The 66822-nt window shown below is 41.3% G+C and overlaps 1 protein-coding gene across 6 annotated transcripts; it reads left to right on the forward strand.

Moving 5' to 3' along the window:
- The first annotated feature begins 30702 nt into the window (after positions 1–30702).
- On the forward strand, positions 30703–60688 carry FBXO25 (F-box protein 25). Of its 6 annotated transcripts, none has more exons than XR_014028737.1 (13): positions 30703–30776; positions 31879–32021; positions 39910–39990; positions 42709–42806; positions 45064–45113; positions 45853–45945; positions 48332–48425; positions 48693–48877; positions 49378–49560; positions 50167–50310; positions 51683–51709; positions 59539–59690; positions 60338–60688. XR_014028737.1 is itself a non-coding variant. In XM_081346559.1 (13 exons), exons 2-12 carry the CDS (start codon positions 31885–31887, stop codon positions 59626–59628), a joined length of 1182 nt encoding a protein of 393 aa, XP_081202685.1. In that variant the 5' UTR covers positions 30703–30776; positions 31879–31884; the 3' UTR covers positions 59629–59655; positions 60338–60688. The 6 variants fall into 6 exon arrangements, 1 of the variants encoding a protein (XP_081202685.1); XM_081346559.1 differs by having other exon boundaries at positions 59539–59655; XR_014028738.1 differs by lacking the exon at positions 51683–51709.
- Positions 60689–66822: the final 6134 nt, after the last annotated feature.

Consider the following 66822-nt stretch of genomic DNA (forward strand, 5'->3'; position numbering starts at 1 on the left):
TTTCTTTCTAAGGTTGTCTTCATTTCCCAAGGCTTAAAACATGCTTTTGGAACTGTTGCCAACTAGTGTTCTCCAAGGTCATGTCTATACAGTCCACTGTAATACTCAAACAGTTTTGTCAGCACAATTTATATCCTAAGCTTTGGGGGAAAAATACCTTTGATCTGCTTGTGTTGGATTACTCAGGGGAACCACAGTTTCTTTTGAAGGTATCTGGATGGATTCTGCCAAAGTTGATTCTATTCCTGTCCTGGCACTCTTCGAGAAATGTCAAGGAATTCCAGAGTTTTTGAGGATTTTTTAATTTTTATCACCACTTCCTAAGAGATTTCATGGCTTACACCCAGAACATTAACTTGGTTTACTAAGAGGGTCCCTTTTAAGTGAACTGTTAATACACAATGGGCCAGCTAAAACAGCCTTTTCCCACATCAAATGAATGACAGATCAGTGCACTGACTTGTCTTCTTTAGTGTATAGCATGACAATAAACTATAGTAAACAAACTTTTAATCCAGAGCTTCAAAATCTAGTCAGTTGGTAAACAGAGAATGCATAAATAACAGATCAGACAAGAAGGTAATAAACCTATCATTTTGCCCAGAAAGTACTGAATTTTATTTACAGCTAAGTTTAAAACACATAAGGGATGTGCTAAGAGAAACAGGGTAGTTTTTTCCTACTGAAGGTGAAATATATTCTGGAAGATGAAAGTACAGAATTTCAAAGGATATTTAAAATCCTTTCCTTGATAACTACTGTTATTGTGTAGTGGGTCCGACGCAAGGAAGAGACACCAGCCGGAGTGTGAGTTCAGCTCTTTATTGGAGGGGGGTAGCGAACTGAGGGATGAGGGTTACCTGGCCTCCTTAAATACCTGGCCAGGTAAGCGGACAGCCAATGGGGTTGGCCCTAGGTTTCCCGCCGAAACTGGGTTTCCCGCCGAAACTGTTCAGGCCAATGCCCCCTGGTGGCTGTTGCTATGCAGGTGCCTGCATACATAACAACTGTACCTAACACTTTTTGATAATTACTGCATTACCTCAACTGCATTACTCTTCAGCCAGATGCAAGTGTATGATGTAAAATGTATGCATGCAATTTTAAAACCCTGAGTTTTTCTAAACGTATTTGAAGCAGTACTTCTTGAAAAACTTTTCCACAAGTATATTTCACTGTTGTCACTTTCCATGCTGTATACACTGCTTGATGGGATTTGACTGCTTGTTTGATACCTGCATCAATCTTAATATATTTTCATAATTTCCTTTGACAAATCTGTTGATGCTGTTGATACTTCCTGCATCAATCATTCAAACAAAGTCAAGGTTATTTGGACATTTCCCATGCCCATCATTTATATATTCAGAATATGACCAAAACAGTCTTTTACAACATGTACAGTTTTACTTTTCACTTACCATATTATAAACTGAGAGCTTTCATTATATCCTGCTTTGTAAAATGCCCAATAGAGTAGTCGATATCAAATACTTTGTAGCCTATACACACATCTTCCTAGATTTATTCCTGGTTGGGAAACCTGTGGCCATCTAATTCTGTCTGAACAGAATATCTTACATTCCCTGCAGCATAGTAGATGTTGGGACATTGTTGAGTAGAATTACCTAGTCCATATATCAATTCCACCTGCCTTTTCTATGTAAGTGTGCCTATAACTACCATAAGAGGAATAGGAATAGATCAATTGGGACTCTAACTCATCTGCATCTTCTAATTAAGCAACATTGTAAATTCAGATAAAAGTAATTAGGTGTCTGGAATCGTCCCCTGGCTCTAGCCCTACAGTAACAAGACACCAACCATGTAAGTGAATGTATTAACTGCACAATTGTAGGCCATTTGCCTGCTTGGGAATTGTTAACACTAGGTACTGATAGACAAGATTATTCTTGATAGGTGTTAGACTAAAATAACAATTTAGCTATGGTTCTAAATTCCAAGTTTTAGATTAAGGGACATAAGTAAGTACAGAGGAAGTGTGATCTCATGCTTCCATCCCTTTACTGTTCACTTAATATGGATTTATACAATCACTAAAGCTTATAAACATATAAATCACACAAATTATAATGAGAAATTACAATTAATAATTGTAATTTTAAAGAAAACTAAAAATTTTAAAGAGGTCTTATAACTCCATCCTTCTTTAGGTTTTTACTTCCTGACCACATATACCATGCCTCTAAATAAATAAATAAATTTATATTTTAATGTAACCATGTCTTGGTCTCTGGTTTAAATGCTTCCTTCAGGGAAAATACTTTCTCCTACTCAAGTTATAATTCAAGGAGCATGGAATTACACAAATGATACAATTTAAAGAGGCCTAAGCACAGACACAACTATAAATCTCAAGGAAGATTCCGAGAGTAGATATCTTCCAGAGTATATGCCCAGGTAATTTCTCTTTATGATGTCTACCTGGCTTCAGATTCAGTAATCTCACCTATCAGTCACTATGTCTCTTCTGTGGAAATAAAGAAGGCATCCTCATATCCATCTTCTCTTCTCTTCTCTTCTCTTCTCTTCTCTTTTCTACATTCTGGTCCATGGCATATTTTGAAGAGAAGTTAAACCAATTACTTTCTAAAGGACTGATTCACTTCCAAATTTGCCAGGCCTTGTGATGGAATTCCATCACACAAGTTCATCTACATGGGCATCTGTGTATATGGACAGATGTGGGTTGACAAGCTAATTAGGAGTGGGAAGAAATGGTGTGAAATTTCCCTATCCTTTGTTGCATAGCAAGGAAAAAATGCAATGAAAATCTCATACAGAAGTCAGAGGTTTTCTTTCCTATCCTCCACTGGCTCTAAATCTTAAATATTAAGCTTTGGAAAAGAATATTTGTAGTTTAGGATTAAACTGTGAGGTCCTTGGTGCTCTGTGAGCGTGGTTGTGTTCTTGCAGATGTTTCATTACCAAACTAGGTAACATCATCAGTGCTAATGAATTTACCTAGTTTGGTAATGAAACATCTGCAAGAACATAGCCAAGTTCACACAGCACCAAGGACCTCATATTAAGCTTTATTGGAAGGCTATAACTCCAGATCTCCTTTTCTCCACTGGGTCTGAAAGGAAGCCTTCTTGGGGTTTTGGTGATGTCTGACTTTTTCCTGAATCATGTGCTCCAAGTAAAGCTAAGAGTAACCCAAACTCTCTCTGACCTAACAGAGAGTCCTACTTCCAAAAGGAACTAAATCTTGTGTGGGCGAGAGAGAGAGAGAAAGGGGTGGTGGTGGTGATATTTGATTAGGTTTTTAAAGAATATTTCACAATTGTCTAACAACGTTTGGTCTTGTTCAGTTACTGGAGATACTTTGCCAATACTCTTCATATGTGATGGGAATTCTGTGAACGGTAGGCCATCTGGAGAGCATTTGGCTGGATAAGTCTGTCATAGAAAAATCCCATAATTAGTGTTGGGTTACACCCCACTGACTCATTACAACATTGAGCTGGAATTGATGGTTCAAATTTATACTGGATCCATTTCTAATTAGAGTTTAGGGAAGTGCAGATTAGAAGTTATTTAAATAGGAGGAACCTTGGAAATGTGATCAACTAAAGAGGATGCTTTTGATAGGAGTCTTGAATCAACCAGGATGACAAATTTTGGCAGCAACTCAATATAATTTGTGAAATGAATAGTAGCAGAAGACATGTTCCCTATTATTTCTGCCAACATTTCTAATTAAAAATTGTGAGTCATGTTTGATGTACATGTGCTCCTTAGTACATAATTTTAATGACACTCAAGATGATGAAAAGGGGAAGTAGTCCATTAAATGAAAAGTTAAATTTGTAATTCTTCTACCTGCTGTCTAAATCCCAAATGAATCATCGTGGCTTTCGATTATAGCAAATATAAGCCTTCTGAGCTATGAGTTCTCAAAACTTCCGTAATGAAAAAAACTGAGATGGAAATTATTGAATTGGAAGGATATTATTTAATAACTTTGTTTTCAGCAGCAGGCAGCTTCTCATATTTGCATGAATATGAATTTGAATTTCATCAAACCAAGCTATCAATAGACCAAATAAGTTGTGCATAAGTTTCATACAGCTATGTTTTACACAATTTTATTAATCTGGGGAAAGCACTATTTTATTTATTCCAGTGCCAATTTGCATACCTCATGATATATTTTCTGTGGTACAGGCCATGGGAACTTTAGTTCCCCTGCAGACCTATCAATTTAAATATTTGGAAGGTGGGGTATAATTGGTGAAAATTCTTCCTCCAGAAGTGGGACATAGTAGAAGGGATCACCTACGCCACACCTGTGACATCTTACTCTGCCTACTTCTGAACACAAGTTGTGAAATTATAAGAATAATCTAACATGGCCGAGATCTTGGTATGAATGGTTCCTCTAGAAACTTGTGAAGGCTCACTATGTTCTTAGGTTTTAATACTACGTTCGACTAAAGTGTTAACTTTAGTCCAAGCTGCTTAGTTTCAGTGAAACCAAAGAAATGCACTTCACAGAGAAATAAAATTTGCCTCTCTCTTCCCTTTTTAGCATTCAGCTAGAGAGAAAATGTTTCCAAACATCAACAACTATTCAGAAATAGTTCAACATGCTGGCAGCAAATTGTTTATATTAGATATTATTAGCTGAAAATTGGAACAGGAATTGTTTTTTTTTTTTGCAGCTGTCACTGAATCGTACCATTTTTATTTTTTACTAAACAAAATTTATAATTTCACATTGAGGCAGAACACAGCCTGTCTATCTGTGTCAAGTCACCAAATTCATGAAAATTCACACTTCTGTTTAGTCTCCTGGTCAACATTTAATTCATGTCTCCATTTCATTTTTGACGTTCTCTTCCATTCTGTCACAGATTGGAATGTTTTCTTCAGCTGACTCTCCCACAATCTGCAGCCTGTTTTTCTGATGATGAGAAATCAACGACTACAGGGATATTGTTGAAGTATCAATAAGGGTGGGGGAGAAGCATTCAGCTGAAAGATATGTAAATATAAATAAGGTCAATGCCTGCAGATACACCTAGGGCAGCTTTAATAATCTGAATCCAAATAGCATCAACTTCTCATAGAGCACCTGATGAGAGAAACAAGCTGGTAACTTATACTATCTTCTTATACCAAACCTGTTACTAAAATGTTTTTTAGAACAGTTATTTTGGTAGGCTTCATAATACATCCAAAGATACTGGCCCTGATTATCATTCAAGTCAAAGAATGTATACTGATATTTTGCTCCACCTAGATCCTAGAAAGAAAAGCTTTATGATTGCTTCTTAACATTACTTAAGGTAGATGTATCCAGCCAACAAGCAAAGGACAATCTTCCACTCATTCATTGTGGACTTTCTACATCTTCGTGCATGGTGACATCACTGCACAAGTTAAACAATTTTGCTGTTTTGGATAGATGAGGAATTGTGTTGCAGGCTAACTCTGCCCACAGCCAGGAGTTTGATCCTGATGGGGCACAAAGTTGACTAAGCCTTCCATCCTTCTGAAGTTGGTAAAACGAGGACCCAGATTGTTGGGGGCAATATGCTGACTCTTGGCTCAGAGAGTGCTGTAAAATACTATGGAGCGGTATATAAGTTTAAGTGCTATTGCTATTGCTATAAGAATTATAGCTTTCCACCTCAGTAGCATGAACTATTAGATGCCAATTTCCTTGGGGGGAGGGAACCCACCAACCAGGAATAGTGAAGGAAATATGTTCTGGAAATATTTTGTAGTATTCAGGTGCCATTTTGTAAGACCAGTTTAAATCTAAACAACTCTTTATTTCAGTTGTAAACCAGCATAAGATGAGAGGAATACAAAAAATTAGAACTTTTAAAAACTTAAAAATATGAAACATATAAGGTTAAAAAACATTTTAAAAAGTAATGCATACACACATACAAAAATAAAAAACCCTATAAATAGGGGTAAAACTTTAATTAAATACAGAGAAATATAAAACTTAGTATATGGCTAAGTGAGTCTGTCACAATACAAAACACTCTTAATTGACAAGTTAAATACTTATTAAAGGCTGGTTGCACATATCTCATGGATTTTAATTACTGCTGCACAAAACCTGGCAACATTGTATGTTGTAGCAGGATCACTGTCTCCAAGTAGCAGGGAGGTAATTGTCCTGTTCATCATGGATATTTATGCAGCATTGGTGAGATGAGGTGAATATGACTGTCTCTATAGTACAGGCATTAAAGGAAGACATGCCCTGTTGTTTTTGCATGTCCAAAGTCACAAAGACATTGTCTCTTATGACAGGGAATTTTCCTATATTGGCCTTCAAAGACAGTTGAGGGGAGGGCATGATATCGTGCTAGAGTGAAGGCCCCCCAGAGGCTAGGTACTTCAAGGTCATGAGGAAGCAGAGTACCTGTTGGATACATTGGCAATGAAGGTTGAGGACTGGCTAGGTCCAATTGGCACTCAGGATTTGCTGTACGCTGTTTCATAAGAGTTTTGGCCAAGTCATACCCAATGGTAAATAGAAAGCCTGGAGAGACACCCAAGGATATTTTAGTTCACTGCCTTATTCCATGCAAATTGAAAATCACCCCACATATTTAGCAGGGCAACACCAAGAGGAAAAGGAGACAGTTTGACCCCATACTTGGGTCATCCACTCTCTGTCCTCCATTTTCACGAGGCGTATTGTGAATAAATTTCCAAAATTCCAGTTCAATATGCTGGATATAGACACTTTTTGAGGTTCATTTTCATAATAGTACAACTTATAATAAATCACATTTACCTTTGATTCCTCTGTACTAGGTCCAATGCTGATCCAGTCATTTAATGTTTCCAGTTGAATGAAATTACCCATTATAGAGAAAGGTTACACAAAAGCATTTCATTAGGACAATCTGAAATAGATTGTGATTATGAGAGGCCTTGGGTAATTTAGATTCCCATAGATTTACTAAAAAGAATTGTATTCTATATCATGTGCAAAAGGTTCATTTTATATTAAGTATTTGATGGCAATTTGCATGGAATAAGGCAGTGAACTAAAATATCATCTTTGGGCGTCTCTCTAGGCTTTCTATTTACCATTGGGTATGACTTGGCCAAAACTCTTATGAAACAGCATACAGCAAATCCTGAGTCAGCTATGCCGAGGGGAAAGAGAGAGGTTTCCAATCTGAGCCATGCTGGCTCAGGAATTCTGGGAGTTGAAGTCCATGAGTCATAAAAGAGCCAAGGTTGCCTACCCCTGCACTAAGAGATGCCTCTCTCCCATCTGATGCAGATCTAAGCGTGATGCTTTTCTCCTCCCCCTCCGCTGAGAGGCACTCCTGAATATAAATGTCATATTCCTCAGCCAATTTGGTGTAGTGCCCGGTATGCAGGATTTCAGAGACAATATAATCATAGGGCAGACATCACATCACAACAGACTTTTGTTTTCTATCATCATCAAAATTCTGTTTTAATTCAACATCACGTTTGGCACCCCACTATCATCATAAAAGTGTTCTTCATCTGACAGAATCTCAGAATAAGAGTTAATTTACTGCTGAAAGTTACCTTGTGTTCCCAAAGGTGAACCAACATGGAACCTGCTCAACAAACACATTATGATGTGAAGTGAAGGAGAAGGAATGGCATGGATTCTTGAAGGCGAACGCCACTGTCCAGTTTACTCATTGGATTAGTTTGGTGCCACATTTGAAGTGAAAAACGAAGTCTTTATACATAACTATAAAATATGTACTGTATACATATATGTTTGGGTGCCCAAATACATAATTTTATATCTAGAGCTCTCTATGGATGCATAAATTGGGCTTGGTGCCATTTTGGTGCTGGGCACACTCTCCCTCATCATAGAAATTTGAAGAGATTTTTGCAGGATCTGAGAGGAACTTTAAGTGAGACATTTTTTTTCAGATGCCTCTAAGTCAGGGGTAGGCAACCTCGGCTCTTTTATGACTCATGGACTTCAACTCCCAGAATTCCTGAATCAGGAATTCTGGGAGTTGAAGTCCATGAGTCATAAAAGAGCCGAGGTTGCCTACCCTTGCTCTAAGTCAGGGTTGACTGTTGACAACGGCCTGGACAAGTCCCTGTAATTTTCTTGGCAGGGGTTTTCAGAGCTGGTTTGCCGCTGTGTTTTTCTTGGATCTAAGAGTGACTTCCTAGGGACTGGCCCTAGGTCACCTGGCTGGATTTGTGCTGAAGGCAGGACTAGAATTCACATTCTCCCAATTTCTAGCCCAGTACCTTAACCACTATACCAAATTGGCTAAATTTCAGCAGGGCTACCAAGCTACCATGGTATCCTGCTGCGGCGTCTCAGGGGATTGGGAGTGGGAGGCACGGTTCTTCAGTGGTTCTCCTCCTATCTCCTGGGACGCTCGCAGTCGGTGTTGGCAGGGGGGCAGAGGTCGACCGCGAGGCCTCTCGCTTGTGGAGTTCCTCAGGGGTCGGTCCTCTCGCCTCTCCTGTTCAACATCTACATGAAACCGCTGGGTGAGATCATTCGTGGTTTTGGAGTTGGGTATCATCAGTATGCTGATGATACCCAACTTTTCATTTCGACCCCAAACCACCCCAGTGATGCCCTCGACGTGATGTCCCGGTGCCTGGAGGCGGTCCGGGTCTGGATGGGGAGGAACAGGCTTCGACTCAACCCTGACAAGACTGAGTGGCTGTGCGTACCGGCATCTCGGGATATTCAGGATATCCCACCCCTCATTATGGGGGGTGAGTCATTATCTCCTGTAGATAGGGCTCGCAACTTGGGAGTCCTCCTAGATTCACAACTCTCCTTAGAAGACCATATTGTAGCTGTGACTAGGGGGGCCTTCGCCCAGGTTCGCCTGGTGCGCCAGTTGCGGCCCTATCTAGACCGGGATGCCTTGCGTACGGTCACTCATGCGCTCGTGACCTCTCGTCTTGATTACTGCAACGCTCTCTACATGGGGCTACCCTTGAAGACCACTCGGAGGCTCCAACTGGTACAGAATGCAGCCGCGAGAGTTGTACTGGGAGTCTCCCGATACTCCCATGTCACACCTTTACTCCGCGAGCTGCATTGGTTGCCAGTTGTCTTCCGGGTGAGGTTCAAGGTGTTGGTAATGACCTACAAAGCCCTTCATGGCATGGGTCCAGAATACCTTGGGGAGCACCTGCAGCCGGCGTCAACTTCCCTCCGCCCAGTACGCTCCCACAGAGAGGGCCTCCTCAGGGTGCCACCGGTCAAAGAATGCTGACTGGTGGCCCCCAGGGGGAGAGCGTTCTCTGTGGGTGCACCGGATTTATGGAACCATCTTCCGGTTGAGCTCCGGATGGCGCCCGATCTCCGCTCCTTCCGGCGCGATCTTAAAACTTATCTCTTTAAACAAGCTGGCCTGGCCTGATGGGACGGGGTGGGATTTTTATAAACGACTTTAATTTTAAATTTGTATTAATTTATGGGCATTGTTTAATCATGTTTTAATAATAATTTTAATTTTTGTATCTACTTTTTATGTATTGCCCTGTTCACCGCCCTGAGTCCCTAGGGAGAAGGGCGGTATACAAATTAAATTAATAAATAAATAAATAAATAATAAATTATGAGATTGCAGCAATTTTTCCCTCCTTCTTCCTATGTCTACTAGACAAATCTCTTGATCTTGGCAGGTGTCTTGGCACCTGAATGTGCTGTGTTGTTGATTCCTGATATTAGTTCCTGTATTCTAAATCATAATGCTCTATTGGTACCAAGCTTCAGAAAACTGCCCCATTATTGATTATGAAATAATTACACTCAAATTAACGCAGTTTAATAATGTTCATGTATTCACTGAGTGAGTCTGGGCTTAAGCAATTTTTTTAAGGGTCTACTGTATCTTTTACACACAGCCATGCGCTATATACTTCTCTCAAAAGTCCAGTGGTTTCTCTGCTTAAAATCTGTTGATAAAGTTGCTTCCATCTGCTTCTTTCCTTATTATGAGCAGCTATATAACCTCCTTATTTGGAGGTCTATTCTTAAGTTTCTTTTCCTGACAGAGGAAATTATTACCAGGGTTAGATTCCAAACACATCTTAGACCTGTTCTTCCATCTATCCTTCTCAAAACGCTCTCTCCTAATTCCCTTCTTCTACTGAAATAGCCGCTGAAAGGAGACGCCCAATGTTGCTCTCCTTTGATTGGCTATTCCCTCAGTCAATCATTAGGTGAGCCTAACTTCTTGTATGCCCCTGTACAATTCATGAATTCATACAATACTAAGCCATAGAGAGGTTTGTTTTGTTCTTGGCTGAGCTTGGCTATTGTGGTTTGTAAATCATAGCTATTTTCAACAAATCACAGCCGTATGTAATATGTGAATGCAGCCACCAATCTGTGCCTTCATTACTTTTAATACTGATCTTTTTCTATTCACACGTCACCTTTTTTTTCCTAGTACCGCCAACATAGCTGCATGATTTTCTCCAGAAAACTCTTGAGGAATGCCTTGACATTTTAGCATCTTTAAGCAGCTGCTCTTGAACCAATTCCAGCATCTTTCTGAAAGAGTTATCACCTGATCACATCAGAATGAAGCCTGTATTCTTAAAAAGATAATAAAATCAGTATTAGTGTTAGCAACCAGACAAATTTAACATCTAGTACTCATGAATTAATTTAGCAAAGCATTGACTCATCTTTTCTTTCTCCAGGGAAAGATGATATTTAAGCCCCTTCAGATCCCTTAACAGACCGGGTTTGCAACCCAGCAGCTGCTCTATGGTTACAGAAATCTCTTCATGGCTGATCCTGGGATATCATCCTTGCAAACATTAGGGCACTTTATTCTTTTTGAGTGTAAGTACAGACAGAAAACTTATTTTATAAAATATTAGACAATGTTGGTTCTTTCTTTTAGAGATACAGTATGTCCTTACTAGATTCCACAATGCCATTAACAGTGATAGAGCTTCTAATGGATTGCCTTCACTGGAAAAGTTAAGATATGTTAAGAGATGTATCTGCCTTGAAAACAGCTCATGATAAATTGTATACCACAATCAAACATCAGCACGGGAAATGTGTTGTGTTTGTGTTACATCATAAACTGTTTTATGATCATTTTTACATCATAAAATGTTTTCTAAAATTTGCCAAATTTCATTTCTACAGGAGTCATGAGTTCCAGATATTGGACCCATTCTGTAAGTTAGTCCATTTGAGGTATCTCAGTTCAAAAATTGTTGCTGTCTGATATACCATTTTGCCTAGTTAAAGTTTATGGGAATGAGAATTTTAGTAGTATATACAGTATATTTTATCCAAAGGGAGCTTCTTACTTGCTCCTGAGGTGCTTATAATGTTCTCATCACTATTCTGGATAAAGCAAAGAACCAGGAAATCTAGTAATAAGGAAGGGAATACTAATTTTGATTCTGACCTTTCTTTCTCATGGTGGATGACAGAAAATTAGGAATCAACAACTTCCACTGGCAGGGATGAGTCGAGAAGGGGGAGACTGTGCCAAACAGGAGGTTTCTAACAGAATGGGAGATTCTGGGCAGGTTGAAATGAACTGACTTTGAATCAGCTCTTTTTACTAGTTTAATCAAACTGCTAGCAGGCAGTGTGTTGGAAGATGGTTTTTAAAAGCTTGGGAACATTCTGAAATGTCATAATTAGCAGCTCAACCTGAACACTGCTTTGTATTCAGTGGAAGCTACTGCCGTAGTATTGTGGCAAAAGATTTAGGGTTAAAATTTGCATACAATTACATTTATCCAGTTTATTAGGTATGACTATTGTGTTCTGCAAAGCTCATTAAAAATGAGGCATCATTTCAGTTTGTGTCTGAGAAACAGACACACGCACAAAGTCTCATTAAAAACTCCTCTGCAAAAACCTCTTGAAATTTCTATGATTGGGGACGGTAAGCCAAAGCTCCAAAATGTCATCATCTGCAATTTATACATCCACAGACAGCTCTAGATATATTTGAGTACGCACATACTATATGTATGCATATTTTTTAGTTCTGTACACAGGTAGTCCTTGACTTACAACCATTCGTTTACTGACTGTTTGAAATTACAACAAGCACTGAAAAAAATGACTTATGACTTACCACTCTTGCAACATCCCCATGGTCACGTGATCAAAACTCAGATGCTTGGCAATTGGCTCGTATTTATGATGGTTTCAGTGACCCAGGGTCATGTGAACACCTTTTGCAACCTTTTAACAAGAAAAGTCATTGAGGAAGCTGGATTCACTTAACAACCATGTTACTAACTTAATAAATGCAATGATTCCCTCAACGACTGTGGCAAGAAAAGTCATAAAATGGGGCAAACTCCCTTAATAAATGTTTCACTTAGCAACATAAATGTTGGACTCAGTTGTGGTCATGACTAGAGGACTACTGTACTTCTTAATCATGAGGAAAAGCAAGCAGGGATTAGCACTACGGGCATATCTGAGGGAGCAACGGAGCACAGCTGCTATTATCTCTCAGAGACAGGAGGGGAAAAATGAAAGCAGGGTGTGAGGAATCTGCATTAGCAATTTGGTGGTAGTAACTCCACAGGCCTGACACAAAAGACATAATCAGAATCTTGCCAATCCATTTTTTTAAAAAAACAAATGGAAAAAGAGAGACACGCTGGGCAAACACCACCACCCCCATTTTTAATCACCCCAGGAATCCATATTCTAGTAATTATTAGACAGTGTTTTTGAATGGCATGAACACAGCAGAAATCCTCAAACACAGATGTTCAATCAAATGTGGCTGTCAAAGACTAGGAAGGGGACGGTTTAAATATACAAGAAGCAATAATTATTCTGCTTTTTTTGTGATGCTGCTCTCAAGCGGGTTTATTCAGATGAGGTCCTGTTGCTCTCAAAACCAAGAATGTTAAAGGTGAATGTTTGTGAAGTGATTATAGGGGGGCTAATTTGCCATTTATCCAACAAACCCAAATTAAAACAAATAAGGTCTCAAAGTGATTTGCAAAACTAGCCATTAGCCTGGATCCAGGCTTGGGCATCAAATACACAGAGATGTTGCCTGCAGAGGTGGTCCATTTTTACTTACTTGAATCCCACATGGACTCTTAAGCAGGGTTTACCTGAGGTTAAGCATGTCCTCATTTGAGAGATTTATTTCTAATGAGCAAGACCCCGTATCTGAAAGCAAGACAATGAAGACAATGTTTAATACAATTGAATGTGACAGCTATCTGATAGTTCACATCCTACATCAGTCTCCTTTCACAGTTATCATTATTATTTAAACATGCTAGAACATGAAGGTTTGTTCCCAACCATGAGTAGAAGGGATGCCTTTCACCTCTTTTCACCAGCAATCAACACCTCAGCTAAGCAGAATTTAAAACCAAGATTAACATTAATCCAACAATCAAAAAGTAAAGAATACCCCAATCAAGAAACTACCAACTCAGACAAACAAGCTGACAGTACATAACAGCCCAATCAACAAACCACCAAGATCATTCCCGCCAATGCTGACGGGGCAAGCCACTAGTACATAAAAAGAGAGCAAACCCCATTCCCTTCTAGCACTGATGACGCTACCTAGTTTGATAATGAAACATCTGCAAGAAAACAGCCGAGCTCAGAGAGCATCAAGGACCCTTCAGTTCAATCCTGAGCTGCAAATATTCTCTTCTACTGAAATCAGTTAATATTACACAGGAGTCTTCATTTTACAAGTGGTTGCTTAGCGACCAATCGAAGGCACCTATCTGGGAGCACTTACAATCCAAATTTGATGCCCCTCTCATAGTCACATGATTGCATTTTGGCACTCAGCAACCAGACTACATTCATAGCTATTTGAAGCGTCCCACGTTTTACAACATGGTCGCATTTCACAACAATTTTGCAGAATACTGGCATTTACTTCTTGTTTTCAGAAGAACCAGTCCATAGCAAACCATGGATTCTTTTAACAGCCAGTGTTCATTTATCAACTGCTGATAAAGATCATAAGTTGGGCTGATCAAATGACTGACGTGTTTTACGACCATCACAATTCACAGCTGTAATGGGCAAGCACCATAAAGTAACTCAAGGACTATCTAGGATAACATTCCAGCCCACAACATCAAGTATGTGTGAGTGAGACCAGTTAAGATCCAAGAGGAAAAATATAAATAGCATGTCAGTTTAGCTAATTTTTTTAGCACTGCTAACATCAGATGTTCTTGCTTTGACTACAGATGGAAATGCAGCCATTTTTCTCTATTGCTTTTAGAGTTAGTTGATGTTGGGAGGGGAAATGTGGATGAGAGTCCAGCTAGTCATAACAATAATAACTCAGCTGTGGGAAACCAAGGTCATTGGGCCCAGAGTTAAGAATTTTGGCAGGCTGGAGAACTGGGGAGAAAGCCCGTGAGTTTCATCTGTCAGAGCCATGACAAATTTATGGGATAAGGAACTATAGTAAGACACATACTGAAAGGTGGGCTAGAGCCTGGTCTTTTAATTTGATTTCACATTCTTGCAAAAATGCACCCTAAGGACTGAAATTCTCTCTTTTGCATACTTCACAAAAGGCAAGGGAATGAACCTTCATTTCCCATGGATGCTGTTGCCCTCTAGTGCCAAGCCCAAGAAAATGTCATATATTTTATATATAAGATGATTCCTACATTTCAAACTTTCAGTAAAACATCATATGTGCATGCATGTCATAGATTCTCACTGGAGATTTCCAAGCGAAGGTTGGGTGCCATTTGTCTGGAATGGTCTGAGGATTCTGCTTTAGGCAAGGGTTAGAGCAGGGGTGTCAAACTCAATTTCATTGAGGGCCGCATCAGCATTGCAGTTGCCCTCAGGGGGCCGGCTGGGTGTGGCCTGGGTGGGTGTGGCCTACTGGGTGGGCATGGCTAAAGTGAGTATGGCCTACTGGGTGGGCATGGCCAGCTCTACATCATTCGCATCAAGGATGCCTATGGGGGCCTGGGCAGGAGTGGGACAGATCTGAGGGTCTCTGGCAGAAGGAGGGTCTCTGGGCCAGGGCCAAGGCAGTGGGGGCCGTTCCCTCACTGTTTCCAGGATGGCTTCGCGGGCCGCATGAAACCACTTCGCGGGCCGGATCCGGCCCCTGGGTCTTGTGTTTGACATGTCTGGGTTAGCGGGTCTGTTCCTGCCCTTTCCTTTCACCAAAAGGAAAGTTCTGATGGAGACTGGATCTCATACGGAAAGAGCTGTGCCGAAAGAAATCTTCTGAGAGTAGCTATAAAAATCATACTGATATAAAAGGTAGCAAACTTGGCCAACAGTGAAGAGTTGGTAACTCCAAAAACAGATGTGGGCTATTTTTTAATGCTTTGGGTGCAAAGTTGCCAGACGTTGCAACCCAACATTAATTTTCAATGTGTCAAATGAAAAATAATGTAATACAGGGAGATTAAACAGACAAAACATTTTAACTAAAACCAAATCTAATATTTGATTTAATAAATTAATATATTTCTCCTCACCCAACTCACTTCCTTGTTCTGGTCCTACCACGTATCTGAATGCAATCCACACATTTCTCAAAATCTTGACTCTGCCTTAGGTCCCCTTCTCCTTTCCATCCTTGCCGTGACTGCACATTCCAAAACTACTCTATTGTTAATTAGATGTTTGATGTGAGAATAATATGTGTATCTAAAAAACCATTTGAAGAATGTTCATCTAAATCCATAAAAAAAACCAAAAACAGCTTCAACCTGGGATGTCTTCAACCAACATCTAGTCTTTTCAGTCTGCATAAGCAACAAGGTGTGGTTCTCTCCCATTTCCTTTACTAAATGGTAACACTTGGAGATCCCAGTGGGATCTGGATTTCTTAGACATTTCTGCAGCTTTTGTTTGTGAAGATTCCTTCTCTCCTTTCCCAGCTCTCTGCAGCTGCTCAAACTATGTAAGAGTAGCACAGTCTGGAGCTACTCCTTTCCTGAGAATATGCTGGGTTAAAGCCCTTCAGTATGAAATAAACACTTAAGGACTTTATACAAATTGTTAATTGATATTGAGATTTCCCATGCAAATTTCCCACAAATCTTCCGGATGTGCACTGCAACTCACACAATTCCCAGCCAGAATGGTCTTCGTAGTTCCAAAATACTGTAGTCCTAACACAGTAAGAGGCCACCACTTCGTGTGCTACAGAAATGAGAATCTTTCAGCTCACTCCTGGAATTGACACATTCCAGCACATACAAGCTATTGAAACTTCCTTTCCACATCCAGAACTAATATCTTTGACTATTTTAGTGTACAGTATTTCAACAGAAACTATTTATAATATTATTGCCGTTGCAGGCTGCTCCATGACAAGTGTTGTGATGGTAGGGGAGGAATGAACTGAATCTTTTGATAAACAGAAGCTTGCTTACAATTTTTGAGTTAGTCAAAAGCTGGAAGAATGGTTTGTAATAATTGTTTCCTACGTGAGGAGACATCGTAAACCTTTGCTAATGCAGTTCAGTTTTCACTTAACTCTGCCAGCTCGCATGTACATTCCACTCCTTTTAAAGTCATTTCTTTTTCTTTAGGTGGTTGAACTGAGTCTCTGTAGTTGACAATTTGATCTTGCTATTTAGTAATACCAACACATTGTGGCATGAAGGACCAAGTTTTCAACAGAAAATTACATGCTCAGTTGTCATCAGTCCAATTACTCTTTTCACCTATTGAATTTGACCAGATGACAAAGAGAAAACATATTAATGATACAAAAATGTTAACAGAAGAAAATGAAAAAAAACCTTTCATTCTAGCATTCAAACATTATTTAGGAAATGCAGCAAAAAAATTCTGTATGCATTGCTGTGTGTATAACATACACAATCACACACAAGAATTTCAGAATCTATGTAGCTTCAAAAGTACTTGTTTTCTCATTATTAGGAGAGCAAGGTAAATAGCCGTCTCTTTCTTCATTTCATTTTTTAAGACTTTGAGTTGTCCTAACATGGTCCATTTTTCCTTTTCAATGGTGAACTCATACTACCTACTCTGAAAATAAAACATTTGTTTGTTTGTTTGTTCAATTTATATAGCTGCACATTTCACATTTGTGACTCTGGACAGTTCACACAGTTAGGACACAAAATGCAAAAACTAATTCAGAAACCATTTAAAACAATTAGTCATACTGTAACATATCATGAGAGAATGCAATAAATATCTTACAAACAATACTATCATTTCGCAGGCTCCATATCTTCACAAGATCCCCAGGTCCAATGTGTGGGAATGTAGACAAAGAGAATGATCAAGTGGAAACATGAACCTGGGCATGGGTATCCACAGAAGACAAGGGAGGCAAATGAGGATATGTGAATGATGATGACACTAGCATGCAAATGTCACAACTTACACTCTTGCATCAGACATCAGGATAAAAATAATAATTGGTGACATTTGTGTGATGCATCATTTTGGCATTGTCACAGTTTCTTCTGGAAATCACTAACACAGGTCTCTCCAGTGACAGTCTTAACATTTTAACTATTATACACCACTGGTTCTTCTTTCTATTCATGTTCTTCAATGCCTAAGATTAGATGAACTTCAAGGAGTTCAATTAGTGCAGGTTCGCATCCCACCAGGCTCAAGGTTGACTCAGCCTTCCATCCTTCCGAGGTAGGTAAAATGAGGACCCAGATTGTTGGGGGCAATAAGCTGACTTTGTAAAAATGCCGCTTGGGGCCCCCCGAAAGCCCTAATAAGCAGGCATATACATAGAATGAAGGCTATTGCTAAGCACATTGATTTGTGCTTAGATTGTAAGCCGCCCTGAGTCTTCGGAGAAGGGCGGGATATAAATGGGATTTTTTTTAAAAAAAGGACAGACCCCATATTCTATATAAAGAAGATTTCAAGTTCAATCCTTATCTATCACCATTTTTAAGGACTAGGAAGCAGAAGATGGGAATGATTGCACTCTGATAATTATTGCCAGTCAGAGTAGTAATTTGTCATCTTATATGACTGTATGCAGTGTGTGTGAATGCAATGTGTGTGAGATTTTAATCAACCCCTCCCAACCTGCCCCCCTCCAGATGTACAGAACTCAGTTCCCAGAATTCCCCAGCCAGCATTGGCAATCATTGAAAATTCTGGGAGCCAAAGTCTTCCATATATCTGGAGTGGACCCAGTTAGGGAAAGGTGTCCTGAGTCTATGCTTCCTAACTCTAACTCCTACTGGACACCTTTATTTGTAGAAGCAACATTCCCTAGTTAAGACTAGTAATGTTTTTGGATTGGAAGGGAGAAGAAGTGACACAGAGCCCACTGAGATGTCCTACTGTTAACTTTCCCCAGCCTTTTGCAACACAGTATTATGCCATTCTTGGTGTCCTGTTTTTATGGCTTAAGCTGGCCATAAAACACTTGCATGAAGTTAATTGCAATCTCGTGGGACATTAGGGGTCAAAAAAGCTGAGAGAGCAAGATGTGGGGTCTAATTCATCAAATCCGAAGAGTCTCACAAGGGCTATTCAAAAACAGCTGAAGTGTCAAAGTGCAAGAAAACCCCAAGTCCAGGTAACAAAATTCATAGCAAAGCCAAGACTTCTGCTATGCACTTGACCTTTACAGAAACAGTATATCTCTGAATGTGCACTTTTTCATGGCATCTGTATATTAGCCTAGATGTTCTTTATGAAACTGTTCTTTATAAAACAACCCTCAAAGGCTTTCTTTCACAGCACAGAAGGATGCTGCACAAATTCATCTTTGTCAGCTGCAAATTCATATATATATATATAAAGGTAAAGGTAAAGGTTCCCCCGCACATGCGTGCTAGTCGTTTCCAACTCTAGGGGCCGGTGCTCATCTCCGTTTCAAAGCCGAAGAGCCAGCACTTGTCCGAGGACGTCTCCGTGGTCATGTGGCCGGCATGACTAGACGCCAAAGGCGCACGGAACGCTGTTACCTTCCCACCGTAGTGGTCCCTATTTTTCTACTTGCATTTTTTAGGTGCTTTCGAACTGCTAGGTTGGCAGAAGCTGGGACGAGTAACAGGCGCTCACTCTGTTACGCGGCACTCGGGATTCGACCCGCCAAACTGCCGACCTTCTGATCGACAAGCTCAGCGTCCTAACCCACTGAGCCACCGCGTCCCTTATATATATATATATATATATATATATATATATATATGTGTGTGTGTGTGTGTGTGTGTGTGTGTGTGTGTGTGCGTGTGTATATGTATATATGTATATATGTATATATGTATATATATGTATATATGCATATATGTATATATGTATATATATATATATCAGCTTTAACTGCTGTAATACAATATATTTAAAAAAAGAAAAATAGAAAGACAAGAGAAAAGGTGCAAGAAAGCAAAAGAGAAAGAAAAAAATAAAGAAAACCAAAATCCCAAGAAAACAATTTCCTGCCCTCATTGCACAATTTCACTATCATTATACCTCTCTTAGTTAATAGATATAAAACTCCTCATCCTCTAGTTAATAGATATAAAACTCCTCCTCAACTTATAAATATAGGCAAGTTCAATAAACTCTGGCTTTTCCAATTTAGGTAGCAATGTCCAAATAGCCCTAAAATATTCACATTTATTAACAAATATAAAACTCATCATTCCATATCTCAACTCTTTACTGTAAGCAAATCCAGCACAGAATGTTTTTTCCCAGTCCAGATGTCAGCATGTTGAGAAAGAACTCCCCAAAATAAGTTTTTTCCATTTTAATCTTGGTCAAATAAGCAAATGTTATGTTCCTTCCTTTTATATAAAACAATATTGCTCTTTAATCCTTTTCAAATAATCAGTATCCCTTGTCTAAATTTTCTTTAAAATTTTAACAAAATTCTTTTGTAAATCCAGCAGGAAAGTTACTCCAATTAATCTCTTCAATTTCTGAAGGTGGTTAGCAAAGGGAGTGCAAATTCAGTGTCCTTTAACTCCAGCTGGAGCAAAAATAGCAAATTCTCTCATCTCCCAGTCCCCTCCCCCCCAGACCCCTGCTTGCATTGTGAGGAGCACAACATGGGCAATCTCACATGCTCTCAGTCTCTCCATAGAGGCTCAAGGGAGCCAATCTACTCATTGCCTCCTTGTTCTTAGCTGCAAGCACTGACTCCACTTTTCATGGAGTTGTCTTCAGTCTTCCCTTTCTTTCATGAAAGCCCAATTGCATAGTTTGGCATGGTTTTCAGACGATGTGAACTCACACTGTTTTCCTAGGCTAAGGAATCCTGCTCAATGAGCACAAAGGGATGGAATCAGAGGACTCAAGATTGCTTACAGTGAATTCATCCTTACTGGAGGGCCAAGCTTCTCCTTCACTTGATTGCTGCTTTTGTGCTTATACACAACTGTTCTGTTTAAGCACAGTTTTGTGGCACTAGCAGACAACAATTTGAAATTTATTTCGTTCTGTTCAACAAACAGTAGTCAGGAATAAGGTCAGCATGATCTAAGGGAGGTGCTGGAATGTGGGGGAGAGTCACAGGAGGGACTCTTTCCAAGTGAGCAAAAAAAAAAAAGAAAGAAAAAAGATGTTCAGAATCTTTAGCATGTAGAAAAAGAGCAAAGGTGAACTTCTAGAACTTCACAGGGTAAATCTAGGAGTTATACAAATAAATGTTTAAGTCTGGCAAGATTTCTGTCTATACAATAAACAACATACTCAGAAGTAATTCCTTATGTCATTCTTGGTTTCTTGGATTTGCCAGAGCTGAAATAATAATCCTGCCTTCTCACTGTATGTAATGTAATTATTCTTATCCCTTGTTTATATGCATCTAGGTTTAATCAATTCCGTCTCTATCTTACTAAAAACACTATGTGTGAGACCCTCTGCTGATCAAAGACATGACGAGGAAGGGCAAGCAGAGGACAACAGTTAAATGCCCAACTGTTGAGCATTATTTTTTTTCCTCTCCAGCTATATTTTATTTATTAACTTACCAGGCCTTACTCTTTTTCTACACTTGCTTAGATTGCTTAGATTGAAAGGAAACTGCACAATGGGCATGTGTATTTATGGGAATATGTGAGGAAAGCCATATTACTAATGTAATTCTAGTTTATTAAACAACCGGCCTTGCTTTTAATGAACTTGGAACCACTTAATCATTTCAAACACTGAATATTACTTTAGGTAGGCCTCCATCCATGTGCATGTGTGTTTGTGTGAGTGAGAGAGAGACAGTGTGTGTAAGAGAGAGTGAGAGAAAGAATGTCTATTACTACACTACTTAAAATAGCCTTGATCAAGATAACACAAAATGCTCCCATAAAAAAAGAGAATAAAATGGCTTCTGGTTTTGACGTCGTGTCAGAACAGATGCAGGAAAATGGGGCTGCATCTTTTGCATTCGATTTCATCCCGCTGGGGTCGAAAGTCACCCCATGGAGACAAGCAAGGAGGGGACCCTCATTGATCTTGGGGGGCGGAAGCCCTCCCATTTGATCCAAGGAAGCCCTCCAAACTGGCGGGGGAAAGACTGGCTACATTGGCATAGCCAGTCCTAAGCTGCTGACAACGGAGGACAATAAGCACCAACAAGCAACATTACAGCAACGTGGATGAAACTGAGTGAGACCTGATCCTCTATGATTTTAAGACCTCTTCCTGAAAAACTGCCCAAAGCACTTTCCCTGATGAGGGAAAGGGAATTTCTGCCCCATTCCCTCAGGAAAAGAAAAGCGGTGATTTAATTACTTGGGGGAAATGGAGAAAACTACAAGACTAAGTTGGAATTTTTATATATATAAATTATATATATATTGGAAATTTGGGGACTAAAACTGCTTTTAAGACCTTTTTTTTTTAAAAAAAAAGAGAGATTTGAGAAGTCTGCAGTATAATTTTTGGATTTGAAAAAACAAACAAACTGGAAAATGGTGTCAATGACATTTAGTGCTGAATTTACAGCACAACTTATTATGCCTAAAAGAAACCTGGCTCGAAGCCCAGTTTTACATAAGACTCTGGCTGGCCTTGGAAGCTTTTACTTTTGAAGATTGCAGCTGAAAAAGAAAAGGCTTGGGGGCGGCTTATCTATGTGGCAGAGATGATAAAAGTATTCTAAAATTGGCCTGTCTGAATTACAAATACAAATGGTGACTTTCCGAACTGTATTGTGGAACTGTTTTCCTGTAGAAGAAATAAATACTATTGCCTGATATGATGGAACATTTTGGATTATATATCTTGATTGATAAACAACTTTTCTCCCTGGACAGAAAGGATGTCAACGCTGTGACAATGGATATCAATGCACTGACAACTAAGAATCAGCAGCCATTTTACCTTTGCTTTTAGAGTGCCTTTTTTACTGTTTTAAAATTAGATGTAGAAGGGGGGGATGGAGTAAATGCTTGAGGGTTTAGTTCACCATAACAACTGCAGCTGTGTGGGAACTCAAGGTCATTACTTGATAAAGTTTTGGTGGGCTGAGGAGCTGCGAAGGACAGCCCGTGTTTTGTGTTAATTGGAGAATGTGATTTCTGGCAGCTTCTTTGGGGTGGGAGTTGCAACTTGTTACTTTGTATCTGGCAAAGGAAATTTCAGTTTTGGGTTCAACTATGTAAGTGCCGATACTTTGTTTCCTAATAAAATGTTCTTTAAGGAAGAATTCTTCTTTTACTGGTTTCATCTATCAGAACCATGACAAAGGATATATTTCTCATTGGACAGAAAAATTTTAATTTTACTTATTTTTGCTTAGAAAGGATTGATAAATTGGTTGGATAATCTGGAGTTCCAATAATAATTAAGTGAAACTTCCTAAGTTTTCAAACAGATTTCTATAAAGGCCATTTACAAAAAATAAAATGGATGTTCCATATTTAGCTCTAAATGGTAAAAAATCATCCTTAACATCTGTCTCCAGAAGCTTCAGTTTGACATACCACCAAGAAAATACTGATGAATCACAGAAAGAAATTCTCTCCATGTTGAAATTAATACAAGAAACAATTCCCTTAGCTTGTGATGAGATTAAAAATAACACAAAGGAGATAAAAGAACAATTTTCTAATTTAAATCTACAAACCCAGAAAATAACCACAGAGAAGGAACTAACAACCCAGAAAATAGAAGGAAAACTATAGAATGTTGACATAAATATTGAGGATCTAAAGCACGGGTCGGCAACCCGCGGCTCCGGAGCCACCCGGTACGCGCGCACCACTTCGAACGGGCAGTGGTGCACGCGCACCTCTCCAAATGGAGAGTGGCACCGCCCGTTCCGAGAGGTGCGCGCGCACCTTTCTGAAGGGCGGAGGTGCACGTGCACCTCTCCAAGCTGCCGCCGTCCCATCCGGAGACCTGCCGCGTTCGTCAAACATTGACGAACACGCAGCTGTGCAAACGGGATGGCGGCAGTTTGGAGAGTGCACGCGCACCTCTCCCAAGCCGCCGCCGTCCGGAGACCTGCCGACGTTTGGGGAGGTTTGGGGAGGTGCGTGCCCGTTTGCACGGGTTGCGGCAGCTTTCCCAAGAAGCGGGGCCGCTGCCCGTTCGCGCGGAGGTACGGAGACCTGCCGATGTTTGGGGAGGTGCGCGCGTACCTACGGTCGTTCGGAGAGGTGCACGCGCACCTCTCGGAATGGATAGTGGTCCCGCTTCTTGCGAAAGCTGCCGCGGCCAGTCTGCAAAGCTGCCGCTTTCGGCAGCTTTACAGACGGGCTGCAGCAGCTTTCCCAAGAAGCGGGGCTGCTGCCCGTTCGCACGGAGGTACGGAGACCTGCTGACGTTTGGGGAGGTGCGCGCGCACCTACGGTCGTTCGGAGAGGTGCGCGCGCACCTCTCGGAATGGGTAGCAGCGCCGCTTTTTGCGAAAGCTGCCACGGCACGTTTGCAGGCTGCCGAAAGCGGCAGCTTTGCAGACGGGCCGTCGCCGTCGCGCAACCAGGAACTGGTTCTATCACACATAAAAAAAAAGGCAACCTCGCATGTCCGCGCATGCGCAAGAAAAACCCTTTTGCGCATGCACAAAACGTTTTTTGTGCATGCGCGTGCATGCACGCACGCACGCGGCTCCCACTTTTTTTTATGTGTGATGGAACCGGTTCCCAGTGGCTCTTTTCCTTTTTCGGGTTGCCGACCCCTGATCTAAAGGAAGAAGTTAATGACCAGACTCAGACAAATGAAGAATTAGAAGACATAACAATAACATTGGAAATGGAAAAGACATTTTATCAACCAAGATTTCAGAGCATACTGGAGGATAATGAAGGAAAGCTGATGGAATGGAAGATAGAGCTGTTACCAGAACTGTGGGGAATTGGAGAAGGAGGGAGGCTGTTTAATGAATATCAATGGGCTAGCTCTTCCAAAAATACTTTAACTAAATTGTTTCTTTTGCTCCAAACAATATGCACAAAAATAGAGGAAGAATTATTTGGTGATCCAAATGCGCTGACTTGGAAAGTTAGTTGGCAAAGGAAGAAAGCCAGAATAAGACTGAAGAAAACAGAAGCTTTGACCTATTAGAGGGGATATTATATTATCAATTAGATCTTTGTATATGATTAAGAATAGATTGCTAGAAATAGAAGTATTATTATAACTAGATAGATAAGACTGGTAATCTAAATATCATATTTTGGCATGAAAAGGGAAATAAGAAAATGCTAACAAGTTTCAATAAGGGAAGCTTTGGTTACCCAACTATAACTTGTTTTGAAACTATAAATGATTGGGATATTTTGAATATGGATGGGAAACTAAAACTGAAAAAAAAAAGCAAAAATAGGATCCTGACTGAATAAATGGATATTGAGTGCAAATGCAATTAAGATATGTTTTGGTTAGAAAAGATATTTTAAACTGATATCATTGATATTATTAGAAAACTGTAATAAATGCTGATATTCAACTGTATATCTATTATTAACAATAAGAATTGTATTTGCTTAATGTGGAAAAATGTTTATTACCGGAAGAAGAGAGCAGGTATTGGATGGTGTAATATTGGATTTAGTTTGCAGAAGCTTATATGTACCACGAAATTATTAATCGATCCAGTCAACATGTTGCCTACTAAGCATTTGTTTGTAAAAATAGAAAACTAATAAAATATTTATTTAAAAAATGGGGATAAAATAATATTGCAAGATCCAATCTGGGTTGGTCACTGGGACCAGAGGTTTATTTTCCGAGCTTTTGGACTGATGCAACATTATCCTGCCTTCATAAAATAATATAGTCAATCACGTGTACCATTATGGATAGTTGAGGACAGATGACATGTGTCATTCCATAAATAACAATCTTCATTAGATTTGGTTTTACTGAATATCTAGAATGGAAATGCTGCATATAATAAACAGCATTAACTTATCCTCCTGTTAGGAAAAAAAAAATCCTCCCCACTCAGCTGTCTTGGAAAAAAAGTGACCCTGATTAAATCAACCCCTTCCACACTCAAGGATTCCCTGCCAATTTCTATTTATGTATTTATGTTCTAAAATGTGATGGTGTAATTATACTATAGTTCCAGCTGTTTAGTGCTAAGAATTACCAGCATCCAAAATAATATAAATCTCATAGTTATGACCTTGGGAACACTCATCATTATGTAACTTTGCTTCACCCAATAGTTTTCTTTTCCCCCCTCTCTTTCTACTTCTCTCTCCTGGTAGAATGTATCATAACACCTCCTAACTGCTGGCCTTATGACCTTCCCTTGTGATTCATTAAATTAGCACTTCCATTTGGCAAAACTGGGGTGCTTAGTTTTATGATTAGATGCAAACAGAAAACTCAGGTGGGTTAGAAGCCTTCCTTCCCATTTTATAAATGAGACTTTGCCAGCCCTATGTTTGCTTCTGTTGCTATTCCAAAGCACTTGGAATATTTTTGTAAAGTGACTTCAGCCAAGCAGCAGAAATATGGTGCCAAGTAAGTTCTCCATTGATGGATATATGAATGACTAGAGTCCACTTTTGCCCTGCTTTTCATCCATCCTCTCACCTTAGAGATTTATAACCATAAACTGTTGCCACCCAGATTTCCTATTTCTGCAAAAGAATTCACTACAGTCTCCAGAAGTTAAAAACAATGACTTTCACCTGCAAATTTGGAAAGAGTGCTAGACTAATGATTAAACATCAGAACTAGCACTTTCTTGAGTGAGTACTAATGATATGCTACACAGGAAAAAAAATGACACTGAGAAGGAAAAACTGGGTTTACCAGCTCACCCCATTGGGTGCACTACAGATTTTTCACGACTTCTGCCAGAAAGGGTTTCTTTCATGTGGTGGTCGATATTTTTATTTTGGTGGGGAGAAATTACTCCCTCCCAGCTTGAATGGCACTAGGTGCTGCTGTCTGCTGTGAGACCAGAACTGGAATCTTTCCTCATTCACCACTATCGCTGACATTTCCTTTCAAACCTTAGTCAAGGATGGAACTCACTGTTAGCTGCCATTTTACACCATAGACTTACTCCATTTCTATGGGACTCATCTTTCAGTCAATCTCTGCCATGGACCTAGAAATACTGACAGGCAAGAGGCACAGAGGAGGGGTTGTCAGAGAAGGAACATAGAAGGCCTTGCCTCCAACTTAGCAAGGCATATCTTTCTGCATTAGCAACCTGTTAAGCAATGTGACATGTTGCTAAACCAGCTGTTCTAAATTGCCTATTCTTCCCTCACTTCACGTTGAGGAGAGCGATTGGTGGTTGCTTTCCCTGCCAGCAGGGAGGAAAGGAAATGATCCAATTCTGCAATGTTGGGACCATGGGTCAGCTGTGATCTTCTATTCCCAGTTTCTTATTGAGAAAGAAAAAGAAAAATAGAGAGCAAGGGCACTTCTCTCTTGCACTGTTCAGGATGGAAGAGGCCCATCCAAACCCACGTAGGGAATGGAATGAGAAAACTGACTTCTTTTCGCAACTTGGGTAGTGAGCCATGAAATGAGAAAATGATTGAAGAGAATAAAGACATATAGAGAGATGCAATGGGTGAAGGTATTGTCACCCTTTTCCCTGTGCTATCGGTCTCCCAAACAATACATTATTGTCTATGCATAAAATCAATGCTTGGAAAGACATGTACCGGCTACCATTAGGTCTGGCCTATTCCTTAGCCATCCTGATTCACTAGGGAATTAATGGTAAAAAGGATGAATAATAAAGATGTCTATACATATTTCATTGTTATATTATAGTAGAAATTTTAGGATAGGAAAATAAGCTCATTAAATTCCCAATTATTTCATAAAAGCAATCCTGCTTTCTAATTTCAGCTCAAACACAGACTTTCCCGTATACATCTTTAAAAAAAAAGATATATATTGATCCATATGTAATCGGAGCATTCTTCCAAAGCTAAAATCGAAATTGAAGGGAGAGACTAAGGCGTGATAATGAGTACTCATCATCTGTTAATATGTTCTGTAAAAAGTGGGAATTTAAGTATAGGCTTACGGCGACAATAGCGATCACCAGCCTGTAAGTGTGATATTGTGAGGCCGCTCAGATTTGAGACCATTTAACATGGCTGACAGATGGTTCACCAAAAGGGTAGAGGTGACCCAAAACAAAAGGATAACTTGGTCCAAAGCTGACAGTAAGGCAATACCAGACTGCCTTAAAGCAGAGAATGCTACCAACTGGGCCAGAACAATCCAGTCATCTACTACTGACTGGCTGTCGGCCTTTAACTCATTCTCTAATCTCTGTAACTCCCTAAAGAAACACCTAACAACTAAACCTGCTACAAAAAGAGCCCGAGTGGGTAGACCCCGTTGGTTTGATCCTGAATGCCAGCGTCTGAAAAAGAAATTGAAGGCAGTCATGTGGCTCGCCCAGAGGAATCCTACTGCTCATACAAAAGCTGAGATGTTGCACACAAGAAGGGAATATAAAAAAATTATAAAATTAAAGAAAAAAAGTTTTGCCATTTCAGTCTGGTCAGAACTCGAGTTGGCTGCCAAAAGTCACAACTCAGTAATATTCTGGCACTCAGTAGCAGGAGTCCTAAAAAAACACAGAGATTTGCATTTGATATACCAATACCAGCTGAGGACTGGGAGAATTATTATCAATATCTGTTTGCTTCTATGGAACCTGTAGAGAAACCGTTTTTAAGCAGTGACTTAGTAAATACTAGAACTCTGCCCCTTTGTCCCCCAGCCTTGGTAAAAAAGATTCAATCCATCATTAAAAGCCTAGAGAGTAATAAAGCCCCAGGTGAAGATTTTTTGCCAGCAGAGTTAAGAAATTCCCCGACTGGTGGGGTCCACTACTGGCAGGTCTTTTTACACATATAAATAATACCTGCCATATACCAGATGGGTGGAAGATGGCAATAGTTATCCCCATATAAAACAAAGGGAATAAAAAGGATCCTAGTAATTATAGGCCCATTAGTCTTATTGACCTTGTAGCAAAAATATATGCTAGGTTCCTTTTGAATGGAATTGAAATCTGAGTAGAGGAAAATTACATCCTCGCAGAAGAACAAGCAGGTTTTAGACAAAAACAATCTACCATTGATAACTCCTTTGTCCTGAACCATCTAATTGCCAAATATGCCTATAAGAGGAGACCCGTTTGCTGCTTTTATAGATCTTACAGCCACATTTGATAATGTAAAGAGAGAAGTACTATGGAGTAAACTGACATATCTTGAAATAGAGCTTAGATTGCTAGCTTTGATTAAAGCCCTTTACACAAGTATCTGTTTGAAGGTGGGGTATGGGGTTAATGGGGTCCTGACTAACAGGATTCACACAAATAAAGAGGTAAGACAAGGGTGTATCCTGGCCCCATTATTAAACTACACATTAATGACCTGCCAGGGTTAATGAAGGATCCCATAGTAATATGCTGATGATCCTAAATACATACTGTAATAGCTTGCTCTATGCAGATGATATGATCGAATTATCGTATTCACAAATAGGATTGTGCAGGCTATTAAGATGGTTTAACTCCTATTGCCTAACCATCAGTAAATCTAAATAAAAAATCGTGTTTGGAAAACATCATGAGAGACATAGATGGCAATTAGATGGTGAACCAATTGAACAGGTTAACACCTTTGTATACTTAGGCATAATGTTTTCCAAGACTGGATCTTGGGCTTGCCATCATCAATGAAGCACACTTAGAGCAAAGGTTCGTTTGAATCTACTGCTTAAAGAATCATAGTTATCCAGGGTCCCTTGTTCCATTAAAGCAGACATGTCGAACTCAGGACATGTATCGGGAGAGTTTTGCCATTGCCGGCAATGGGGTGGGAGTGGCTTCCGGATGACACGTCCGGCCCATGGGCTGGCAGTTTGACACCCCTGCATTAAAGAGTATATAAAGCTAAGGTTACTCCTATGCTTTTGTATGGAGCATAAGTTTGGGGTATATATTCCATTACAACGCTAGAACAAATGCAATCCCAGCACCTGAAATGTATTTTGGGCATAGATCCAAGAACATCTGCTGCAGCAGTTAGAGCAGAACTGGAAATTCAAACAATTCATGCTCTATCCAAAATTAGAATATATAATTACTGGCATAAAATTAATGAAACGGAGTGTGATAGACTCCCCAAAGTTATGCCTACTAGAGCAGATAAAACTACAATAACCAACTTCCTGGTTCACTAAATTGACAAATTTTGTAAGAAGCTGTGGCGTTCCTGTTTCTTGCCCAAAGAATTAAGGATATTGAAGCACAAAATGATATAGCCATCCTTAGTAAGGTGGGCAACTTGAAATGGCTAAGCAAATACAAACGCACTTTTCAAGCAGTCAGACTCACAGAAAAAAGGTATTTTCTTCTCTGCATACATCCTTTTGGGAACTGCAGACAACCACAATATTTTTATTTTCCTGAGAAAATTAAGATTCTTCTCTTCCACCCGGCCTTTTAAGCTTGCGTCAAGGTCAGCAATAATTTTAACTGTTGTTAAGATTTGTTTGCTTTCTTTTTAGCTGCTTTTGAGAGCGCCCTAGCAGCTTGAACGGGCTGGATATAAATTATATTTATGACACACTCATCTCGGAATGCAGCTTTTTCACAGCACTTTGCCAAGAAAAAGCTGGGATAAATCTATCCGGCGCTTAACCATGCAAACAAGTACTTTGTTCCTACTTCTGTACAATCTTAAAAACGTACTGGAACCAAGAGATTTCCACACGACACACCGCCCATTTGCAAAAAGCCACGTTCAAAATGGTCAAAAACTCAACATCCGCATAAAACCCGCCAAGGTTATTTTTTGTCAAGCTCAAAGCTACGGGCTGCCCAACTTCTCCAAAGTACAGCAAAGAGCTTTCAACCTCCTCTACTTTCGAGAGAAAGCCTGCCCGTGCGAAACTGCCTACCGAGGGCTGACTTTCTGCTTTCAAACCCTACGCAGCTCAACCAACTCAGCGGATACGTTCAATAGGTCAATAATCTACTACCCCAACTCCTCCCAACGCCTTAAGGCCTGAAACCCCGCCCCTCGGGGGAGGGGGAGGGGAGGAGAGTTTGAGCCCACCCCAACCCCGCCCTCTTCTCCTCCCTCCTTTTCACCAAAACATTGGCACGTGCTCCGCCGCTTCTCGTCACGTGAGGCCGAAAGCCTTGGGGAAAAGCACTAGGGCCGGTTTAGCCAATGGCCGGGCGGGATCCCGGATGGCAACAAGCGCGGCGCCGACGGACCCAATCAGAGGAAAGCAAAGGGGTGGTGGTGGGGGGGGGAATAATGGAAGTTCCGTGTCGCTTCCTTCAATAACAATAACAGCAGCCCTGGGAGTCTTCTCGGGCTGCGCGCTCTTGGCTGGGGTGAGCATGGCGGGAGGATCTCGCCGCTGCTGTGAGGGAAGGGGCTCGGGGGGGGGAGGGGCTAGAGGACGCTTTCGGCGGAGGAAGGGGCCGCCTCGGCCGAAGAGGCGGCCGGTATGGTGGACTCTTGCCTCCTCGTTCGGGCGGCAAGGGAAGCCTTTTTGTTCTCCGTCGCCCTAACGTTGGAGGAGAGCGTGGTGGGAAGCGGGGGAGGACTCCTCAAGCTGGTGGCTGCGTTTTCCTTCTCTTTCCCGCTGCTCCGCGCTCCTGCCCTCGTCTACCCCAGCCAAGGAGAAGTTGCGCGGGGGTTGCGCAAGGCGGAGGTCGCCGGGCGACTCCCAATTCGTCAGCGCAGCCCCTTGTCCCGAATGAATGGCGTGTCTCCTTCCACACGTCCCCGCTGTTGTAGTCGAACGAATAAAAAAGCACGCCTTTTGTAACGGCCAAGTGGCGCCTCTTGGCACAGTCGGGCCCTGTGATGGCTTACCCCAGAAGCAGATCGGTGACGTGGTTTAGGAAGCCAAATGCAACACCGACGAAAAAGATTCGTACAGCGCTGCCCTTTCTTTTTCCTCCCTTCGCCTTTGAAAAAGGTGTTTTCTGAAGCCCGCTTCCTCCTCGTTGCTTGCTCGTCTACAGATTTTGGAAGGTTGCCCTTTGCTTTCCAGTTTTCCTGTAAGGGGATCGGGGTCTTGACCTCCTTTATCTTGAAAGTGACGAGCGAGGTCATCATCTGCAATGAGAGTTTGATTCCATAACGGAATATTGTTTCCCCATATTTTCAACGACCTATTAATGGGAATTTCCCCCCTTAATTCAGTCTCAGTTCGTTAATCCTTACCTTGTGTTTGCAAGAGCCTGGGCTGGAAAATGTGATGGATCCCCCAGCATGCTTTTATTCTGAGGTTGCCTCCCCGTTGACTTGCCTTTGAAAGTTCATCATAAGCAAAAGGAGATGGGTCCTGTCAAGATCAGCTGATTATTACTAACAGTTTCAGCTTCCATGCTTGGCTGTCTCTTGTTATACTAATTTCCTTGAAAAATTCTGAAGCTGGCCTAAGAGCAACATGGTTAATTAGCTTGACTGCTTGTTTTCCTTAAGGAAACCATGCCTTTTCTGGGTCAGGACTGGCGATCTCCCGGATGGAGATGGATTAAAACAGAAGACGGTTGGAAGAGAAGTGAGCCTTGCAGCTCTGACTTTGAGGATGAAGGCAATCCGCTTGATGACATCAACCATCCTATGTAAGTTTTCTGGGAGACAGCATAGAAAAATGAAGATGGGGTTATCCATAAGGTAAATAGAATAACTGTGTATATAAAGCCACTGTGTGTGTATATATACACATATACATATATACACATATACATATATAAAATGCTGTACCATCCAACTTATTTAGTCCACAGAGGAAGCTACCACGAGCCTCCAGTTCCATTCAGATATGGATAGTTGCTCATGTTATTTGGCAATGCAACTGCATAATTTTGCTCTTCTGGAATTTAGTTTTTTGTGTTTGAGTGTGTGTGTGTATGTGTGTGCTTTCAGTGGGTGGATGTATCACTCCAGTAATGAAGCCCACATCTAATGGGGGAATAGATGCCATTTTGTTGGAGACAAAGACATCCAGGCCTGAGTATAATTGCAAGCTAGCCACCTGGGAGGGATACCCCACTCCTGGAACCATGCTGCACTGCATCTTTGTAAAACAGGCTAGAAAAATGGACGACTTTGACCCTGCCTGGAGTCTTTATTGAAGCAATCTTATTGCCAATAGTGCAGAGACAGCACTGTTGCTGAGGAGAAGCAGCATTTCGCTGAGTAGGATTTGGGTGTTCCTTGCTGAGGGCACATTGAAGAGTTCTTTGCTCAGATACCTGACACAGTGATATTCTCCGTGGATATAGTACCTGAATTAAACCACCAAACACTGCTGCTGCTGCTGCAGTTGTGTTACCTTCCATTCTTTGGTTACTACAGCCTGCCTAAATGACAGGCCTGTATATGTTGTATATTTTTTTAGTGTAATGTCATGAACCTCTACTAGGATACCCAGGAAATAGGCTTTATAGACTTTTCTCAAGGCCAGGCAGGAGGAAGAAGGGACAGCTAGGACAAACCCTGTCGTTTGTTAAGCTGATAATTAAAATGATATATAATATTTGATATAATTAAAGAAGATGGTGAGACTTCCGGTCTCGCGCGGTAGCGACTTGTTGCGGGCTTGCAGACTGCTGCACCCCTGCGGCTAATTTTTGTCCTGCTTGGAGACTCCAGTGGGCCCAAGCCGTCCCAGAGAGGTGGTGAAGAAAGAAGGGTGCCCCAGCGACTCTGGAATGATGGTGGTTGTTCCATTCATCTTGGGGAAAGCCTTCTAACCTGACAGGAGAAAGGCTGTATTTCACCGATCAGCCCAAGCTACTTGCAACCGAAGTCCAAAAGAACTAACTGCACAACAGTAAACAGCATGCTTGAAACTGGTTGAGGAATCTGATTTTCCCTTTTCTATTCTACACTTAATTTCCTGGAAAAGATCCCCAAGAAACAAAATACCTCCGAAACTGAAGGAGGGGGACTTCCACCCCACCCTTATACTAACGGAAGCGGCGAATTAAAATTTCCATGGAGGATCAAAATATATGGTAGTGAAATATATTTATAAACTTCAGAGCTAAAATTTAACTTTGGACAAGTTTAAAATTGTTGAGTGGTTAAGACACTCATTTTAAAGACCATTGTTCATATTGAAAACTAAATAGATGCTGACACCTAGTGGTGGATGAAGATTATGACAGTTATGATTTCCATAGAGAACTTGCCAAAATCTGGGAAAAGCTAATTTGTGTTTGTGACCTTCAAAGCTTTAATAACAAAGAACAGCTGTGACAAAACAACAACAACAATTGGGCTGCAGACAAAGAGAGAATTATAAACCTTAGAAAAAAAATCTTTTTTGAACTCTTTTTAATATCTATTTAACTGGGACTCTAAAACTATTTGCAGATAAGAAGGAAAACTTCAACTTTTGGCCATCATGGATCAGAGACGTGTAGATAGAACACACCAAGAAAATATAAATACCTCTCAGGAGGAGATATATAGTATACTGCAACTAATTCAAATAACACTGAGTTCATATCACAAAGAAATCCAAAATAAATTTGAAAATTTAAATCTATTTCTAAGTTAACTCTACAACAACAACAAAAACTTCCAGGAAACAACAACAGAGAAGGAGAGAAGAAATGGAAAAAAACACCTCATCCCTTAAGACTACAAAATAAATCTGAGGACAAAAAATGATTTTAATGATTTTTTTTTACAAATGTAAACCCAGCAAACACACTGTTTACCAACTATTAAGTGATTTATGTTTTTAAAAAATCAATAAAATATATGGGGAAAAATAAAGAAGATGGTGGGTTTTGAATGATGTTGATAAACCCAGGCTGCTGGTTTCTGGATTTTAGACTTAAGAAAATCCACCCATCTTGGGATAAAACATTTGCAGGTTTCACTAGAATGTTCTGCAGCCAGCAACAATTAATTGCAAAAGATCTTATCGCTGCTTTGAAACATGCAGTTTAAATTTTATATAATTGGATGTAAACCAAGTGTGATCTTGTAAATGTTTAAAACTAATACTATCCTGCTGTTTCTAAACATTTAAATCAATTATGAGAGTAATTGCACAAATCGTGTACTCTCCATGGTGAGGAGACATCCATTTTGGGTAAGATAAGGAGAGCTGAAAGCTGCTTGTATTTATTTAAAATATCATGGTGTTCATTTGTAATGTAATTGTAATTATCTGATGCAGTGTTGCCATGGGGACTTCAGTATTTAAAATACAAGGTGGGCTGTTGGACCCATGTTGCTAAAACTAGGTTTGAGCTGAAAAAAATTATGAAATTACAGATTTGGGAAGAAATGGTATTTTCACCACAAAGTTATTCAAGAAATAGCAGTTTGAAGACACAAGGTCTAATTTTCCAATAGTAGCAAAAAAGCAATGAGAGCACTTCGGCAGGAAAGAAGAGTCGTTGATTTTGTATATTTCTTCATACAAGATAAAAGTCCTTGGATGTAGTCACCAACCTTTCTAATGGTAATAACAAGATGATATATTCTTCCATGGGACTCTTTTTCTGCCTTGCTTAATTTTGCCAACTTTTTCCCATTGAGCATTCTCTGTATTCCCAAAATTCCAAGCCAACATAGCTACTGGTTAGAATTGCAGTCTACCAGAAGAATCCTGGTTGGGGAAAGCTGAATTGTAACGTAGTTCCAAATTGGCCATAATTGATTGAAAATCACTGATAGTAGCAGGAAGGCAATGGTGAGCTTTGCTTTTAGGTGAAAGACAAAGCCAAAAACCACAGGGCTACGCTGGGGAAAAAAAACAATCCAAATGACTGCTAGGTGATGGCAAAGCAATATAAGGGAAAGCTTCCTTTGCTGCCATCTAGCAGTTATCTAGATATTTCTATGGAGATTCTTAGTCATGCAGGTCATGGTTGTCCCAAAGGTGCTTTTTCAAGAGGCAACTGGACTTCTTGTTTTTCTTTGAAGACATTTCGCTTCTAATCCAAGAACCCATTGCCTCCTGAAAAAACACCTTTGGGCCATCTAGATATTTGTAACCCTAGTAAAGAATCTGGAGATCAGTATAGTATGAAAGTCTAGAAGTTTATAATTTAACTTGTTAATTTACCAGCATGTGCATTCAGTCCACTTGTTTAGTTGAACAAATTAAGAAATCTTTGTTCCTTAGATAAGCATGCTTTAATATCTGGCTTGTTTTAAAACACAAGTTGAAACAATATAGGAAAGTGGTTAGTTACAATGGTCCTGCTTGGATTGCTTAACAGTGAGCTTTTATGTATGTATGGGCAAAATAATGTTCATTTCTCAACATATTATGCTAAAAATGCTGCTTCAAATATGACCTGAAGCAGATTTAAAACATTCTGTTTAACCTAATGCTCTCCAGATGTGTACAAGGTAGGGAGCCTCTTAACTCTCCAAATCCTATATTTTGGGAGAAATTCCATGCCTGTTATATCAAAAAATTGTCTTTGTTCTTCACAGCTGGATCACATAGTTTGTGTATGAGTAATAGTCAGAACACTTGCCATTTGTAGCTGATGAATTCCAGCTAATTGCAGCAAATGTTTTGAGTCTTCTTGAACTATTTATTCTGTGCTGCATTGGGCTATTTCATTTCATGAGTTCATTGCAACCACTTTCAACGTAGTTTGCTTGTGTATTAACTCTGTTCCTACTGCAGCATGTCTGCACATTTGCTTTCACCTGGGAATAAATATAACAAGCAAGGTTGTACTTTTAATAGCTGTTTTAAACAAAATTGCTCTGATATATAAGAATATGATTGTATGCCTGCTTCCTTTAAGTGTTAAGCAACAATATAGTTTCACCCCGAAATCAGGTTGTGATAACAAGTGTTTATGCGTCTTTGATTACCGTATATACTTGAATATAAGCCGACTCGAATATAAGCCGAGACCCCTAATTTTACCCCCCAAAAATGGTAAAAGTTGGTGACTCGAGTATAAGCCGAGGCTGGGAAATGCAGCAGCTCACCTTATGCTCCTCTCCAGAGATCTTCCCTCAGCAGCGGCCGGCAAAGTAGCTCGCACGCGAAACAAGCCCGGCAGAGGAGCCGGAGCGGCGAGCAGAGGCGCCCGGCCCAGATCCTGCAAGGCCCGGCCGAGACGCGCCCCCAGCAGCGGAGCTGCTCCGGCTCCTCTGCCGGGCTTGTTTTGCATGTGAGCTACTTTGCCTGATGCTGAGAAGACCCGCTTGGGCACTCGGGTTGGTGTCAGTCTCCGCAGGCCCTTCTCGTTTCCAGGAACGTCAAGCGCGCTTGGCTCCCCACCCCCACGGCAGGGCAGGGCAGGGCAGAGACTTGCTCGCCCTTCTGACGGCCCTGAAGAGAAACGAAGGGCTTGCAAACTCCCCGCGAGAAGCTGGGCGAAGCGCGCGGCTGGGCGAGTGTGTGCCTGCGCGCGTATTTACGAAAGAAACGCTCCGAGAGTTCTTCTTTCTCCGCCCCCTTGGGGGGAACTCTAGCGACTACTGTAGCCGCGCTTCTCTTCTCGGCTCCGAAAATAGGGATTTCTACTCTCTCTCTCTCTCTCCCCTCCCCACCCCGCATTCTCCTGCCTCTTCGATTGCGACAATAAAAGGGCGAAGGGTGCGCTGGTTTCTTCCTCCTTCCTCCCCCCCTCCCCTCCCCTCCCCGATTGTCAGGTGAGGCAGCTGGAGGTCTGGCCGGGAGATTGTAGCCGTTTTGAAACGCCGCGTCTTGAAACGCCCGATCAGCTGATTTTCGGGTGGAAGAGCCGCGGCTTGAATCTGTTTGCATCTGCCTGAATTAGACCGAAACGGCCTGAATTTGACCAGAGTTGCTTTGTAATGGCTGGAGGAACTGCAGAGGAGGTCTTGCCGGGAGATTGTGGCCGTTTTGAAACGCCGCGGCTTGAAACGCCCGATCAGCTGATTTTCGGGGCGGAAAGAGCCACGGCTTGAATCTGCTTGTATTTGTTTGAACTTAACCAGAAACGGCTCGTAATGGCTGGAGGAACTGCGGAGGGAGTGAATGCTCCAGCCTGGAATATTTGGAAAGGCTGGGGGAACCGGATGAACTGCAGCTTAAGCGACTGTTGCCGGAGGAGCCATGGCTTGAAACGCCCCAGTTTTGGGGCAGCGTTTGCTTGTTCCCTCCCTCCCTCCCCTTTCCCTCCTCTCTAAATCCTTCCTTCCTTCCTTCCTTCCTTCCTTCCTTCCTTCCTCCCTCCCTCCCTCCCTCCCTCCCCTTTCCCTCCTCTCTAAATCCTTCCTTCCTTCCTTCCTTCCTTCCTTCCTTCCTTCCTTCCAGCCCTAATCCGGAAAGTGGAAGGAAAGAAGAGTAAAGGCTGGGCGGAGGAGGAGGGGAAGTGCAACCCTGCACTATTCAGCTCAGTGAAGTCACGCTTGAAACGGCTTGAAACGCCCGATCAGCTGATTTTCGGGGCGGAAAGAGCCACGGCTTGAATCTGCTTGTATTTGTTTGAACTTAACCAGAAACGGCTCGTAATGGCTGGAGGAACTGCGGAGGGAGTGAATGCTCCAGCCTGGAATATTTGGAAAGGCTGGGGGAACCGGATGAACTGCAGCTTAAGCGACTGCAGCCCCGAAAATCAGCTGATCGGGCGTTTCAAGCCGTTTCAAGCGTGACTTCACTGAGCTGAATAGTGCAGGGTTGCACTTCCCCTCCTCCTCCGCCCAGCCTTTACTCTTCTTTCCTTCCACTTTCCGGATTAGGGCTGGGGAAGGAAGGAAGGAAGGAAGGAAGGAAGGAAGGAAGGAAGGAAGGAAGGAAGGAAGGAAGGAAGGATTTAGAGAGGAGGGAAAGGGGAGGGAGGGAGGGAGGAAGGAAGGAAGGAAGGAAGGAAGGAAGGAAGGAAGGAAGGAAGGATTTAGAGAGGAGGGAAAGGGGAGGGAGGGAGGGAACAAGCAAACGCTGCCCCAAAACTGGGGCGTTTCAAGCCATGGCTCCTCCGGCAACAGTCGCTTAAGCTGCAGTTCATCCGGTTCCCCCAGCCTTTCCAAATATTCCAGGCTGGAGCATTCACTCCCTCCGCAGTTCCTCCAGCCATTACGAGCCGTTTCTGGTTAAGTTCAAACAAATACAAGCAGATTCAAGCCGTGGCTCTTTCCGCCCCGAAAATCAGCTGATCGGGCGTTTCAAGCCGCGGCGTTTCAAAACGGCCACAATCTCCCGGCAAGACCTCCTCTGCAGTTCCTCCAGCCATTACAAAGCAACTCTGGTCAAATTCAGGCCGTTTCGGTCTAATTCAGGCAGATGCAAACAGATTCAAGCCGCGGCTCTTCCACCCGAAAATCAGCTGATCGGGCGTTTCAAGACGCGGCGTTTCAAAACGGCTACAATCTCCCGGCCAGACCTCCAGCTGCCTCACCTGACAATCGGGGAGGGGAGGGGAGGGGGGGAGGAAGGAGGAAGAAACCAGCGCACCCTTCGCCCTTTTATTGTCGCAATCGAAGAGGCAGGAGAATGCGGGGTGGGGAGGGGAGAGAGAGAGAGAGAGAGAGTAGAAATCCCTATTTTCGGAGCCGAGAAGAGAAGCGCGGCTACAGTAGTCGCTAGAGTTCCCCCCAAGGGGGCGGAGAAAGAAGAACTCTCGGAGCGTTTCTTTCGTAAATACGCGCGCAGGCACACACTCGCCCAGCCGCGCGCTTCGCCCAGCTTCTCGCGGGGAGTTTGCAAGCCCTTCGTTTCTCTTCAGGGCCGTCAGAAGGGCGAGCAAGTCTCTGCCCTGCCCTGCCCTGCCGTGGGGGTGGGGAGCCAAGCGCGCTTGACGTTCCTGGAAACGAGAAGGGCCTGCGGAGACTGACACCAACCCGAGTGCCCAAGCGGGTCTTCTCAGCATCAGGCAAAGTAGCTCACATGCAAAACAAGCCCGGCAGAGGAGCCGGAGCAGCTCCGCTGCTGGGGGCGCGTCTCGGCCGGGCCTTGCAGGATCTGGGCCGGGCGCCTCTGCTCGCCGCTCCGGCTCCTCTGCCGGGCTTGTTTCGCATGTGATTCTGGGCCAGGTGCTGCTGAGGGCGAGCAGAGGCGCCCGGGCGACCCCAGCAGCGTCAGGCAAAGTAGCTCGGCCGCGCGCAAGTCCTCGGTAAGTTCTTTTTTTTTTGTTGACTGGAGTATAAGCCGAAGTGGATTTTTTCAGCCCAAAAAGTGGGCTGAAAAATTCGGCTTATACTCAAGTATATACGGTAATAACTATATTTCAACTAGAGGTTAAATATTGTGTCTAACATTTTAACCTATGTTTTAACTTGTTATGTAGTACTGCACAGTATAGCACATAAAAATTTTCTAAAGTAATGGTTCTACAGCTTTTGCGGCATAATGATCTTGTTAGATCAAACATTTGACAGCCCCACATATTGTAATTATTGTCTTTTTAGTATTTGGGGCCTAAAATAAAAGACAATAACAGAAAGTTGGTATTCAATCCATTAGCGCTTTTTCAGTATATATCTGATTGGGTTTTTACTATTTCTCGCTCTCAGTTATATACAATTTTAAACCCAATTCCTTTATTACAGTCTTATGGCAAATGAAACGAGCACAGCTTCCAAGAGACGATCTGAAGCTGCATGGGGAGTTCAGAACCCAAGACAAATATGGTATTAAGCAAAAACAGAGCAAGCATTAATTAAGTTCTGTACTTTTGTAGGGTGTTCATTGAAATTTAACCAATCCTGATGCTGCCTAGCTTTTGAAAGATCATTCAAGAATTATATACTGCTTCCACTTGTTGCACATTTACTCCATAGCAAAAATGTGCAGGAGCACAGGTTTATTAGCTCTCCACTGGCTCATTTAGCACTAAGGGGATGCTTAGGAGCAGGAACCTAGCCTGAAAGCCCCAGGAGTTCTCTTCAAAGTGCTAATCCTTTCACCATTCCTTTCCTTTCTCCCCACATCTGAATTTTTCATTTTGTGGATTCACATAATGTGTTTGAAACTGTGAGGTGGTTGGTTTACACTTTATGTATTGCCTAAACTGAGCATATTGCAGTTGGTTCAAGGAAGGTGGGCAAAGCGAGGTGGGGACCAGATGTCGAGTGAAGCGTGACTTTTCTGCCCCTAACTCACCAACTATCCCAGCATCCTTCCTTCCACCTCTTCAACTCTTCCTGTTGTGAGAAAAAGGCAGAGTCATTTTCAAGAGGCCCACCGTTTTGTAGATGAGAAGGAAAACAAGAAATATAGCACCAGAATTCAATGCTTCATTACTCCAATTAATGGTATAGTAATGGACTTCTCTGATAGGTGGAGATAGCAATAGCAATTTGACTTATATGCTGCTTCATCCTCTAAGCGTTTTTGCGAGTCGGCATATTGCCCCCAATGATCTGGGTCCTCATTTTACCGAACTCAGAAGGATGGAAGGTTGAGTCAACATTGAGCCGGTGAGAATCGAACTGGTGGCAGTTGGCAGAATTAGCCTGCAACACAGCGTTTTAACCACTGCGGACCATGGCTCTTATGGCATCATCCTCTCAAGAGCCAGTGTGCTACAATTCTGGTTCCATAGTGCTCAGCTAGCCAGACTGCTGACAAAGAGTAAGAAGCGTTTTGTTCAAGCAACGTTTGGAAGGCCATGACCTTTCTCCCTCTCCAGATTTATTTCTTTGTGGGCCTGCAGCAATACATAGATTGGGATTGAATGGGACATTCTCAATACTTTACCTTAGTTCATTTGAATCAAGTTCTTTGGTAATAGGGAAAACTTTCATAATTGAATTAGTCTTCTTTCTGGCTAATAGGTCCTGCTGTTTTCTGTGGTATTTTGGTAGATTTTTCTTTGTGTAAATGGAAGTGAACCTAAAGTCCCAGCTGAGTGCAAGGTAGCAATATCAGGTTTCATTTCTTACTCCGGCCTTGTGATTCATAGTGCTATTTTTCTACTGAGATGTTTTTCATTAAAATTTGTTATTGGAAGACTCTACTTCTGATTAGATTTATATGGAGCAGATAATTTCTATGCCACATATGGCTGGCTGAATTTGGATTTTGTTTAAAAAAAAAGTCCAAAGAGAATTATTTTTTCTCTTCAAAAACATGATTGCATTGCAATGTTGAATTTGTGATGCACTGTTATTACTTTATTAGTTACTGTTTTATCCCTAGAGAAGTGGGCGGAAGTTTTTTTTCCTCCCTGTATCCTCTGTTCTTTTTCTCTTTGGTGCTTACTGGATACAGCTTATAAAGGTATGAGTTTCTTAAATCTGAACTGACAGTGATAAATACTTTTCATTTGATACTGAGCTCAGTGAATGGAGAAAACTCCTGTACACAATTTTCCCATCAAAGAATAAAAATAGCAAAGTAACACCTTTCTTTTCACGTCGTTGCATTGTTCATGTTTATAGTTCCAGTATTTGTGAAGTAAGCAAAGCAAACCATATTGGATTGGGTTCTGGAAAAATAGAGCTTGCTGGGTCTTTTTTTTTTTTTTACAAAACTACTTTTTAAAAAAAATTCTTTGTGAAAATTGAAAGTGTAATTATAGAATTCACATAGATCACTTGGTACTTTTTACATTAATAAACTCATATTTAAAGGAAGTTTAAAAGTATGTTGAATAGCACAAAATACTAGTTTTAAAACAAAAATAAAATATTGTATTACCCTTGAGTATAACCTTTATTGGAACTGTCTTTTTTTTGTAGTGCCTGAGCTATAGTTAAGAGAGCTTACTTTGCTTGTAAAGAATTAATAATAATAATAATAATAATAAAGTTGGAAGGAACCTTGAAGGTCATCCAGCCCAACCCCCTGCTCAGGCAGGAAACCCTACACCATTTCGGACAAATGGCTGTCCAGTCTTTTCTTAAAATCTTCCAGGGTGGGAGGCAGGTTGTCCCACTGGTTAATTGTTCTACCTGTCAGGAACTTTCTCCTTAGTTCTAGGTTGCTTCTCTCCTTGATTAGTTTCCATCCGTTGTTTCTTGTCCTGCCTTCAGGTGCTTTATATACACAGGTGAATTATGTGAATTATAATTACTTTATACCAATAATAATTCATGTATCCATATCCTCCAATTAGCAAGGCTTGCCTGTCTGAGCATTGCCATGTGGCATATTTTAAGCCGAGGTGGCAGAACAGAATCTGAGCCATTCTCTGTGTGAAGTGTATACATCCTTACCTGGAGACCAGGAATGTTTTTGTAAGTAGAAGAGAGCTCCTTTCTTCCTCAGAGGCATCACGGTGTTGCGAGTGACCTCATCCAAGTTCTTCACCCTGGTGCCTGTTTAAATATTGCTTGAGCACAGCCTGCTTGGCTCTTCCCTATGTCGAACACATTTCATGCATTGCCTCTGTGGTTTGCTTTCAGCCTCTTGAACAGCGATGAAGAAATATGCAGTACCGAGTGTGAATTTGCAAGCAAGAAAAGGAAAAAAGATCACTTTAGGAACACTGCAAAATCTCAGTGTAAGCAAGAATTGCTTTTCAGTTTTTAATGTTCTTTGCAATTTGACAATAACTTTTCTGCCTCAGCAGAGCCGTCATAAACCTGCCTGCAAAATACTTGTGTACGTGAGAAGCATAGGCTAGGTAAGGATTCCTCTGTGTGTGTATATGTGCATAAAAAGCTGCATATGTTTAGGATTTGCACCAAAGTGTTTCTTCTGGGAAAAAAAAGAAAGAAAAAGGAACAAAGGATTTATCTGACTCACACAGTTGCCCTTCAAGGCTATTATGCTCTCTAGGTAAAGGTAAAGGTAAAGGTTCCCTCGCACATGCGTGCTAGTCGTTTCTGACTCTAGGGGCCGGTGCTCATCTCCGTTTCATAGCCGAAGAGCCAGCGTTTGTCCGAGGACGTCTCCGTGGTCATGTGGCCGGCATGACTAGACGCCAAAGGCGCACGGAACGCTGTTACCTTCCCACCGTAGTGGTCCCTATTTTTCTACTTGCATTTTTATGTGCTTTCGAACTGCTAGGTTGGCAGAAGCTGGGAGGAGTAACAGGTGCTCACTCTGCTACGCGGCACTCGGGATTCGACCCGCCAAACTGCCGACCTTCTGATCGACAAGCTCAGCGTCCTAACCCACTGAGCCATTAAAACAACTTCTTAAAACATACATTTACATATATACACATACAGTTGTTTTAATAAAAGTTTAATAAAAGAGCATTAAAACAACTTTTTAAGGCTCCTTTATTAAACTTTTATTAAAACAACTGTGTGCGTGCATATGTAAGCGTATGCTTTTAAGAATTTTCCCTTTGGAGGCTCCTAATAAGCCATGCCGTGCGAAAGATTCAGGAGAAGCACCTCAGACCATAACCTCCCATTCTTTTATTAAAATAGGCTGACTCTTTCAGGCTACCCACTCTCCCAGGCCTGAAAAGAAAGTGCTGTGCTCTCAAGAGTTCAACATGGTAATGTTAATGCACTGAGGCCTGGTGCGAAAGCACTCTGCTTGTGCTCTGGCTAAAGTACTTTCAAGCATCCACAGCCCTGGTACTTAGCTTGAAAGTTTCTAAGGTAGAATCAAAAGCAAATTGGCTAAATACCAAACTGTGATGTGAAAGTGTGTGTTTCCCTGTCAAATTCACTCCCAGATGATCCCAGAACGTTGGCATTTTTACAGTGAAAGATTTATTTGCAACCGTAGGTCTTAGCAAAATTCATATAGATTTATAAATTCATATAAAATTGCAGCAATGCAGATCAGTCCAAGAAATCGTATACTGACTCTACTTAGAATATAAATCCAAAGTGTCGGCTGGAGTGATTCCACTCTAAAAAGGGAGTCTGAATTGGCCCACAGATGGTAGGCCTTTCTCTTTTTTAAAGGTGGTTGCAAAAGCTTTTAAATTGTACAGAATCTCACTTCAGCGTAACACGATGATTAGCTAGAGGGAAGTGGGGAGATGTGAGAAGAACTTGTAGGTTAATTACATTTTTGTTATGACTAGCGAGAGGCAGTTTTTGCTGGTTATTTTGTTGAATCACATTCTTTCCCAAAGTCTAACAATGTAGTTTTGTTTAAAGGAAAAAGGTAGTGAGGGCATTCAAGCTAAACAGAAAGCGAAAAGCTCACCTTAACACTTCTTCCTCCTCCCAGTTTGATACGATGTGATTTGAGTCAATATTACCTTCTCTGCTCCACTGATTGAAATTTCATCCTAAGCCAAAACTGTAAATATCGTCCTCTTTGTTTCGTTGTTTCCCCATAACTCTTAGATTTGGTATCCTGTGAAATAGCTAGAAGTATGTAATGCTGATGATGATTCCATCTAAACACTGTGGGATTTTTTTCCCCCAAAGAGACTGTTCAGTCCCTTTCTCTAGATTTGAATGAGGGCAGTCTGTTGGAAGAACTGTCCTGTACATACGTCTAATCATCTTTATTGAATAATTCTTGAATAATCTGGTTGACAGGACAGCAAACGGTCAGATACATGAATTCGTTGGAGTCATTCACAGAACAGCCTTAAAACTTATTGTGACATTACTTGATTTATCAATATTAAATCTTAGCTGATATTTACATTAGCACCACATTTTCACCAAGACCAGAGGCCTGCTCGAAATGGCTGCAATCCTGCTTTGGTGGGACTCACTCTAAATTCAGCCACAGAATTCTGTGAGTGCCATAGAAAAGAAATTTCGGCAAGGGAGAAGGTTAACCATCCTAAACTTGAGGTTATTCAATGAATTTGTGCTTGGTTCTGTTTTCAGGTTTTTATCGTGAAAACTGGATATATGTTCATAAAGAAAGTACCCGTGAAGTAAGTGTTCTGTACAGTGACTGTTTCCAAAAGGCCCTGGTAGTCCCTCATTTAACAAATCTGCTCGTGCAACTGCAGAAAGGGATATACTGTATAATAATTCTTTTTCAGGATAGGAACAGTTTACCAAAACACGTTGATCAATTTATTTATATTACCTATAAAAAAAGATCTAATGAGACTTCAGGAGAAGGAGCCTCAGTATCAATCATTTTTTATTTTTTTTCTTCCCGTACCTTATATTTGTTATCTTAATTGGGCTAAAGCAGGGATCTCCAACCCCCCCACCCCACTCCACCCCCCCACCCCCCGGGCACAGCCTATTCAGAACCGAGCCATGTTAGAGGTGGACTGGCATGCATGCATGTGCACAGCTCAACTCTCGTGCAGCTTAATTAGCGCAAGCAATGGGCCGCAAAGGTTGGGGACCACTAGTCTAAAGTACAACATTACATGTGTACCTTCCTTCTTGAGAGATAAAAGAAAGCATTCTAGACATTGAAGACTTGCCACAGAAGAATATAGAAGCAGAATGAGCTCTGTTAGGTTTATATAGAAACTTCTTCTTGCCTTCCCTCCTTTATATTCCTTTGGCGAAGATGTTAAGAGATTAGGCAGCTTGGAAACTGGAGCATGTGAATCACCCTTTGTGTACTTCTTATTCCCGCTTCATTGTTCCTTTTTAGTTACAGGTCCTTCTGTATATATAACATCTGTTTTCTTTCTTTTTTGTTTCAAGAGGCATGGCTATTGCACTTTGGGAGAAGCTTTCAATCGTTTGGATTTTTCAAGTGCGATTCAGGACATCCGGAGGTTCAATTACGTAGTTAAAGTAAGTAATGTTTCTGGCCTGTGTAGTTCCATGATTGATTCTTATAGTTAATGAATGTGCCTTATGCTGTTGATCTTGAGGTAATTCAGAACAAGTTTTAACTAGTGTAAAATGTGGCTATCTGCACGTTAACTAGTATAATACATTTAGGTGGCCTGGCTCTAAATCTTCCATTGATTTCACTATCTACCTACTTGCATCCCAACTCAATGGATGATATTATTACCGGAGTAGTTACAAAGAAGCTTCTTTATTCCCAGAAGCTTCTCACACCCTAGAGCAGGGCTTTTCAACCTTTTCACCAGTTGTACCACTTTTAGGATATGGCAGTATTTGAGTACCACCTAGCAAGGTGTCAAGGTGACCAAAAAAAAAACCTGTTCAAAGTTGCAATTGCACTGAAATGACTTATGACCATTTTTCACACTTATGATCATTGCAGCATGCCCAGGGTTATGTGATTTATATTTGGATGCTTGGCAACTGATTCATATTTATGATGGTCACAGTGTCCCAGGGTCATGTGATCCCCTTTTGCAACCTTTTGACAAGCAAAGTCAATGGCAGGGCTGCTGGTGGCCAAGTGCTAAGGTGGGACTTCCCTCCCTCCCTCCCTCCTTTCTTGCCTCCCTCTTTCTCATGCCCACCTCCTTCTGAAGGAAGAATTTGAAACCCCTCCCCCCATATTTTCCCTCTTCCATATATTCATCGAACAAGGAAAAGCCTCCAGAGACAGAAAAGACAAGCCGCTGAGGGAACTAGCTTAAAAAGTTGCATTCCCCTTTAAGAATTAGCTACTGGCTAGAAAGGAAAATTAAGGAGCTGGCACTTAAGGAAGAAAAAAAATGTAGTAACTATTGGCTGCCGGCTAAGGCAGCCTCCCCAAATGGCTCCATTTATAAGTAAAGGAATGCTAAAGGCAAAATCCATTCAGGAGAAAAATACTTCAAAATCCCTTGCAGCAAAACTTACAGCTAACAATAGCAGAGCAATAGAAGCCAACACAGAGACATCAGCTATCAGCCAAGTAGAAATTGCCAAACACTTCTTAAGAACACAAAGCCCACATTGCACAAATCACAGAACTTCAAAGTCACAAAAGCACCTAAGAATCCTTCCACTCTCCATCTCCCTCCCTCCCTCCCTCTGTGCCCCACCTCCAGCCGATGCTGCCTTTCTTCATTCCTCGTGGAGGGTGACCCCCTCCCCCACTGCGTTTCTTGCCTGTTTGTTGTAGATCGGCTCATGGCCGGCCTGCTTGATCTCCTCTCCTCTCCCCCCACCCTCCTCCTTCCTTCCCTTCGGTGCAGCTAGAGCTGACTCCGCCTCCTTCCAAAGCTGCCTCTTTTTCTCCCTCTCCCGCCCAAAGTGACTCCTTTTATAGCCTCTCCTGTCTCTGCCCCCCCCCCCCCGTCCTCCTTTCTCTTCTGGATGAGCCGGAAGTTAGCCTGGGGCCTTTGCCTCCGCCCAGCCACTCTGCAGCTCCAGAGGACACTCTCCCAGTAAGTCCTGCGCTGCGCTGGGTTCTTCCCTCCCACACTACACTTGGCTGGGCGGGGCCACATACCACCTGCCACCTGCTAAAGTACCGCAGGTGGTACGCGTATCACCGATTGAAAAGCCCTGCCCTAGAGAACCCCTTGGCCAGCAGCATTAACCAGCACATTGTCTAAAGTTACTGTTTTGTGCTTTGGCTGAGCCACATAGTTGGATCCATTCAGTATATTTACTTGATTAAACATGCTTAGGATTATGTTGAAATGCACTTAAGTATCTTTAAATTAAATATTCAGACATATTGAGCATCTGAGCATGCCTCCTTTCTGGGTGACTTTTGTTGATTTTTCTTAATCCTCCTATTGAAATCAGCAGGAAGTGCTGTGGTTGGAATGTGCTTAAAATGGCTCCAACATAGTAATAATATTTGCATTTCCCTCATAAATGTTTGATGAAATAGAGCAAAAACATTTTCTAGACTTCAAAAATATTTTCAAGAAAACGGCTTTGCAAGAGTTCATTTTTTTCTCCATCTGCTCTGCAGGAACTTGAAAACTACCTTTTCCTGTGGCATTTCCTGTGGCAAAACTATCACTCGTGAAGTGCCTTTTGATTTGAAGTTGACAGGATTAAATTGGAGGGGAATTGTGTGTCACTGTTAAAGCAATTTCTGATGTTAAGAGCAGGGCTTGCACTCCTGCTGTGACACTCAAAGGGGAATTTGCACACGTGCAGAGAAGAGCAAGCTCCAGACCCAAAGCCCGGCTGCTTTTGACAGCATCAGAAGAGTCATTCACTTGCACTCTGCTTGATTAGCCCTGCTGCAGCTTCTTGTGATATGTGTCATTTGACTTTTATGTACTATTTAAGGGTGGCTGTTTTCTTTTAGCTTCTGCAGTTAATAGCCAAATCCCAGTTGACGTCCTTGAGTGGCGCAGCTCAAAAGAACTACTTCAACATTTTGGATAAAATTGTTCAGAAAGGTAAAGCTGCATCATGTTCTTAGAATTTCAGATTTGTTCGCTCAGCCCCCAAAGATTGCCTGCCGGTAGGGTTACTTATGTTCTTTGTAGAGTTCATTCTGATTAATACTAGCAAAAGTTTACATAGGTAAAATTACCTGTTCGTTTGAAGCATGGTATGGGGGCAGGTTCTATTTTAACTACTAGGAGAATGAAAAGTGTGTACACTATACTTAAAAAGCAGGTTTACTCATCTACCTGTGTATATCTTTCAATTCCCATTCCAAGTTTTGGAAGACCAGTATAACCCACGCCTGATTAAAGATCTTCTTCAGGATCTGAGTTCCACCCTCTGCATGTTAATCAGGAGTGTAGGAAAATCGGTGCTGGTAGGAAACATCAATATTTGGATTTGCCGATTGGAAACTATCCTTATGTGGCAGCAGCAGCTCAGTAATCTTCAGATGACCAAGGTACATCCAGCTTTTATGCCCTTATTAAATCTGGAAGAATCACTTGGAGATGCTGGGAGACACAGTGGGGGCATCTTTTTTGTGAGAATGTCATTAGGAATTGTCTCGCCTCATTTTGCTCTTTAGGACAAGAAAGCATGAAATAAAAAAAATCTTAATCTGAAATAGATGATCTGTGAAGAAACAAAAACGCCAATATAGCTAAAATATGGAGAAATGGGCAATGTTTTGTTTTCCTCACTGTTTCTTTTAAACACATCCTATTCTTTCTACCAACTTAATAATATTTGAGAACCTGGAAATGTAGTGTACTTTATAGCAATATATATAGTTAGCCTACTTCTAATTTTCAGAATTATTGGAACATTTTGTTTTGATTATAGAATATCATGCTTATTTATTAAGCTCTGCTTTTGATATAAATGTTTGATTTTTTAAATCCTGTTTACGCTTGGTGTTTCAATTAACAGACAACTAAGCGTAATGTTTTTGATTTTCAGCACATCAACAACGGACTTACACTTAGCGATCTTCCTTTACATATGCTGAACAACATCTTACATAGATTTTCAGATGGATGGGATATCATTACTTTAGGACAAGTGACTCCAACATTATATATGCTCAGTGAAGATAGGCAGTTATGGAAAAAGCTGTGTCAATACCATTTTGCCGAAAAACAAGTAAGAGAAAATTTTGTTTTGCATATACTTTTGTCTAGTGAGGTTCTGAAACTTTGCTTCTGTGTAAAGAATCAGGGGAAAAAATGGAGAAAGAAAAAGGAAACCAACTTGCTTGCAGTTCCAAAAGGAAGTATGTAACAACTATTAGCAGTACTTTTTTGCTCTCTTATGTACATTGTAAACACAGCGGTTCAGAAAGAAATTTCTGGTTTCAACAGAATTTACTTCCATTTAAATATAAATTTAATGGTACAGAACCTGTACTTATGCTGGCTGGAGAATGCTGGGGGTTGAAACTCACACATCTTAAAATTACCAAGTTTGAAAAAAAACCTGATCTAAACCCATGTTTTGCTTAGCTTTAATAAGAGTCTATAATAATTGAGAATATTTGCCTAGCATTGCTGGCCATGCCATAAGCTAACAATTAATTTATGGGCAGGGATGAAAAAAAAACCTTAGTGAGTCAGTAATCCCCTAACTTATTTCACAAACCGTTTTCTAAAAACATTTCTTCTGATATGTATAGTTCTGTTCCATTATTGTTATATGACTTGGCTGCTGGATGAAACATGATTGCCTTCAAATGTCACTTTTTATGTTCAGTTTTGTAGGCATCTTATTTTGTCAGAAAAAGGTCATATTGACTGGAAGCTGATGTATTTTGCACTTCAGAAATGCTATCCCATAAAGGAACAATATGGAGACACCTTGCAATTTTGTCGTCACTGCAGTATTCTATTCTGGAAGGTAAAAAACATGTAATACTTTGGAGTAAAGAAAAATTATTAGCCGTATATTAATATCTATTTCACAGACTCAGGTACGTGATTGAAGAGTTCAGCTTTGTGCTGTGAGAAATAAGGATATTCCCTTTAGGAATACTGTATACTGTATACATTTTGTTAAGAACATACCCAAGTCAGAGTTGCAAGCAGCTTTGATGTTGCTAAGTAGGCTAGCAAACAAGAGTTTCACTTTTCTTTTTTTCCCTTCAAACATTTCCTGACTCTCAGACTGATGCGAGTATGCAAAAGCTGGTTCTGCAAATAAGATCCATTAAATAAATTTGACACTTAGCAAATAATTTGTGTTTGAAATCTGGGCCATCAAGAACAAGTAGAATGAATTTTACCCGTGGCCTCAAGTTAGCTTGATACACTTACTGGCCATTTGAAGCTTATAGGAAAAGTGTAGGATCCCTGTCCACCTCTTCAGCTACAAAGTCTGAGGAAGATTGAGTATCTTTCTCACTTCCTAACATTGGGTGAGTAGGTTTATTAAAGCATGTTCATGAAAATATGCTTTGATCTGAAGTCCCGTCTAGCACCCTACTTTTTCCTGGAAACCCTACTAAAAGGTATGTGTGAATGGTAGGTTTCTCTGCTGCTATTCCCAGTGGCTGTCTGATTCTAGAGGGGAATGAATATAGATGCTTGGTATTTCATTGGTTTGCACTTCTTGTTATATCCAACATAAATCAGCTGGGTGATTTGGGGCCAGTTACTCTCTTTCTCAGCCCAACCTACCTCACAGAGTTGTTGTTTTAGGAAAAACTAGGAGGAGGAAGGAGGGTTAGGTGTGTTTGCTGTCTTGCATTCTTTGTAAATATAATAAAGGTAGGGAATCAGTAAATCCCAAGGACGTTTTCAGTCTGATTTATAACAAGGGTGCCCTAGTGCTCCTTGCCTTTCCAGTGACTCTCTTTGCATGTGCAGCCTTGAGTAGCAGAAGTGGGCAAGAGCTATTGTACAGAAAAGATTATAAGGATGAAACACTGAAAATGGGAATAAAGAATTGATAATAATAGCTCTGATCAATAGCAATGACTAATTGTCATCTCAAAAGCTTTCTCTCCATTGTTTTATGTCTAACATTTTACTTTATTGATTAGGAGAATGGATCCATTGGTTTCAGCTCATTTCCTTCCAATAAATATATTGCTAATTTGCTACTTCTTTTTTTTTTCAAGAGAAGTGAAGTTTTCCCTTTAGTCTTTGTTTGATAGGGCCCACAGCACATTTTTATAACCATGAATGGAATATTGTTTCTGTCCAATAAAATCTTCCTCTCTTTTGTTTCGCTGCCTTCCTTCCTGTTTCTTCCTCCATGACCTCAAAAGGACTACCACCTTGCTTTGTTATTCAAGGTACTTTTCATTGTACTTACCACTTGGCTTTCTTCTGTGTCCATGCTGTTGTAACTGAAGTGTAAAGACTTGTCATTTATAAGTGGAATGTTACTACCCTGAACTTGCAGTACTCATAACTGTTGGCATTGTAGTATTGTGTCCCTTGAGAATCCAGATGTGTGTGGACTGGAGTTATCAATGGGGGAAAGAGCACTTTAAATTGTAACATTTTGCCTGCTTCTGCATGGTAGAAGTGGTATGTTTGATTCACATCCACTTCATGTGCTTTCCTCTTAAAGAGATAGTTCAGATTATTTATGGGAGTTTTAGCTAATGCCTTAGAGCAGGCATGTCAAACTCGTGACTTTTTCCCCCTTGCCGGCAATGGGTGGGCGCGGTTTCAGCATGACGCATCTGGCCCGTGGGCCGGCAGTTTGACAGGCCTGCCTTACAGATTTGAGAGCATACTAAGCAAAGGCTTTTTGATTTTGACTACTCAATTATTCCTCTATCCCAGACATGTCAAACACAAGGCCCGGGGGCCAGATCCGGCCCGTGAAGTGGTTTCATGTGGCCTGCGAAGCCATCCTGGAAACAGTGAGGGAACGGCCCCCACTGCCTTGGGCCCTGGCCCAGAGACCCTCCTTCTGCCAGAGACCCTCAGATCTGTCCCATTCCTGCCCAGGCCCCCATAGATACCCTTGATGCGAACGATGTAGAGCTGGCCACGCCCACCCAGTAGGCCATACGCACTCTAGCCATGCCCACCCAGTAGGCCATGCCCACCCTGGCCATACCCACCTGGCCTCCTGAGGGCAACCGCAATGCTGATGCGGCCCTCAATGAAATTGAGTTTGACACCCCTGATCTACTCAGTCTTGGACACAGTGTGTTACAAGGGGGCACCAAAATGCAGAAAGCCACATAAGGAGCATATTTGTTATTTTATTGCATTTGTAAAGTGCCTGGCCTCTACAGACTTTAAATGGCATGTATTCCCCGTTTTATATGGCAACACTGTGAAGTAGACTAAGTTGAGAGAGTGACTAATCCAGCATGCTGACTGATGTGTGCATGTGTGCGCGCACACGCATTTCTCTCTCTCTCATAGTTTGCTATTCTAACTGAGGGTTATTCAGCCAAGAAAAGTGAAGCCCATAATACAATCAGTGAGGAAATCTGTATAATCTGTGTGGGGGAAGGTCATTCTGAGTCCCATCAGTAAAGCCCATTTAGATACATGATATAGTTACTCATAAGATAAGGCCTTTTTAAGCCATGTTCTCTACATCTGGGACAGAGGGTCTCCCTACCTCTCACTAGCATTTCAGACAACCTTTTAGGAACATCCGTGTTGCTTTGCTTCAAGATGGACTGTTTCCCTTTTCTTTCTGGGATTTCGGCTTTTTTAAAATATCAGCTTTCTGCTCTCTTATTACTGTAAACGGCCCCACAGAGTTCATTGGAGTGAGAATTGTTGAAATGCCTAGTTAGGCACAGAATAACAAAATGTCATGATTTGCAAACTGAAGCTGAGTGACTGTGGGGAAAGAAATCAATGGTAATAGTAATAAGACCTGTTGGAGCAATACCCAAAGGGCTGCCTAGATGCATGGAAATTTTGAACTTATTAGACCTGAATATCCTGATATACTCGGACGTTATCTTAACAGCTCTTAGATCCTTGGTTAGGAATTGAACTGTTACATTTTTACCAGTCCCAGACTGTGCATGAAATTGAAGACTGAAACAACAACGACAACGACAACAACAACATAATAAATAATAATAATAATAATAATAATAATAATAATAATAATAATAATAATAATAATAATAATAATAATAATAATAATAATATAGGTATCTTTCAAGGAAACTATGGCGAAGAGAGGGAATAAAATTGATGGCTTAGAATATAACACAAACTCAATAATATTGAACTACAATTCCAGAGAGATTTCTCTTGCAATCACCCAGGTTTTACCTGTTCTTGAAAAAACAAATCTTTTAGCTTCTTGGAAACTGGCTTGCTGGGAAGGTCCAGCGATGTTTTAGGAATGTTTCTTAGAAAATAAAAATGATGTGGGGGTTAAAGTGCAGAGATTTACAGAAAGGAGCAAATTTCCACTGGGGGAGGGAAAATGAAAGTCACCTGTGATCCTAGAAAACATCCTGCAGGGATGGGAGGCCTTGGTGAGAACAATCTCAGCGGTTTGCCCTTTGGAAAATGAGTATTTTATAATAAGCTGCACCAACTAGAGCCACCATTTTATTAACTGAGGTAACAAGAACTGAAGTGAGCAGTCAAACTGACTAAATAGCAGCTCTTAAAGAAGTTAAATACAAAATTGCTGATCTTTTCACAAACAATAAGTACTTTAACATTGGTTATTTTCAGAGTCTGAAGAACAAACACAGTATGACCCTAGTTTTCCCCTATATGCATAAACTTGTGATTTATGGCTTTGATGATTAGGCAGGATAAATTATAGAAAGAAGAGAATCTTGATGTAACTTTAGAGAAGGGAATTAAAACATGTTTTTACTTATAGCTGCTGTAAAGAATATTGGAACCCACTTCTTTGTATCTTTTCTTTCTTTCCTATATCTCTTTTACTTCTTTTCTTGCTCTTTTAGCCTTGCCTTTAACTTCTTTCTCTCTTTTTTCTTAGAAAAAAATACTGTAGTATTTTATTAGTTTGTATAAGATTTTTTCTTTATAAAAATTTTAATAAAATATATAAACCTACCGGTACTTTTTAAAAAAAATTGAAAGGCATTTCAGTTAGTTTAATGTATCTTCTAGGACAAATGTTAAAAGAATTATTAAGAGGGATACTTCTGTATTAGAAGAATGAACTTTATAAAAAACAATGTGTCTTCAGATACAAAAGATGATAGATAGATAGATAGATAGATAGATAGATAGATAGATAGATAGATAGATAGATAGATAGATAGATAGATAGATAGATAGATAGATGATAGATAGATAGATATAGTTGGCTGATTAGTTACTTTAGTTAGTTAGGGCTTTGGAGGGTATTAGGTGTGTAGACCTGTGTGATCTAATAGATATTCTCTAATTTGGACTTGAAAAAAGCTCTTAGCAAATGACATATCCAAAGGTTTCTAAGCAAAGTCAGTTGTACCATAAGAGGACCGGCACTTTTATGGACTGGCAACTGATTAAAATAAGCAGAGTAGGAATAAATGGAAAAGCCTCCCATTGACGAGATGTGCAAGGTGGTGCTGACCAGGGATGTGTGAGACTAACGCTTCAGTGACTACACACATGATTTAGGGTTAGGGCTGAGTAGTAACATCCCCATGTTTGCTGTTCAGGATGGGGAAATCAAGAAAAGATTATGAAGGATTCCAGAAGGATCTCTGGGGCAACCTCAGAATGGCAAAAACTATTCTGTGCAAACATGCAAAATAATGCATGCCGGCTCAGAAAAATTCATTACTGGTTACTTACTGTCTTAGGAGTGATTGACAGATTAGGAATGGAATCTTGGAATCATAGTGAACAATTTGATGCATATGTCAACCCACTAACCATGGTTGTAAACAAAGCAAAAACCTCGCTGGGCATGGTTAGGAGGATTGAAAATAAAACTGCTGATGTTGAAATGCCTGAAACACGTCTCAGGTGAGGCTTCATGTGGAGGATTGCATACAGCTTTTGAAAAGAAAACTACAAAACTAGAAACGGCATGGAAAGGCCACCAAAGGGATTATGTGGCTGGAGTATCTCCTTTACCAGATGAAAATTGGGCCATTTTAGCGCAGAGCACGGAAGCGGAGAACTGATTAGGGGTGTATAACTTTAAATTGCAGGAGGCTTTCTCCTCCTCTCATTGTATTAGATGAGGTAATATTTATTGGAATTAAATGCCCAGGTTGAGAGAAGAAAAAATGCTTCTGATAAAACACGTAATGAAGCTATGAAATTTCCTGGAGCCGTTTTATTTCATTTTAAAAGCAGACTTAAACCAGTGAAGTTATCAACGAGTACTGATGGTGATTTTTCTACTCCTAAATCAGTACTATCGGCTTGTGGATGGGGGAAATGAACTATTATCCTACAGTCTGAGCTTGGGAGTTGTCCAAATACTTCCAATTGGTCACTTATGAGTCGTACAATACAGATAGTTCTCAACTTACAACCATTCATTTAGTGAGCGTTTGAAGTTACAGCTTCCTCATGGTCATGTGATCAGAATTCAGACTCTTGGCAAATGTCATGTATTTTGACAGTTGCAGTGTCCCGGAGTCATGAAATCATCTTTTGTGACCTTCTGACAAGCAAAGCCAAAGGGGAAACCAGCTTCACTTAATCACCATGTTATAATCTTAGCAACTGCAGTGATTCATTTAACGATTGTGTCAGTAAAGGTCGTAAAATGGGGCAAAACTCACTTAACAACTGACTTGCTTAGCAGCAGAAATTTTGGGCTCAATTGTGCCTATAAGTCAAAGATCACCTGTACTAGATGAGCAGAATATTAATCTAAGACAGGAGTAGGCAACCTTGGCTCTTTTATGACTCGTGGACTTCAACTCCCAGAATTCCTGAGCCAGCCATGCTGGCTCAGGTATTCTGGGAGTTGAAGTCCACGAGTCATAAAAGAGCCAAGGTTGCTTACCCCTGATCTCAGAGAAAGCTAGGTGGGCCTGTGTTCTGATCCAGCAAGGCTGTTATTATTTTTTTAATGGGGAAGTTCATTCTTCACAGTGTTTTCCAGCAGCATGCTGTTAAAATTCCAGATTTATCCATCAGCTCCCACAGTTGAGGATCTTGATATAAAAGGTTTTGTCTTAATGACAGAGAGATGGAAAGATTACATTATTGTTCATGTGTAAGTTTGATTCCAGTACTAGGTGCAGATTAACTCTATAGAACAATAATTCAATAAGAAACACTTTACGTTGGCACATTGCCACAAATCTTCACAACAGCAGTTCATGAAGCCCCTTGAGATGAAGGATACAAGCTTTCTGTGCAAAACACAGGGCAATTCTTTCATTATGAGATGAGCTTTCAAAGGATTCTTTTCATTTGTTTGCCCCATTGTTTGCCCTTTATTTCTAAAAAAAAGCACCATACAGTTGTATCAACAACTGATTTTTAAAAGTGTTCCAGATTGAATAATAATATATTCTACTCCAATGTATAAAATGTAGCCTTTCAGCAATTATTGTGTCAAGCCTGGGTGGCAAAAGCCATTCTTTTTTTTTTCCTCTGAATATTTTGGTAAATGCTTTTCTCTTTTTAGCTAATGAGCTAAGTTTTCATGGATAGAAATGGGACACTTCCTATTCCTAATAATTTGGGGGGGAAAGGAACAAAGAAAAACAAAAGGCGTCTGGGTTTTTGTTGTTTTGTTGTTTTTTGTGCGTGTAAATGACATCTGGACTATGAAGCCACCATGCCTTCAACTGAGAACATAGAATAAAGAGGTCTTCAGGTCCGACCCCTTGCTTGAGCAGGAGACCCAATACTTAATTAACTGGAAACCTAAGGAACAATTTTCTTTCATTGGAATTGTAGAAACACATATCCTGTTGGTTTTTATTCTCCTTGCAAAGTTGCGTTACTTGCTAGAGTCGACTATTGTAAAACAATAGCAGGGTTGTAAAAAATGGAAAAAAAAGCAAGGAGGGCAAGAATTAAAAACTGCCATCAGCCTCAGCCATTTATCAAAACAGATCTGTGCAGAGATATGCATCACAAGATGACTTTTTTTTAAAAAAAAATAACCTGGTAGCTATAAGCATTTGTTCTGAATGAATAAAGGGCTTTGAAAATCTAAGCACTGTGGGAAATATATGGCTCTGCGGTAGTTAAGGAAATGGAAAGCAACAATCTTTCAGTGGGAGACTATTTTTTTTTAATTTTTAAGTGCTTCATTTGAAGACAGCATTGCAAGTAGAAATTCTAAGGTTTTCCTATGTAGCATAGTACTCCATTTCAAAGTAACTAAGGTGCTTAAGCTTCCAAATTTTGTTTAAGGCATAATTCATAGTTTACATACAAATGGCTAGGTTTGTTCCACAAACCTAAAACATAAGCAAATTATCTAATTATTGATCATGTTATATGAGCCCAGTATCACAGATGCATTTTATACGATGAGCCTTTTTGAAAGCTCTTAAGCCAAGTGAAAATGCCCTGGCATTATTCTTCAACTTGGGGCCCTTAGAGGCAATGGCTTTGAGCCTGACAATTCCAAGCTAGCGTGGCCAGGAGTCTGTTGAATTGTAGTCCCAGCATCCTGGAAGAGTGCCAAGTTAGGGAAAGCTGCACTAAGTCGTAGAAACTTCTCCGAAAGAACTGGAGTCACCAGAAATTGTATGCAAACGTACACCTAACTCTTGGCTTCATCTGCCCGAAGGAAAAAATGTGCTACAAAATATACAGGAATCCTTTGGGAAGAATAGTAAAGCACCTGCTTTGGCACCAAGAGCAGATTTTAGCATTTCCAGGTGTAGCTGTGAAATAACCTAGTCTGGAACCCAAGATTTGCTGTTAACGGATATAGACAATCCCAGATATGACTTTCCCTAATCTGCAGCTGGTTTCCTTATCTGGAACACTCCCAAGGTTGCTGAGACTGAGCGTTCCAGAATCTTTTGTCATTGTGGACATATTTGTAGATTTTAAAATCTACAGTGTCGCTTGAGAGTACCAGAGCTAAAGTACAGGGTAGTCCTCTGTTTAAGACTTGGGATTGGAATTTCAGCTGCTAAGTGATGTAGTCATTCAGCAGGTCATCAGGTGACTGGATTTGATTTTATGATAATTTTTAGTAGAATTGTTAAGCAAATCACATGATCCTTAAGCGAATCCGAGATTGGTCTAGTGGTTAAAGCACCAGGTTGGAAAGCAGGAGACTGTGAGTTCAACTCCAGTTTTAGGTATGAAAGCCAGCTGGGTGACTTTGGGCCAGTCACACTCTCTCAGTCCAACTCACCTCCCAGGTTTTTGTGGTGAGGAAAATAGGAGGAAAAAGGAGCATTAGGTATGTTCACCGCTGTGAATTGTTTATAAAAATAATAAAGGTGGGTTATAAATAAGTAAATAAATAAATCTGGCTTCCCCAATTGACTTTGTTTGCTGGAAGGACGCTTTGCTCGCAGGACGCTGCAACTAGGGGTAAATGCCTGAATTGTGATCACATGACCACAGGAGTAGTTGATGGTTGTTAACTTCAAGGACAGGTTGTGAGTCACTTTTTCTGAGGCCATTGTAATTTCTGTCTTTAAACAAATGGTTGTAAGTTGAGCACTACCTCTATATCCCAAAATGTTTCTGGGAGAGATGAAATCAACTTTTTTTCAGGCAACAATTATGCTTGGCCTTTGAACAGTACATTGGAAGCTGCGATTTTCAGAGTGAGTGAGACTAAACAAAGGACCCATGTGATTTTACTTAAATACGTGCAAAATAATATATATTTATAATATATATATATATAAAATAATAATATATTTCAAGTAAATATTTACTGTAGCCGACAGGCTAAGAATAAATACCAGTGCATTAACAATCTCTCCCTCTTGTTTCATACCGAAAGAAAAACTTTTGGCAAGTCCGTTTGGGGGTAAGTTGTGACTTGAGCTACAAACTCTGCATTCCTGAACTCCAGAATTGTTGGTGGGGCCTTAGAGCATAAGAGGTGTTTTGATCCAGCCTCAGTTCTGATTTAAAAATAGAAGCAGGAGACGTTGACCCAGATGTTCCTTTGTCTCAGTGCTGCTTCCTGTACAAAGTCCCATTTGGTGGCCAGCAATTTTCTAGTCCATAGCAAGAATAACAGTGTTTTTCCTTTCCTTAGGACACGGGTCATCCCTGCACAGCCAATGATCCCACCGGTTGCTTCACACCAGTATCTCCTCAGCACTTCATAGACCTCTTCAAATTTTAACTGCAATCCAGGGCAGGCAGGGCTGAGGTGTTTTTTTTCTAAAAGTTTTGCAGCAACATGCAGTACGTGAATGGGGTTTTTGTGTGGGTGCAATATATTTCCTGTTACGTTTCAAGTTAAAATCTGGGTGTAATCAGGTCAAATAGAACATTGCTGGAACTTCCATTAAAACCTTCAATTCCTGAGGAGGAAGAAAAGAGAAAGACAATTCACTTAGTAAGGGAAGATATACCAGAAGGAGATAGGTTTCTGTGAAAGTAATAATTGGAATTGGGCTATCTGGCTGATATCCAGCAACACGTTAATGTTTTCGTTTCAGTGAGATGTTTGGAGTTCACTTATTACTGAAGTGAAGAAACTGATGAGTTTCTTCTTACTTGTCCAACTCTAAATATACCCAGTTGGTACATCCTGTAAATATTCAGAGGATACTCTTAGGGTTTCTATGTATATATCATGTTGATTGTGAGCATTACGCATGGGCAAAATGTCCTGTATACCAGTTGTGCAGGAAAGCCAGTAATTCCATATTGTAAATACATTCAGTGCAGTATTTATTTTCTTAAAATATGTTATGTTATATTCTGTCCCATCTCTCTGTGTCCTAAATAATGTGAGCTGTTGGTATCCTGGCTGCTGAGCCAAGATACTGTTTTCTAGATGCAATCCAATGAATTGTGTTGAGCGAGAGGTTTATGTGTTTTCCCAGTCTTCTCACTGATGTCTCCTCAAGTCTTAACTGCTTTGAGCAAAATAGATGCGGCTGGGCTTTGAGAGAGAATGGGACTTCATTTGAAGCAGCGCTGTTGAAGTTTTGCTATGAACATCTTGGCTAGCTTCTCAGAAGTGGAAGATAATCCGAATGCTCTCCACGCTACTCTGGGAATGGAATTGGTAGGAGAAGCGAAAGGCAAATTTGCAAGAACTTCCAGTGTTCAGAAACTCTTAAATCACCATTTCCGTGTAAGACAATACATAGATAAAACACAGGATTTATGTTATGTACCACCATATGCATTAAATCCAAGTTTCTACCCAAATAAATAATTTTATCTTCTAACTAGAATGTGGAGTTCTTTATGTTAACATATTACATACTCCTACTTATAAACATGGATTCGAATGCTACACCTATATTTTATTGATATATGTAGCTATAAGCTATGGTGAAAGCCTACCACTAGTTTTTATGATCAGGTATAATTAACTTCCAGTATTTTCCTAGCAATTCATATTAATATATTGCTATAGTAGCCCTATGGGATAGCAGCCAACAGCATGCTTGTATCAAATTTCAAGAAAGAATGGTTTCCCAGAGATTGAATAAATGTTGCTCTTCTTTCTCTTAAGAAAAATATATGTTATTTTTGATTCTGGAAGGAACCAATAATCACCCACATGGTCACTCTTTCTCCTTCTCATCATCTCCATTAGCTCATCTAAAGTTGGATCAAGGCTGGAGAGATCATAAATGGAGCTTCTCCCAAGCACTTGTGCCCTCATTTATATACACAACCATGGCCCCTGCCCTCTCCTCCAAAACCGCACACTGAGAATTTAAATAAAATCAGAAGAGTAAGTCTGTTAGGGTAAACTATCTTTAGGGTAAGTTGTAATTTGCTCTTTACTTAGATTATCCCCATCAGAGGTCTTTTTTAAAGTATTGGGAGACTTACTATATATATCTGCATGCAAGTTATAATATCTTTTATATAATTTTGCACAAAATTCACATTTCCTCAGGAGAGGTTTCAAAAAATAGAAATAAGCCCATACGTGAGGTAGGACCAAGTTTTAATGAACTTTCCCAAGAGACAGTGAAAAGAATCTAGCCAAATCTGTCAGAATACCGTATTTTCCGGCGTATAAGATGACTGGGCGTATAAGACAAGCCTTGGTGGAGCAGTGGGCTAATGCCTCCTTAAGTAACACCAGCTGCCTGCAATTAGTGCAGGTTCGCATCCCACCAGGCTCAAGGTTGACTCAGCCTTCCATCCTTCCGAGGTAGGTAAAATGAGGACCCAGATTGTTGGGGGCAATTAAGCTGACTTTGTAATAATGCCGCTTGGGGGGGTGAAAGCCCTAATAAGCAGGCATATACATAGAATGAAGGCTACTGCTAAGCTTGTAAGCCACCCTGAGTCTTCGGAGAAGGGCGGGATATAAATGGAATTTAAAAAAAAAAAAGACGACCCCCCCAACTTTTGAGATGATTTTCAAGATTTTTCATCTTATACGCCAGAAAATCAGCGAGCCCGGGAAGGCACGTCCTCCCCTCTCACTGTGGAGGAAGCAGCCGGGGAGTGCGTGCGTGTGCAGGACTGCCCTGCCGGCTCCCGCCAGATGCCAGCCTGCCCTGCTTCCTCCACAGTGAGAGGGGAGGGCGTGCCTTCCCGGGCTTGCTGACTTCCCGGGCTCGCTGACTTGCAGCCAAGCCGGAGCCGAAAGGGGCTTTTCCTGGCGTTTGCAAGGGGAAGGGGCTGAGAGGCTCTTGGGGGTGGGAAGGGAGTCACGGAGGGGGGACTGGACTAAGGAGGCTTGAAGCTGCTTTGCAAGAACGGGGGCACTCGATTGATTTATGTACTATTTTCCGGCGTATAAGACGACTGGGCGTATAAGACGACCCCCCAACTTTTGAGATGATTTTCATGGGTTAAAAAGTCGTCTTATATGCCAGAAAATACGGTAAGTGAAATGACAGTAGAGTAGCTTTTCGCTTGAAGCCATATGTGGCCCTTCCTCAGGGTTGAGGTGAGGATGCTCTGAAGGAGGTTTAAAGTGGCATGAGGAGAGAGGTTGCATTACGTAGGCAAAAATTCACACCATGTTGAGTTTCATCTGATGAGGATCTTTTGCTGGAATATCAGTTGCTACTAATTCGGATTCCAGTGAAAAACATGGGCGATAGTTTTCACGTTGCATCCATTCTTACATTTCTACATCATTACATGGTTGTGCAATGAGCTTGCCAGTTGGTTAAGACAAAATCTGAGAGTGCTTTCTGCAAAACCCTTCAAAGTTGTCTCATTGCAAAAACCCAGGATCTATGGAACTTAGATGGTGGTGATACATCAACTCTTTTGTTTCTTCTTTTCATAAGTGCATGGTCACAGGTGCAACACAATAAATTCTGCTGATGAAGATGAATGCATTTGATGCAACAGGGCTATGGTCTGAACGGTCCTAGGAGCCCTTATTATTAATGGGAGTTCTCCCCAATTCCTCCCACAACTGAGGATGTTGAAATATGAGCATACATTAAGATTTGATCCATGTTGTTCAAACGTGGGGCTTCAGTTGTACAATTTAAAGTTGCCTGAATGAAGACAGGCAACTTCCTTTTTCTAATCCTGTTCCTTATAGGTAAAGGTAAAGGTTCCCCCGCACATGCGTGGTAGTCATTTCCGACTCTAGGGGCCGGTGCTCATCTCCGTTTCAAAGCCGAAGAGCCATCGCTTGTCCGAGGATATCTCCGTGGTCATGTGGCTGGCATGACTAGATGCCAAAGGTGCACAGAACGCTGTTATCTTCCCACCGTAGTGGTCCCTATTTTTCTACTTGCATTTTTACATGCTTTCGAACTGCTAGGTTGGCAGAAGCTGGGACGAGTAACAGGTGCTCACTGCTACGCGGCACTCGGGATTCGACCCGCCAAACTGCCAACCTTCTGATCGACACACTCAGCATCCTAACCCACTGAGCCACTGTGTCCCTCCTGTTCCTTATACCCAGTTACAAATGTTTGCCAGGCTTAAGAGATGGGTTACTTCTTTGTTTTTCATGGTTTTGTTTGGGTAGTTTATTTATATGTGTGTGCTACCCATACCGACATCTGTGAGATGGGCAGCTATATTAAATATATCCACACATGCATACGTACATACTTTTGGTTTAGATTGATCTTAGAGGGAAAGGAATACCAAACTTGGTCAAGAACCAAAACTGACAATTCCAATCATCCAACTACATACATCATGGCTTATCTTATATAAATTGTAATCTTTAGGCATTCTCAGCTTTGCAGCCTTAACAAAAACTACTCTATTTGCTTGAACTGAGTGCCTTGCATGTATATATTTTAAAGTGACAAGTCTGGTCACTGCAGCATAAGCTATGCCCTTGAAGAAAAGGGTGAAAATTTTGAGCTAATGGCATGAAATCACTATTGCAGAGCGCTCCAACCAAAGAGACAAGCTTTTATGGCTTTCCATAAAGCACAAGTTTATATAATGTTATGAAAGTCTGTGTGTCAACTTCAGCAAAGGTAAGTGGTTTAAGCACTGTTTCTCGGATCAAGTGGTTTCTAAAACTTCAGGGGCTTATTTGGTAAAAACTGCCTCAGCAGTTGGGTAGCCCCTCCCCACACTTCTGCATCCTGGAAGACTTTTTGTCAAGAAAACTTCCCAGCCTCTTGATCTTTCCCATTTTAGGTCAGTCTTGGCTTGTCTGACTGTTGGCATCGCATTTCTGTTTATTCCTGCTTGAAATTAATTCCTTGCAATACAGATACTTGGTTAAATACAATTTAAAATCAAGATGAAAGCAAGCATATCACACCATTATCCCTTAACTGAGGAGAGCCTGAGGAGCTAGGGTTTTTTTGGTTTGAAAATCAGCTCTGAGAGCTGCAATGAACGTTAGAGGAATACCGTCAGAATATTTGGCTTGCTGTTCACGGATTGGAGGTTTTGGTGAAAGGAACTAAGACAAGCAGAGTTTATCTTTTTAATTCTTATTTTAATGAAATAACGGAAAAAGAATGCATCACCGAGAACTAACATTTCTCCCTACATTTTGGGTTTATCAGAAATTCCAAAAATGGATCTGGAGAGAGGACACCAATGGACAATCCATTTTCTCCCTGCTGTGATAGACAGATTAAACCTGCAGCCTTCTACTCTTGTGTATAATGAATGAGAATGGGGTTTTTCGCCCCTAACTTGTGAAGGTGGGATGGGTTATCCAGGAGACAGAAAGTGGCAGTGACACCAAGCCTGCTAAAGAAAATGCAACAAAGCTTTTTTTATTATTATTTTCATTTATTAAATTTATATGCTGCCCACCTCACTGATGAAGTGACTCAGGGCATCTTCCCCCCCCTCACTCTTCTTCATTGTGTTAATGTGTCCCTTTTACATAAAATAACAAGAGATCAAAAATGTAGTCTCGTAGTGGCACCATGTTCGTGTTTCGCCATGCTGATTCATATTGGTTGCATTGCAAAGTCTTAGAGGATTTTCAGACCCTTTTCAGATAAGCTTCAGGACAGAATGTGGGACCAAACAGCACTGATTGGACTAGTGGAAAAATCTGGGCAAGTGGGAGTGGCATGGCATGTTGGATTCTTCCTCTTTGATTTCCTTGATCTCTCAGTAGCGTTCAATACCAGCAGTCATGATATTCTCTGGACCAGCTCAGGGATGCTGATTCCAGTGGACATCTGGGTACAATCAGAGTGTGGATGCTAACTATAAAACCCAGCATGGCATGTAGCCTGGTTAAATGTGGGGCCACTTTTACTAATTGTTTTTGCCTGGCTCACTACAACTGATAGTGTCGAGCCCCGCAGGCCCGACATTCAGCGGGGAACGGCGCGCCAAGGCTGGGGGCCCCTCCCCCACCCACGTGCCCTTCCCGAACTACTCACCGGAGGCCCGACAGCCCAGCACAGCCACCGCACGTTCCCTGGACCCACCGGCCGGCCTGCCTGCCTCGACCAACCATGCTGCTGCTGGTGGAGCTCCCATCCGACGCCGCGCATGTGCAGGAAGGGCCGGTGAACGGAGCGGCCGACGGGAGGCCTGGAGCGACTGGTGCGGCTGTATGCAGCACCGGAGTGATTGCCCAGGGCCTCTGGCAGGTGGCGGGGCCAGCGGACGCCACCCTAGGAGCTGTTTCCACCAGCCAGCAGGCAGACGCCGCCTTGAGAGGCCCCCCCCACGCCAACGAACGATGGGGAAGGACATTTGGGCCGAGTGCCTGGTGGACGGCAGGGACCTTCCGGCTGGGTTGGGATTGAGTGGGTGAGGTGTGGATGGGGGGGGTCATGGGGGACACGGAGCCTGGTGGGGGAAGGGGGGCATTCAGGGGGGGAAGAGGAATGAAGCAGACGTACCTGGGCGCCAAGGAGGAAGGCGTGTCAGGAGATGCCGGGCGCCAAGCCAAGGAAAGGCATGGATGGGGAGGAACGGGAGATTTGTAGAGGGAGGTGGGCGGAAATTAGCCCCTGGGCGTGGTGCTATCGGGCGTGGTGGTTTCTTGGGTGTGGTGATTGTTATGTTGGTGGGCTGTTATAAAAGCAGCGTTGGGAGCAGGGAGCCACCAACGCTGACTTTTTTCCTGCTTCGGGTTGCTGTGAAGACGAATAAAAACACATTCAACCCTTTGTGGGTCGTCTCTCGTTCCTGCCAAGCTGTTGTTCCGTTCGCTTCAGGACGAGCTTTGACAGATACACTGAGGATGTTCCAGATCCAATCTATTAAGCACTGCCAATTAGTGAGATGCAAAAAGTGAAATATTTTGGCCACAGCGATTTCCCTTTGGAATATCGTATCCACTGAGATTCATTTGGCTCCAACTCTGCTTGGCATTTTGTAAGTTCTTAAAGACTCGGAAGCTCCCCTGGCATGGGGTGTGCGGGTTGGATATGAGCTTGTCAAAGCAGTCCCCACCCCACCCCCGACATGCCTGTGGTTGTATAGATTGAGTTAGATTGCTCTTGGGTGAAATGACATTATTGTATTACTGATGATGATGGTTTCTAATGCTCCTCCTCAAAGTTGCAATTTTGAGATGGGCAAGTTTATAAATAGATATAATGAATATATCTGTTCCAGATTAAATGTCTTACCATCTTAATTGACACTTTAACATCTTATTAACATCTGTCCCCATTTGTGAATAACGGCTTACACGGACATGATTATTTTATGGCTCGACTACAATACTCTAGATTGGACTTGTACGCCCTCAGGGGGGCTTTCCCCTCCTGAATACGACCAGCCTCCTTTTCTATCATTTCCCTTGATGACGGGCCCAATTGTTGGGACCCCGAGAGATGGCTGGGCTTAACTAGGGGCCTCTGGTGGAGACGCATTAAGAGGCCCCTGGTACATTTTTAGCTGGGTATTTTAAAGGGTTAGGGAAGGGGAGGGATAGTAGGATGGGGAGGGAATTTTTAATTAGTACTCAGTC

The sequence above is a fragment of the Vipera berus genome (genome assembly GCF_964194415.1).
Source record: "Vipera berus genome assembly, chromosome: 1".
NCBI classification, from domain to species: Eukaryota; Metazoa; Chordata; class Lepidosauria; order Squamata; family Viperidae; genus Vipera; species Vipera berus.

Coding starts and splice junctions, on each gene's coding strand:
- FBXO25 (XM_081346559.1), top strand. CDS start 31,885: ATGCCTTTTCTGGGTCAGGACTGGCGATCTCCCGGATGGAGATGGATT. Junction 42,807..45,063: donor GAACACTGCAAAATCTCAGT/GTAAGCAAGAAT, acceptor TTCTGTTTTCAG/GTTTTTATCGTGAAAACTGG. Junction 45,114..45,852: donor ATAAAGAAAGTACCCGTGAA/GTAAGTGTTCTG, acceptor TTTTGTTTCAAG/AGGCATGGCTATTGCACTTT.